Consider the following 65,886-nt stretch of genomic DNA (forward strand, 5'->3'; position numbering starts at 1 on the left):
CTCAGCTTTCAATATGTGCCCCTTCTTCAGACCTTGGAGCATATATTGACCAATAAGGATATTGCACATGAGGTTTTGAAAAAAACAATCTCATCCACTCAGTATGAATCATTTCAAGATGGGAAATATTTTAAAGAAAATCGATTTTTTGCTGTAGAAGAACCAAGAATAGCGTTAATTCCCTATGTTGATGATTTTGAGGTTTGCAACCCATTAGGAACGTCACGTAAGAAACACAAGATCACTGCAGTTTATTGGGTCCTGGCAAATGTACCACCTGGACTGCGCTCTACTCTTTCTGCAATAAACTTGGCCATTCTCTGCAAAGCTGTTGATGTTAAAAGATTTGGCTATGATATTGTTTTAGAACCTCTCTTGAAAGAACTCTCTGTTTGCCTGTGCTGGAAAGAACATAAAAGGGACAGTATATTGTGTGGCAGCAGACAATCTTGGTGCACACAGTCTTGGTGAACTTGTTGAAAACTTTACTGGTCCTTACATTTGCAGGTTCTGCTTAGGATCTCGCTTTGAATACTCTCAAAAGGAGGTACGCTGTGGAGAATTTAAACCTTGGACAGTGGAAACCCATAACTTGCATCTCAAAACTGTGGAAGACGACCCCACCTTGCCTCATTGCTATGAAGTCAAGAAAGCTTGCCCACTGACTAAGAAGCTGAGTCACTTCAGTTTTGTAAGAGGTTACCCTCCTGACATACTCCATGACCTATTAGAAGGCATTGTCCCTTCAGAATTAGCACACTGTCTGAACATTATCAGAACTTAATGACTTTAATCAAGCAGTTTCCATTTAAGTTTACAGACAATCTTGACCGCCCTCAGTCCATCCCAGTAAATTTTGCTAGTTGTGGTACTATAGGAGGAAATGCTCATGAGAACTGGGCACTCATAAGGTCACTGCCACTAATCATTGGCCCAAGGATACCCTCTGATGATCCAGCATGGCAAATTCTTATGACCCTGAAGGACATTGTAGAGCTCTCTGTGGCCCCTCTCCACTCCGTTGAAAGTGTTGCTTATCTCGACCTAAAAATATCTGAGCATCGTCATAGATTGCAAGAAGTTTTCCCTCATTTAAGATTGACACCCAAACACCATTTTGTGGAGCACTATCCTGCGCTTATAGAAGCCTTTGGTCCTCTAGTTGGACTGTGGACTATGCGCTTTGAGGCCAAACATAAGTTCTTCAAGCGTGTTGTGAGGTTCTCAAGCAATTTCAAGAATGTCTTGCTGTCACTTTCAACAAAACATCAGCTGATGATGGCTTACAATTGGCAAAGAAATATGGCTAAGCCTGCCCTGGTAATCAGTAAAGTGTCATCTTTGCCTTTGGAAGTACTACATGTTGACATCCAGGAGTCTGTAAAGAAACTGTTCCCTCACCTAACGAGTTTACAGTTGTCAAACACTGTGACATACCATGGAACAAGGTATTCAGCTGGGATGATCTTGCCGTATGGTTCTACAGGAGGGCTCCCAGATTTTGTAGAGATCATACAGACGTTGATCTTGGAAAGCAGTCTTTACTTCATTGTTAAGAAACTCAATGCTTGGTACCTGGAGCACCTAAGATCTTTTCTGTTGGAAACCTGTAAGGAAGTGAATCTTGTTCATCACCTCAGCCTTCAAGATGTCTATCCACTTGCAGCTTACAGACTTGCAGGAATGCGTGTGGTTACACTGAAACGTTAAATTTTTTGTACATTTTAGATTCAATATTCCCCTCTATCATAAACTGTAGGGTGTTGGTGATTTTGTGAATTAGCCTATTTCCAAAAAATGGCTGCCCACACATCACTGGTTTTCAGAGGGTTTGAGTAATTTTGGTGCTTAATAGAGGCATAACCTTTTTTTTTTTTTTTTTTTTTTTAAAGTTTACTTTCTTCTCACTAGGCCTCCTGACATGGATTCAGCAATGCTCCGGGTGATCTTTGGTCACAGAATAGAGAAACTGACTCTTCCATCCAGAATACCAGAGACTGTGGAGGAGAAGAAACTTGGCCGTCAAGCAGACATTAAGTATCCCCGACGACTTCAGGCTGCAGTATTTAGATCCACATTTTGAGGACTTTTTTACTCTCAACTCCACTGCTGAAATTACACACAAGGCCACAATTAAGGTTGTGACAATCGATCCAGTTGTTCTCAATTTGTATCCAGTACCACACAATGAAAGCTACGATGAAAGTTTCACCTCAGAGCAATCCCATGATCCTGCCTCCACAAGTTCCACTGTACAAGACTCCCATGACTCCATGTGATTCATCATCTGCAAGCTCAGCCATCATGTCATCAAGCAGCAGCCTACAAAAGAAACCATGGCCAACTGAATTCATCATTCCACAATTCTCTGTTGAAACCGGAATAATTCTTGAAGGAGCCAATGAAGTTTACAGAAAAGACGGCACACTGCTGACTACCCCAAACATCAAGTCAGACATACTTGAAAAGCTTGCTCAGTCCATTTATACATACACTCCCTATCCATCATTCCGGAATTGTCTTTCTGTCGCTGAAGCACTTATCAAGGCACACCCATGTCTGAAGGATCCAGGGAGCTTCATTGGATGGCAGAATAGCATTAAATACAAGATGGCTAACTACAGAACAAAGCTAAGAGGCCTTGGTATTCCAGATGTTACATGCAATGCTCTCAAACATAAATGCCCTGCTGACAGGAAGTCTGCAAAAAATGTGAAAAAGGCAAAAAGAGCAGAGGTCAATTATCTGCCACCCTACCCAGCTGGTGAAAATGAGCAGAGCTTGGAGAAAGAAAGGGAAGAGCTGGTCACTGAGTCAAAGAAGAAGAACAACGAAAAGATAGTCATGGAGAAAATGAGCAAAACATTTTCCCTCAGACGACATGAAATCATCAATCAGTGTCCAAGTGTTCAAGCCATGAAGGACCGCTGGCCTGCCCTGTTTGACCCTTCTCAAGTAAATTGTAATTCCTTTATAGAGATAAGAAATGAAAATGTGAAAACGATGACCCTGTAAGGGATTGCTTCCAAATAATTTTGTCAAATTGACTTCATCAAAGATCCCCTCCAGACATGTTTTAAGATGTATAAAAATACTCTTACTTTGAATAATAATTTGTCTAACATGGTTTTGCCACAAAAAAAGTTTAAATGATGTCATTAAAATCCTTAAAATTACATCTACTAACTCCCTCATTAAAAATTCCAGAATGTATAAATATGCACATATTGTGGAAGGGGATTTCAAGTACTCTGACAGTGGCAAAAAGTATTGAATGTTAGACAATTAATAGGAAAGAGGTTTAAGAGGCTAAGAACAGATGTGATACCTCTGTCTCATTTGTTGCCTTTGTGTTTCAGATCAATGCAGAATTTCAAAGAACAACTACTGTACATCTGGAGCCGAATTTATGTCTGCATTAGACCATCCACACTCCCAAGCTACTGACACTGTTTTGTGCCAAAGGTGGAGCACTTGGAGGAAGACTGGAGATCATAATGGAACCGCTAGAGGTACAATACTTTTCAAAATTAAAAGTAGCTTTGTTCCATAAGATTTCCAAATAATATGAATAAGGACATCAAACTGAATGATAGACAGTTGTCCTCCAGAAATTAGCTGCCCTAATACAATGAATAACTATTTAGTGAGTCAATATTGAATACATGAAAAGGAAAAACTAATAACAGCTCTTGCCTTTAAGATACTGTATTTTTTTTTTTTTTTTTTTAATTGATCACAGATTGAGAAACTAGCCTGGATACCTGCTGTATTCATGCTTGCATGCGTGAAGGGCCAATGTCAGTTCTGTTTACTGTTATAAGTTGCCAGCTCCCAGTTGAAAAGTCACAAGGTGTTTTCACATATGAACTTCTGACAATGTGAGGAGAATGAGGTCCGGACATAGTCTGGAGTTGTCCTTTCACACATCAGGAATTTTTCCGTGTCAGATGCGTTCACACCTACTGGAAATAGGTGTTGTGTTATGGCTATACACTATGGCTATACAGCTAATGATACTACATCTACGAATTAGGTCTGACGATTAAATATTGCTATATTTCGACATCAACCCAGTCATGAGCAGAGTGTTAAGACCGGCCTACTGTGAGTTGCGCTGTAGCTGAAGACCCTCGGCTGGAACCGAGGTGGCTGTGGTTGCCGTGGTAACCCTGGAGACGCGGGATCTAGGTGGATTCTCCTGGAGGCCGTGTCCCGTTATCACGATGACAGATTCTGCCGGTGTATCAGCGATTCAGCTCTGGTGGAGTTTGCCAGGAGACTTTCTGTTTCGGGCACTCTTGATTTCTACTCGGCTTCTCTGCAGGCGGTCGTGCAGATGTTATCTGCCGGCGTCTCTTGCGGGTTGATGCGAAATAACTCTAATGCTCTTCACTTTGGCTGGATAACTTTAGAGGAGACTGGCGTTGACCAGATGACTCTAAAGTTGTCAAAATCTTCAAAAAGGAAAACTTGATGATGATTAAAAGTTACAAAATTACTCTGAGGCACTTCTGTTGCTTTGGTTCAGTTGGTCTTGACTTGGCTTATAAAAATAAAAGATCGCGCATGTAGACAAAAATCATGTTACTTGTAGCTTGTGGCAAAGAAAAATAAAAGACGCGAAAAGTGCAAAAATGACTAAGAGCAATGAGTTTGTGGCGAGCAGCTTAGAGCTAAGAGTTCACATGGCTACAGAACCGGGCTTTGAGCCGGGACTCTGAGCTTTGAGCAAAGATCTCAGCTTCTAGTTTCTGCATCGTTCCTCGCTCCTCGCATCTCTTGTCATCTGGGTTTCTCTGACTTTTCTTAACTGACATCTGACTTCTTCTCACCTTTCAGGCTTTTCTTGGAACTTTGTGACTTGTTCTGCTCTGCCATCTGACCCGATTTTCTTTGAACTGCTCTATGTGAATTGATCACGACTGTTTTATCCCTTGGGGGCTGGCACATGTTTCATGGGCACCACCCATCTTCTCCTGTGTTTCCACTTGGAGAAGAGAGTAATTTTCCACTGAACTTTAGAATAATTTAAATCTAGAGTTTACTTATAAACTCGCACATCCATCTTCCACCATGACCACAAAACATTAAGTGAAATAACATATAAAACTATTTGCTCTAATAATGGCAGAGAAAAACCTGGAATCAATCATGATACAAGTGGTTAACTGATCAAAATACAATATAAACATTTCCCAAAGCTAATAATCTATACATATGGATTACACAGCAGTTCTTCGACTGTACTAATAATAATATGGACATTCTGGGAGTCATGTAGTGTGTTACCTTGTGTGAAGGCTGCTGACAGTGGTCACATGAAGGACATTGTCTTAAAATCTACATGTTACATTTCAAACATTCTATGGGATAGAAGTTTGGGGTTAAACTATTGCATAGGAAAATCTCATGAGTTAGGGAACAGATATTTAATTTTACATTCTTCCTTAGATCTGTGTCTGTGAAGAGTGTTCTGCTGGTCACTACCCAGGATTGGAATGTGGGTTGTAGTTTATGACCGTTATCTATAGAGGGACAGAGGAAGGGAGGTTGGTGTGTGTGTCCATGCATGGCACGGAGAGGCCAGGATTCACACCTTAGTGTTAATCAGCCCTTTTGTTGTTACTTGTCCTATACAAGAAACAATCAAATATCATTAGACAAAGTCTTATTGTTACAAACTGGAGATTTTGCCTATATTCTCCAATTGTCTGGTGTCCATTGGTTGATCCTCTGGAGCTGATCCTTTGACCTTTGGTCTGGTTCTGTGTCATTTGGACATGCTAAAAGCATGGTCTGTTTGTGGAAGAGGGGTCCTTTGTCTCTGTTTCCTATCAATTTGATAGTTTGATGATGGGAAGAATCGCAAAGTGTCAATTGTGGGTCCGTAACTCTGCGTGTCCTTATAATGAACTTCCTTTATGGCTTGTGACTGATGCCAGGCCACGCATGTACGCTACACAATGAACAATTGTAGACTATAAAAACATCTAAATAGAGAAGAAAACAAAACAGAACAATTTGAGACCAAGGCCCGCAAGAAAATAAAATAGATTTAAAGGCTATGAAAACAATAATGAATGTATTGTCTAGTAATGTGTTATGCTTGCAATATATTTCTGACAGTTTTATACTAAGACACTTACAATTTCATGTTGCAGGACACTGAGAACTTGGAGGAACTTGAACAGCTCATAATGGCAATTACTGTGACCACAAAGCCCGGAGCTTCTACAAGCAACAGCTCAAAGAACATTGGAATTGTCATAGAGGGCATGGAAGTCATCACAGGACTTGGATCTATTGCAAGGGCTTGCTCTGTCCTCCTTGGCTTGACCTACGCGCTGAATCTCGATTATCCCAGACAGCTGAAGTACACCTTTGAGGTATTCCAAAAACTTTTCTTGGAACTGGATGATTCAATGCTGTCAAACAAAGTCCAGTCCCTCAAGAGCAAACTTCTGGCTTGAAATGAGACTGTGGTCGCAGTGCACACTTTTGTGCTACACAATGTTCAGCTTCTACAGAGCTTGAGAATTGCACATTTGAAAGTGCTATGTTTGTAAGTTAGCACTGATTTGGACTCTATCCCTCGAATATCAGTGAAATTTCTATTGTGGTTAGTCTAAAGTACAAATGTTTTGTACTCTATACAAATTGCACTTTTATCATTTATGTTTTGGCACATGCAGTTATGGAGAATTTTTCTTTAAGATCTTTATTGATCTAATTTAGTGGCTAAGTGAGGTGAGAAAGCATGGAAACGCATGTTTATGTAATATGGAATTCATTTTTGTTTTTACAAAATAGTTTGAAGTCAGCATTCTGTCCTTTTCAAAGTTCTGGTTTGAAATGCAAGAGCTAATTTCTGTCTTGAAATGAGACTGTGGTTGCAGTGTACACTGTTGTGTTACAATGTATAGAAAGCACAAAAGTGAATTGTTAATAAAAGTCTAATTTGTTTAACATTCAATGTCATTTGAGTATTTTGAGTTCTGTACGTTCTAGGACATAGACTAGTTATTCCTAAGAAAGAAGAATATTTAGATTTAATTCATTGCATTGATTAAATTCAAATCAATGCATGGATTAATATAGATGATTATTACTCAATTATATATAATTGATATGTAGAATTAATTTTTATTAGTACTATTTACACACTAAGAAGTTTCTTTTTCAAATCAACTCAATATTTTTGTTTAGGTTTTAAGTAATTCTGTACTATTTTCTATTTGAATCTACTCATATTAAATGGATAATTATTAAGGGTCTCATTTAATTAATATTTACTCAATACAAAACATTGTGAAATTTAATTAATAATATTGATTGTAATCTGTTGCCTAATTTTTATTGAGTAGATATGGTGTATCTTTTCTTACAGTGAACACAGATGACAGTGAGATTTATGAGTATGTCTCTGACAATAGCGGCATCCCAAACTTAAGTAGCAGCCAAGAAAAAAAAGTACACTCCTGAAAAAATAAAACTTTTTACAACAAACCAAAAACCTGGTGTAAACATGGTGTAAAAATTGAAGATTACTTTCTAGACTAGGTCTTTTTTATTCTTCAGCCAGAGTCCGCATGAGTCAGAGAGAAGAGGCTGGACTCACAGATCAGGAGGTTTTTAGATTAAAGAAACTAAAGAAAACAGATGAGCGATGATGGGAAAGGCAGCTTTGTGTGTTTTGATTGAATTATTTGTTTTTACTCTAGTTTTTTTCATCTCACTTATCATGGATGTTTTTAAACTGGGTGTTTTAAATGTAAATGAGTTAGAGAGGCAAGAAAAAGAGCTTTTATTTTTGAAACAGCTAAAATGAAAAAAATAGATGTCTTTTTCTAACACACTGCTTTTACAAATCAAGCAGAATGGAGGAGGGAGTGGGAAGGGGAAGCCATTATAAGTCACAACACTTCTCTGAGTGGAGGAGTGGGCTTCCTCTTCTCGAGGGCTTTTAAACCCAACTCACTGGAGATCCAACACTTTGTTGGGGGGAGGTTGCTTTTAATCAGAGCTCAGTTTGACCATTTTAAAGCTGTTTTTATCAATGTTTATGCTCCAACAATCGGTGCAGAAAGGAACCATTTTTTTGCTTAAAGTTAATTCTGTTTTAAATGGCTGTGCCTTGGAGGATTTTTTTTATTCTTGGGTGGGGATTTTAACTGCACTGAAGATGTGACTTTAGATCGCAATCATGCAGGGCCTCTCTTAAAGCAGCTGGTCCACTCTCATGACCTGGTGGATGTGTGGAGGAGGATGCACCCAGACTGTAGACAGTATACCTAGATGTTTTTAGAAAAAGCTAATTATTTCAAAAATAATTAAGTATCAAAAGCTTGAGTGTAAGGATACATCTGCTGAAGAAGCTGAATGTTTTGATAGTTAAACAATTTAAGTAGCACAAAGTATGCAGGATTAGTTAACAACAGAAGGAAAGTAAAAAGAGGATCTCGAGTATAACACCAATGGAGTAAGTTAAATTCAATATATCTGCTGCTGTATTTGCTGTTGTTCTGTCCAGTCTAAACTGTTATCTCCCTCTATGAGTACTAACTTGTAAACAGCTTTCTGTCTGCATGTGTGTCTGTGAGTGTGAGAACGTGGCTGTGTGTGTGTGCATATGAGTGTGTGCATGTGTGTGTGTCTGTGTGTGTTTGTGTGTGAGTGCAGCTGTGTGTACGTGTGTGAGAGAGAGAGTCTGGCTGTGGAAGACAGAGATCATACAAATCTATGGGAGAAAGAGGTCAGCGAACCTCTCAGACTCCTGCCATTTAATACAAAACGGTACATAATATCACCAAAATTATCACATGGTCAGCGCCACAAGACTCTACTGAACATGTCTATGTGCTTTTGGTGGTTTTAGAGTAAAAAATGTGGTAACAGGAGCGAGTTACAAAAAAGGGTCAGCTCTGGTTTTCTACTGAAATTCGCTACAGAATTTGTATTGCAGTGTATGGGAGAGTTGGAGGGTGGTGACATCACTTGGAGGGTCACAATTCAAATTCTGTTAGTCTCTGTGTTAAGGTAGAGACTTTTTATGAAACAGGACAAATTTGTCGATATGTGAAGACCAAAATATGTGGCCAAAAGGATGAGTTACACAGACTTTTTTCAAACAAATTTTAGAGCTTTTTCCACTCTAGCGATGATGTCATCCACTCTAGCCCCGAAGATTTTGCGCAATACACACCCATTGTAAACTCAAAACTTATCAGAAAAAAGCTTAAAACTAAAACTGTGATAAATCAAAAACTGTATAAGATATCAAAATTTGAGTAAAACTTAAATAGCTGAAAATCTTGTGAACAGTTTAAAGTTTGAATGAAGTCTGATATGATTTACACTGTTGCTCATAAAGTTGGAATAAAACATTTTTTAAAATATTTTTTTAGTGCCAAACAAATGTTATGCATTAATTCATTTCACCTGGGTAATTGGGACACATAATGTAATCATTGCACCTGGTCAAAAGTGATTACTGATGCATTTAAATAGGAATAAACAGAGGATTGTGTCTGAAAACAAAATTATTCCAACTTTATGGGCAACAGTGTATATAGACAGTGGTATATACAAACCTTCTTATAAAATGACTCTCACAGTGTCAGTCAGTATCAGGTGTGAGTGTGAGTGTGAGAGAGAGAGAGAGAGAGAGAGAGAGAGAGAGAGAGAGAGTGTGACCGACCTGAACTTCATATGATGATAAGTTGACTGTAATTTGGACTGTCGATCGTGTCAGTGGTTCTTGTTCTGCTCAGGTGGAGAACTAGCACATGTGTCACTATGGCAAGCTTAAGATGTACTAGGCCTGTCTCAGTCCTCAGCATAGTGGTCACTTTTGTCTGCTGGTTTCATTCAGAAATAGCAAAATGTTGATATGCTGTAGGGTTAGTCTGGTATGAGGTCCATTAACTGTGAGAGGCATGGAGGAGATGTCCCAGGATATTTAACTGTCTAACTGATACTTTTTTAATTGTCAAAATGTATTATTGTCAGTTAACGGTTAAGTGGTTCATTATGAGCAACACTAGTTACATCTGATGGATGGGAACCCAGTTACTAGTAATAAATGCAAAATCTTCAAAATTCATCACAGCAATTCTACACAGCAAGTCTAACTCAGCAAAAAAGCTTACAGCTAAATTCAGGCAGTCTGAAGAAGCAACTGCTATGAAACTTTTTCTTGGTTCCTTTTGACCTCATGCACATATCTAAGATTTAGATGTGCACTGTATCTGTTTGAAATGGTAGGTTGTTCATGATTTCAGCTGTTTGCAAAGTACTATAGGAGTGCATCCATAAGTACAGCCCCCTAATCTTAAACTTTTTTCAGACATTTTCTTATAGGGGCAATAATGATTGTTAGTTTCATCTCTAAATCTCCAGAATCCTGGACCTGTCTTCAAATAAGTATAATAAAAAGTTCTTTGAAGAAGTCAAAGCTAGAAATGTTATTTTCCTGGTTTAACAACATCTAGAATAAGACACATGGTCAATAAACACTATTTTTTAACTTGTCTGCTTTTGTTGTATTTTAGATGACCACCAAAAATATCCAGAATCTGTTCAACGCATCCAGTCAACAGTGAAAAGGTAATTTTATGTCATGTTGATATTTGATTGAAATGGATTCACTTTTTTTTAGGACTTTGCAGACTTTATGACTGTCACACATCTTGCTGCTCAAACTGACAAAAATAAATATTACAATAAAATTTTGCCAACAGTGTCAAAATCATCACCTTGTCTGCACAACAATATCAGCCTTGGATTAGTGTATTCAGTGTGTGGGACCTGTATCATCCTTCAATTGGTTTGGCTATAAATGCCAAGGTGAAACATTTAGTGAGTTGTTAGTGTGCAGTTAATGGCAGTAGATGGGTATACACTCAGTTTAGGTTCAGTCAAGCCAGATAACAAAATGATATCATGAGTATGTTGAACTTGCTTCGTAGTACAGGCCGCTGCACTGATAAGTCCTGACTCCAGTTAGCTTCTGTTCATGTCACTAGTCAAGGGCTTCACACACTTTTTCCAGCTACACTGTGAATGTTTGATGTTTTTGATATGAACAAGAACAACACAGTGATTAGTATGTATTAATTAAATTTTTTTTTTTTGTAATTATGACTCAGATGAAGATCTGGCCATATTTTCAGACAAAGACTTGACTTTTCCTGCATCTGGATATATTGAGTTAAAACTTTATTTCCAATATTAAGATAGTAAGAAGTATTTCTTCTGTTTTGTGTGTCTTTTTTAATGCTCAGCTATTCATTTGACTTAAGCCACCACAACGGTCTCCCAGACCGTCATATGTATATACATTGTTTGGGTTTACAAGCAGTTCTTGAAGTGGAAAAAATAAGTGTTAGTACTTCTCCTTCTTCATGTAAATGTTGTGTCGGTGATGGGGGGTGGGGGTGGGGGTAGATTACGTTAGAGAATAATTGACTAATAGTGACCGCCTGACACACCTATGGCACACACACCTGCATCTGGAGACGGTGTGTGCGCTCTGATGTCAAGAGCTGCTGTCGCTGTCCGCTCTGAGATTTATTTGGTTGTTATTTTTTTTATTGATTATTATATTATTATTATTATTATTATACAACAGCCAGAGGTTTTGACAATTGTTCCAGCTGGAGCTGATGTAGCCTACAAGCTCTCACAGAGACCGGTGTGGCATGTGTATTGGACTGGATGGCAGCCGGCAGCAAAGTTGAGATTTATTAGGCTGCATTATAATTCTTTATTCTTTCTATGTGAGGGTGATTTTTAGATGTTGCTTACTGTTTATAGCCTAAAGGGAGACTATTTATAAAATCAAGGTATAGTTTTTACTCACAAAGTAAAGTTTGCGAAGTGGCTGCATCTGGAACAGCTGACAGTGACTTTCCTCACTACTAAACCATCAGACAGAAACAGAAACTGTAAATCCGCAGTTCAGTTCATTTTGTTCATGCTGGGGCCTTTTATAAAGCATCCATTTTTGTAAGTTAGAGTTCAGTGAGGTTTGCAAAAAACAAACCACAGGAAACCATGTTTCGAAATCCATGTTTTTTGTTGTTTATTTTGTGGTTGTTCTTTTTTTAGATGGTGGGGTGGGGGGTTCTTAATTTTTTTTTTTTGTTTTTTGTGTACATTGTAGTTATGTTGGGGATTAGTTGTACTTATTATTATGCTTTTTACACTTGTTTTTATTGACATACTGTATATGCATATTTATACATAAGTAAATGTTTGTTTTTTATAGGTTAATACTTATAGTATTATATGCAGTATTTACAGCTTAAGAGCACATTGGTATTAATACCTGTTGCATTAATGCTGTGTGCTGTCCGGTATGTGTATTTATGTTAATGAGGAGGGATTTAAAAGTGACATCATTGTCCCTTTAAAGACCCAACAGTGCTTTGTTTTGACCTCATAAATCACATATTTTTTAAAAACAGACATGTCTGTGTAAACCACAATCGTATTAGGGTGGTTTGTAGGAAGTTCTGTAGCTTGTATCTGAACTCTGACGCGTGTTTGCAAGTGCAGTGACCTCAGGAAAGGGTAGTCCATACAAAACAACACCGGGCCGGTTTGGAGAAAACCCACTGAATGAGCGGGTGGTTGCAGCCTGCCTAAGTACACAGGGCTTGTAGGTAGGCTGAAGAAAACCAGATTATGATCTGATCTGCCAAGTGGTGGTAGAGCTGAAGCAGTGTAGGCCTCCTTGACATTTGCATACAACAGATCAAGTGTCTTATTTTTCCTTGAGGGACAGTCAACATACTGAGTGAAGCCAGTCATGTGAAAAGTGAGAGTGACATGGTTAAGATCCCCTGATATTGCATTGAATGCATCAGGGTGCTGTCTTGTGAATGACGTCACACACGACTGCAGGCTCTGCTCATGGTTGAATGTAAACAACAATAGCGACGATGTGTGCAAACTCCCTCGGTACATAGTATGGTCTCAGACCAATTGCCAACAGTTCAATGTCCCAACAGCTGATCTTCTCCTTCACTGTGATATGACCGAGGTTGCATCTATTGTTCACAAGCAGAACCAGTCCTCCACCTTTATTCTTTCCACTTGCTCTGGCGTCTCTGTCTGCTCGTACTGCAGTGAAGCCGGGTAAATCCACACAACGGTCTGGAGTGTTGTAGTTTAACCAGGTCTCTGTGAAACACATGAGACCACACTCACGATATCCTTGCTGGTTCTTCGCAAGTGCCTCCAGTTCATCAGACTTGTTAGGGAGTTGACATTTCCCATGAGTGGCGCGAACTGTGCATTCTGACGTACTGTGCCATATTGGACTTCTATAGGCTGAGAGAAAATCACTGCGTTTCATTGTACCGGCTCTCCCCTAGGCCTATTTCTCTAAATTATCCAGCTTTGAGACCTTTTTTATATACCTTAGATAAGATAAATCACTAAAATGCTGAATGATAAAAATGATTAAAACTCCCTTTCAATATCACTGACAACACCATCTGTTTTTGATTCAGTTGAAGTCCAATTTTGATTTTAGTGCTGTTTGCCTTATAGAGTCCTACTTTTTATTTTACTACATGGGTCATGTTTCAAGACTATGGATTTAAACTTTATTAGTGCCAAATAATCTTGATATCATAGAAATGGTCTACATTAAATAAACTTTTTTTCTCTTACTCTTGTTGGGTCTGAGCTCTACCTCATGAGCTGGACACCAAATATGTTAGATTTCGATTGTCTATCAATTTATTGGCTATCATAAATTAGGAAAAATGTTAATATTAAAAATATTAATGTTAAATAATAACTTTAAAATTGATTAAAGTCCTCGGGGCACCAGCCTTAACTAATAGGCAAAATAGCCAATATGGTTTCAGTCTAGGGGTGGGCGATATGGCAAAAATATCATATCACGATTTTTTAAAAATAAAATCACGATTTCGATTTTATCACGATCTTAAATTGGAAAAAGAAAAACAGACAATTTAGACCAAAGAACCTTTCTTAACAGATTTTATTTCAAATAGTCGCAGTTTTGCCTGCATGTGCAAACAACGTAAAGTTTAAGGTAAACAACAACAACATTCTGGTTCGTGGTGTTACCACCCAACGTGCGAACGGTTTCTGTGCAAACTTTGCAAATTACATTTGCTTGCGCTTGATCAGTTGCGGAAAATCCAAACCAATTCCATATAATGGAGGTGGAATTTTTCTTAGCGACCAACTCCGTTTGGCTTTCAGCCATCGCTCTCCATGTGCTACCGCTACACACACAAACAAGGAGGCGGGTAGGAAAGCGCGTCACTGCCCGTAATTCGCTATCATTGGTCGGTCAGGTTGACGACGTCAATACGTCTGGTGCGTCGGTGCATCAGCATAGAACTGCAATTTATAGAATGTGCCCTAGACGATCCCACGATCTCTGCAGTTTGAAAGATCGTCTTCACGTTGTAATCCTTCACGATCTAATATCGTCATATCGCCCACCCCTAGCTGAAAGCCAAACGGAGATGGTCGCTAAAAAAAATTCCACCTCCATTATATGGAAATGGTTTGGATTTTCCGCAACTGATCAAGCGCAAGCAAATGTAATTTGCAAAGTTTGCACAGAAACCGTTCGCACATCGGGTGGGAACACGACGAACCTGTTTAATCACCTGAAGAGGAAGCACTAAAGCACTAGCACTAGCAACTGTTGCACTAAAAGAGATAACCACAGTCACTTTAGTTTGTATTTTTGCATTTCAATAAGCTATTTAGTGTTTTGATAAATAAATCCTGTTTAAATGACTGTCAGTAATGTCTTTGATTGATATTTTACTTTCTGTTACTTTTGCAAGAGTGCACTTTATTAGACTGTTATTGTTGTTTACCTTAAACTTTACGTTGTTTGCACATGCAGGCAAAACTGTGACTATTTGAAATAAAATTGTCAGGCCTGGACTATAAAGAGGACTCAGATGCAGAGTGACAATTAGGCAGACTTTATTTAAATATTCCTACCTCGAGAGAGAGTGACAAATATAACCAGCTATGAAAATTATGCTTTCAAGACAAGAGTAATCCTATCAGGTGAAAAAACAAAAACCACTCCAAATGGAGGGACAAAACTGCTGAAACAAAAAGGAATAACCCAACAGAAAATCACTCCACAAGGAGGCTACAAAAACTGCTATAAACTTGACAAACAGAAAACTCTATACTATGAAAATACAAACAAAAAATCACTCACTTGGAGGTAAAGAATAAGTACGATAAGGCAGAGACAAGGCAAGGCAAGAACTGTGATAACTGGCTGGGGTGCACGACTGGAACGAGACACTCTGGCACAAGACAAAGGGAGATGCAGACTATAAGACACATGAGGGCAATGGGAAACAGGTGGACACAATCAGGAATCAGGGAAGACACTCCGACAAGTGACACACGAGAAGGGGCAAGTGACCTGAAACGAGAGGAGAGTTACTTTTCAAAATAAAACAGGAAATGACAAGACATGGAGACAGGACAAAACCCCAACTTAACCTCACCACGTGACAAAAATCTGTTAAGAAAGGTTCTTTGGTCTAAATTGTCTGTTTTTCTTTTTCCAATTTAAGATCGTGATAAAATTGAAATCGTGATTTTATTTTTAAAAAATCGTGATATGATATTTTTGCCATATCGCCCACCCCTACTTTCAGCCATCGCTCTCCATGTGCTACCGCTACACACACAAACAAGGAGGCGGGTAGGAAAGCGCGTCACTGCCCATAATTCGCTATGATTGGTCGGTCAGGTTGACGACGTCAATACGTCTGGTGCGTCGGTGCATCAGCATAGAACTGCAATTTATAGAATGTGCCCTAGACGATCCCACGATCTCTGCAGTTTGAAAGATCGTCTTCACGTTGTAATCCTTCACGATCTAATATCGTCATATCGCCCACCCCTAATACCAATGTTTAAAATTTTAACGAGGGGTATAAAATATATACATATAAACAACACACATAAATGAGTGGGCAATTAAATTAATAAATAATATTAAATAACTATCCTATGTGCCACACTCTCCCCCACATTTCAAAATGTCTCCTGACATTTAACACCATTGAAATTTTCAGCAATATGTCTGTACCAACTTAATACAACTTTAATTTGTTACCTTTCACACTCTCATACTGCAGCTTTAAGTGTGAGGTTTCTCTTTAAAGAACGGATAAGTTATTATGCACTGTATCCATGCAAAAGTAAACAGATCTCAAGCCGGCCACACACATACACAATACATATAACAGACTTAATTGAACTACAGGTGGTGCTCAGGAAAAATGTAAGGCAGCTAAAACAAGGTCAACATCTTCAGGGTTCATTATCAAAAATACACATAGGCATAGTAGTAGACACTTAAAATTACAGTGTCTTTAAACTACCATGGCCTCCAAGGCATTAAGGGAGCTTTGGAGCTGACCAAATTGGGTATAACATGTTGCGCTGTAGGTCAGTTTCTGAGGCTGATGTCTGTTTCTTCGTGGGTACAGAGGTGGGGTGAGGGTGACATGGCACAGTCTTCAACTTCAGTGGAGGACAGGTGTTGTCAGACCTTAACCTCCCTTGTGTGTCCCTCCAACCCCACACTGTCCGCACCGGTATAGTGTAGCATGGGTGTGCTCTGTTCAGAAACATGAAAGACTGTTTGGATTGGTTGTGGGGCTTCATGAGCAGCTAAGTGTTATAGGGGGCCAGGGGTGGTGTTTCAGGAGCAGGTAGGCTATGCAGAGATCCAGGAACAAGGGGCTCAGATAAAAGGAGCTCTGGAGCAGTGACGAGAACCTGGGTGGAGTCAGGTTCAAAGGGCTCTGCTTCTGGGTTCCACAAAAACTCCACTTCTCTCTGGGTGACTTTTTTTTTACAATTCTGCAAGGGGTATCTGAGTTCATAGTCACATTCTGAGTCACTTCCACTTTGTTCTGCCTGCCTTTTTGTGATGGCGGTATGTCTCTCTCTCTCTCTTTCTTTGATTGTCTCTTAGTTTTCTCTTAAGGACACACTTAAGGAGACCGCAGACTTGACTGGATCTTTCACAGGTAAGTAGTCACAGGGTAAAAGAAGCTTACGATGGAGCACTCTTTTGCTGCTTTTCCCATTTTCAGCTGTGCACTCATAGACAGGGCTTTCAGGAGTCTTTCTCATCATCACAGTGTGAGACGAAGGGCTGTGTCATGTCTGGATAACCCAGAATAGGATGAGAGGACAGGCAGTCTATCAGCTGATCCAAGATGGAAGCTGTTTCCAGATGATGGGGGTGTGGGAGGGCTTTTATAAAACATATATACATATAAACAACACACATTAATGAGTAGGCAATTAAATTGATAAATAATATTAAATAACTATCCTATGTGCCACACTAGTTTACTAAAAAGTTGAAGAGTAAAAAGCCTCTTACCTCAGATGCAGGTGGTCAAAATGGAAGATCAAATGTGAAGAGGGTATTTAAAACAAAGGGCAAAACAAAAGGCCAATCAGGGATGTGCAATCAGATAGATAGATAGATACATACATACATACATACATACTTTATTCATCCCCTAGGGGAAATTCATGTGTCCACAAGCTCATTGTTTATAATAATAATAATAATAATAATAAAAACAGTAAATAACAAATGAACAATAATAATTAGATTAGTCCACTTCTTTTGGCTGAGGTGTTGTGTAGCCTGATGGCAGTGGGAACAAAGGATCTCCTTAACCTCTCTGTTCTGCAGCACAGTGAGATGAGACATTTGCTACAGCTGTAGCTGCTTCTCTGTCCTGCCAGAATGATGTGGAGAGGATAGTTGGTGTTGTCCAAGATGGCCTCCATCTTACATCGCATGCGTCTCTCCACAACCTGCTGTACTGAATGAGTCCAGACTCCTGCCAAGCACAGACCCAGCCTTTTTGACCAGCTTATCCAGTCTCCTTGTGTTCGTGCCTGACATGCTGTTTCCCTAGCACACTGCATGCAGCATTTGGTTTGGACCAATAAAAAAGAGGAAAGAGTCCCATTGGCGTGTGTGTGTGTGTGTGTGTGTGTGTGTGTGTGTGTGTGTGTGTGTGTGTGTGTGTGTGTGTGTGTGTGTGTGTATTGCGCAGAGTGTTCAGAGGTTAGAGTGGATGACATTTTTAGAGTGGGAGAAGCTCTCAAATTCATCTGAAATAATTTGGTGTAACTCATCCTTACGGGCACATATACATCACGGCTTCTTTGGTGGTAGAATAATTTGTCTTGTTTCATAGAAAGTGTATACCTATGATAGCAGACCTAGACTGTGTTTTGGATAAAGGTAATGTGATGTACAGAGAGGCCAGGAAAAGGTTCCCTAACTACATCCATTTGGCTACAGATGAACTGCCTGATGAAGTGACGGCACGCAGGTGTGTATCATGCAGACATGACTCAGCTTTCATGGTACAGTGCATTAGGAGATCCTCAACCTGGAACTGTGGATTACTTTCTGGACCTAGAGGCAGGACTGAGCTGTCTGTTGTCAGATGTGCAGTATGCATTGCTGGTGATAACAGGGTTGTGTATTGCAGTGTTCAGAACCAGATCAGGCAGGTATAGTTTCTTTGGCAGGATTGAACAGGATCCTGTCAAAGAATTTGATTTGACAGGATCAAAATGTGTCACAAGGTGACATCACTTCAGAATCATTTGTGAGACAACAGAGGATCATGTCATGTTCCCTGACACCCAAACTGAACCTATGGCCATCCCATCACATGACGCTTCCCACAGTGAATCAAACTTACCTGCTCCACTGGTAGATACTGTTGTCAGTGATCTGTCTGATCGTGTCTCACATGACAAAGCTACACAAACAAAAGAGAATCCAAAAATGAAGGAAAGAGAAAAGTATGCTTCAAATGAAACTTACAGTGCAAAAAAGACATTTTATTCAAAGAGGAAATACTGTAATAAAATGTACAGAAAAAAAATACAGAGCCAACCGCTATTGAGACAATTCTGAAATTAAACAAAAGTACAAACAATATATGAAGAACTGTTACACAAACAATGCTGAACTCAAACAGAAGAAACAAGAGTATGTCACTAAAAGATACAGAGAAAATTTAAATTTTAAAGAGAAACAAAAGCTGTATTTGACCAAAAGATAGAGAAGATTCTCAATTCAGAGAAAGGCAGCGTTTTTATCTGGCAAGACGTTACACTTATGACCAAACATACAGAGTACGACACAGAGAACTGATGAAACAAAGGATGGGAGACAGGTATAACGACAATCTTGCTTTTAAAACTATGCATAACATGAGATGTGCCATGAAAATAAAAAATAAAATATAGACTGTTGGAGCTATTTGTGCATTATGTTCATTGGTATCTGTGTATATGAAAATAATACTTGAAAATGCACTTGTTGTAGTTACCTCATTTGCACAGTAGGTGGTATGTGGTGTATGGGGAATGTACAAGTAGGTCAGGTGTAGGTGGCCGACCATTGAGCCTTTTTTTGAATTTCATGTAAGTTATTAATGGATATAAGTACATGTAGATCGACGTATGGTTTATTGTGATGGACTAGAAGATGTAAATAAACACTCTTTATTATTGCTGCACGGACGTTAGTGATGTGAATTAATCAACCCGCTGCACAAAAGGAGACAAATAGGCAAATTACATTATAGCAGCCCCTCTGTGGCTTGTAGGTTTTTTGTTTTGTTAAATCAAGTCACAACACAGACGTATAAACAGACAAACAGAAGAAAGTGACAACAGTTTGATCAAAGAGGCCATATCTGTTTTCAGATCACATATAAAGGCCGGTCCCACTTATGTCTGCACTGTGTGTCATAAAGCATCATTTCCAAACCAAGTGAAACCCTGTAAAAGGTCAAACTATGTGAAAAATCCACGTGCGGTTGCTGTGCATTACCCAGACTGAAGTGAGTCTCAAGTTGAGAGTTGCACTGAAGAGACAACTGTGTTACAGAGGTCATCAGCTGTTCCAGACTGTCACCTGCTCTAAACTTTTGTAGGCACTGCATAAACTGAAGTAGATTCACCCATAGTATGAGGATATAAATGTCAGAGATGATGCTGAGCTGTGTGACCCAACACTTCCTGATGACGAGGATGATGATGAGCATGAAACAATGAATGATGATGATTACAATGAGGATGATCTGATGGAAATTGATGTTTTTGAGAGTGATGCTCTTCATGAGACAGAGAATGAGCCTGACATCGAGCAGGATATTGGCATGTTGCCATGTAATGGTGAACAACTAAAAGAGCAGAGAGATGATGAGGAACAGGAAGGTGACATGCCTAATGGTGGTTTTGCACTTGAGTCGTGTCTTCAGAGGAGATATTAAGTTTTAGTGATGGAATCTACTCTGTGGCCCCTGCTGAAAGAAACACTCCAGTTTTTTTTTTTTTCAGAATACCTAAGCTAGAGGCCATGGCTTTCCCTGTCCAATTTCCTACAGGTCAGAACACACTGGATGAAAAGAGATTTGTTAAAGTGACACCAAGCACTTATTTCTGTATTGATGATCGTTTTGCCAGAGACACTACTACTTGTTCTTTGCACAGTTTGTGACTGAAATTCACTTGACCACCAAGAGCATGACCATGAGAAAAATGATAAGCCTGCTGTGATCAGATTTCACCACTGCTCAAAGGAAAAATATCCTGAGCAATTCTATGGACGAATACTAAAACGGTACCTTCCTACAGATCAGACCAGGAACTGAAAAGGCCTTACTTACCCACGTATGAGTCCTTTTACAACAGTGGCTTGGCAGTGCTACCAGGTTGTGACCATGGTGAGCCGGTTAAAGACAATGAAACAAAGACAAATACTGTATGAGAAAAACACTCTTTACTGTTTTTCTCATATTTGTCTTTGCTTCGTTTCACAATGTCTTTAACTGGCTAACTAACCCTATTGAGGAAGCTGTTGAAGAGTATGAACAGAACAGAGGGGTGACTGATGAATGGTGTAACCTGGCACCTGAATCTGAAGTAGTGAGGATTGAGTGCATTGAGGAACTGGAGGCAACAGAGTGAGATTATGACAATGTACAAGAAAAGCGTGATACTGTGGATGGTTACTTTGATACTTTGTATTGTTTGCCGTTGTTTCATATTGCCTACTTTTGTAATTTTGTGCCCACGTTTTTTGGACGCCACTGATTTTGTGCTGTTGCTGTCCATGCAGTTTTTTTGTGGGCTGTGCCATATTTTTGAGGTGGTGTTTTTGTGTCAGCCTATCCTTTTTCCTCCTGACTCAGCAAGGTTTTTATGGTCGTTTTTTTGTTATTTGCTCTTGACAATGGAGTATAATCTTGACGAATTTGTGGCGCCAACCTAGTCTTGATTAATTACATAGTTGCACAAAAGAGCATTTGATTGTTATTGCTGATCATTTTGGTGTCACTGTGCCTAAACAGGTGAAAAAGCAAGTGATAACATCCGAGTTATTGACTGCTTTGTGTGGAAAAGGGGTTTTGCCTTGTTATCCTAGTGTCACGATAATGAGTTCACCTGCCGGACAACAAGATCTGGGGGAACCGCTCCATCTTAAACAGCTAGAAGTTGAAATGCGTTGTTCAGCTATAAAAGAAAAAGAGCTTAGCATCAAAATAAAAGAACAAGAGCTCAGTAATGAATTGGAATTACATAAAATGGAGGTTGAGAGGCAGTTTCGTTTGAAGGAGCTTGAATTGCAACAGTACTCCTCACCCATTGTGTCTCAATCTCAGTCAGCAAATTTGATGTTAACAGATGCATTCATTTGGTCCCTCCTTTTACATCCAGAAGGATGTAGATAACTACTTCACCTTGTCTTCACCTTGTCATACTGTATGTGTATATTTATTAGGACTGTATGAGGGAACAGCTTAAGGAGTGAATGAGTGGCTTAGTGAACTGAAAAAAGAGTGTGGCTAAGACACTAACAGTGTGTGAACTGACTTATGTAAAGTCTCACTCAAAGTCCTTAATTTCTTTAGTAGACCGGAGACACAAGGGTTGACTGATGCTCAGATGTTTTAGGCAGCTTGTATGTAACCTGCGAGACGAAACTCAACAAACACAAGGTCAACACGATCAAAGCTGCTGTGAGCACACAGTACCAGTTGAAGGACGTAAGTATCTAACCTTTGAATGAGCTCCATTGTGCAGTCATCTTGGGTCTGAAGATTGAAGCTGTAATGAGTAGAAAATGCTGATATTGAAGTGGTGAATACAGCTTCCTGGTGTTTCACCTGAAATTTGACAAAGATAAAACAGCATTGACATTGTCACACTGCAAATGATATGTACCAGGGAAACTGAAATCCTGTCACCCATTCACAGATGAGTCCTGTTCTTTTTGAAATATACATTATAAGGTGTTGTGATATAGCGCTGAACCGTGTTGAACAGCCACATTATATCTGCTCTGTTGATTGTAATAATACTGGACATGACAAATGACAGTTTAGATAGCTGACTAACATTAGCAAACAAGCTCCCGGTCAATTCAGTCCCAACAGTAAAGTAACGTTATCTAAATATAATCAGCAGCATCCTTTGGAGAGTGGCATTTAGCAGATGCTAACACGAAGTAAGTTAAGATGAAACTCACCCTGTAGTTTGGAGGATCAGGATCAGGATCAGAGTCCAGCTCCTCGCTCCGTCACACAGTGAAACTGCCAGTGAAACGGGTTATAAAAAGTTACCATTGCAGTGTTACAAACGTTTTCAGATCACAAAGGAAGGATTTTTTTCCTGCACCAGCAACTGTACAGCTATACCTCAAAGTAGTTAACATTAGCTGACAAAGTACACACTGTTTGCTTGTGTTTGTGTCAGCTCAGACTCTGATCTCAAATGACTTGAAACTTAATTCAATTCCAATGCTCTTTACTTTCACTCTGAATACAGTTCATTTTAATCAAATAATCCTAAATATAAAGATAACTCAGGAAGAGATCTCTGGCTTAAAGACTAACATTACAAGGAAAATAACTTGTCTTGTTTAATGGCATTCTACTAGATCAGGGGTTTTCAACTGGTTTTGTCCCAGGGACCACCATTATAACCAAGAAGCAACTCAGGGACCACTGCTTTGGCGGATGTTTGTTTTATTTTGCACCAAGCTTAAAATTAAGGAGGATAGACCTATACAGGCTATTTATTTGCATCAGTGTATGTCTATTTATTTGCACCTTGTGCTAAAAAGAAAAACAGACAAGTAGTAATGAACGGAAATAATATGTGGGAAGCCAAGAGGGTTTATAATATTACAAAGTTGAAAAAAAAAAAGTTGTCAATGACTGTAAATATTTCTGCGCCTGTTGTGCGCCCTGGCAGTGGTTTACAAAAAAGGAACTCCTCGCACATAGTGCCACTGTCCTCAAACCGCACAAATGCCAGGAGTTGCGCATAATTGGTAATATCCGTAGTCTCATCAATTTGAATTGAGAATCCTTGAGCTGATCTTAGTTTCTCTATAAGCTGCGTTTTAACGTCATCAGCCATTTCCACAATCCGACGTGCAATAGTGTTATCTGACAAGGGGATGGTTTTTAATTTGTTTGCACAGTCTTCACTTCCCATGGTTGTACACATATCCACAGCTGCTGGCAAAATAAGTTGTTCGGCAATTGTGTGGGGTTTTTTAAATTGTGCAACTCTAAGTGCCACCTGGTATGAGGCTTTAAGAGCATTTTCACTGCTTGTTGCACTCTTTTTCATGAGTGTCTGCTGTCCCTTAAAAATACGCAGCATTTCTTCAAAATACTGGATAGGCTTGCCTTTCAGTGAACTATGGTGGGTCTCCAGATGCCGCGTTAGTTTTGAGGGCTTCATTGCTTCATTTGACAGGCGTGCCGAACATATGAAACATACTGGAATCTCATCTCCTGCTTTGTTGGTGGTGAAAGTGAATCCAAGTTTAATATACTTTACTGCATCATATTTTCTTTTTGCCGGTCTCTCCCTCTTACGTTTCCTTGAGTCCTTCTCTTGGGGGCTGGTTCTTCAGGGGGGGCGTCTGGTTCTTCAGTCTCCTCTGTGGCTGTCGTTCCAGTGGAGGTTGCAGTCTCAGCCTGCTCTGCAGGTTTTTTCCTGACAACGAATCAGTCCATGATTTCCATTTACAATTTCACGGACCACCTGCAATACCGCCACAGACCACCAGAGGGCCGCGGACCACCGGTTGACAAACCCTGCACTAGATAATCAATACAACTTGATTGGAAATGTGATGTATTTTGCCTATGCTAACAAGCAGGGCAAAAAGCCACTCTGAAGGATGAAGATGGGTGAAAAAAATCAAACTGCATTGTCCAGTTAAATGTGTCTCACTCTCTGTTTTCCCAAAATTTATTGCAAAAAATACTGTAAATTACTGTTTTCTTTCCTCCAAGCAATAATACTGTAAAATACCGTTATAAGCAATTTCACCGGAAATATTTGCAGTAGCCTAATATACTGCATTTAAAGATAACAGGATTATACTGTTGAAATTTTCCTGTAAATTTACAGCAATTTGTTAAAGTGCATGTGCATTCATTTCACTGCAGACGTCAAAGGACCTGAGCCTCCTGAGGAAAAAGATCCGGCTCTGCCCCTTCCTGTAGACAGCATCTGTGTTCAGGGACCAGTTCAGTTTACTGTCCAGGTACACACCTATGGACTTGAATTAAGTTTTAAGTCATTTGAGAACAGAATCTGAGCTGACGCAAACACAAGCAAACAGTGTGTACTTTCAGCTAACGTTAGCTACTTCGAGGTATAGCTGTACAGGGAGCAGGAAAAAATCTGTCTGTTGTGATCTGAAAACGTCAGTAACACTGCAATGGTAACTTTCTATCACCGTTTCACTGGCAGTTTCACCATGTGACAGAGAGAGGAACTGGACTCTGATCCTGATACTCAAAACTACAGGGTGAATTTCATCTTAACTTTACTTTGTGTTAGTCTAACAGAGTTAAAAATGCACTTTATTAATTATTATTTCCAATTCGTGTTTGTGAATTTTATTTATCATTTAATGATTATTTTTGAGTATTTGTCAATTTTATCTAAATGAGTTATTTTTATTTACTGTTAGTTTATGAATTTTTCCTGTGGAAATTATCTGCTTGCACCCTGCCCTTTCCGTACCTCCTGGGCTTCCGCAGCTCCTCCCTTCTACCCCTCACAGTGCCGTCTTGTTGTTTGTTGCTGTTGTTTGTTGCTGTTGTTTTGCATGTATAGGGAACAGAGGTGCAGAAAGGAGAGACCAGGAGGCAGTTAATGTGTTTTAATGTCTTCTGCAGGTATGTGTTTTTCTTTTTTAAGTTATAAATTTAGTTGTTTCTGTTTAGTGACGCCGCCCCACGTTCTGTGTTCCTTTGGCCACCAGGTGGCATTGTTTTCCTCTTCTATATATATATTTTTTTTATGGTTTTGAGGAGATTTGTTCATAAAATTGACTGTAGGTAAAATGTTTTCCTGTGAAAATTTAAAGCCCTTGTTTAGTGTGTAAAATGAGTTGAATGCATATTGTAATGTTAAATAATTCATGTATATGTATTTTGAGGAAAAAAAATCAGATAGTGCCATCTTGCATTACCGAGGGGAGCAGAGGTGCAGAAAGGAGAGACCAGGAGGCAGTTGATGTGTTTTAATGTCTTGTGCAGGAGCAAATAAATGCCTGAAACAGTCCATTGAATTATCTTCCTTTATGCCCCATCCACACACCCATTATATTAGCATCTGCTAAGTGCACGTCTCTAAAGGACGCTGCTGATTTTATTTAGATAACATTACTTTACTGTCGGGACTGAATTGACAGGTAGCCTGTTTGCTAATGTTATCAAGCTAGCTAAACTGTCATCATTTGTTACTTCCACTATTATTAAACTGAACAGAGCAGAAATAATGTGGCTGTTCAACACGGTTCAGTTCTATATCATAACACCTTATAATGTAAATAGCAAACAGAACAGGACTCATCTGTGAATAGGTAGAAGGATGTCAGTTTCCCTGGTACATATCATTTGCAGTGTGACAATGTCAATGCTGTTTTTTTCTTTGTCAAATTTCAGGTGAAACACCAGGAAGCTGTATTCACCACTTCATGATCAGCATTGAGGGGCATGACCTTTGTGAGGGCACCCAGCCAGCTGACCGTGCTCATTGCAGTCTTTTCTACTCACTACAACTTCAATCTTCAGTCCCAAGATGACGCTGCATGCACACTGGAATTCATTCAAAGGTTTGATACTTACATCCTTCAACTGGTACTGTGTGCTCACAGCAGCTTTGATCATGTTGACCATGTGTTTGTTGAGATTTGTTTCACATGTTACATACAAGCTGCCTAAAACATCTGATTACTGGAGCATGTTAAGGAAGCTTTTCTGACACTAATCAAGGCAAAACTATTACTTCCAAAACTACTGTTACTACCATGAAAGTACACATTTCTATTTCCCCACATGAATACACACTTGTTTTTTAGGGCCATTCATCGGGATAAATCCTGAGAGAGGCACCAAGGCTGGACGGGTCAAAGTCTTGGAAAATGGGGAAGGTCACCCAGAAAAAGATGGCATCAGTCAACCCTTGTGTCTCTAGTCTACTAAAGAAATTAAGGACTTTGAGTGAGACTCTACATAAGTCAGTTCACGTACTCACACACACACACACACACACTGTTAGTGTCTTAGCCATACTCTTTTTTCAATTCACTTGGCCTCTCATTCACTCCTTAAGTTGTTCCCTCATACAATCCTTTTGTACAACAGCTTATGTTAGAGATCCACTTGATTATTTTTGATAATATTTCTTGTGTTTATTTGTGTTCAGTGTTTAATGTTCATGCAGACTACAACACTTGTTAGAGATCTTTTTTAATTGACTGAAATTTTGGTTTATTTGCATGTTGTGTTTTCACAAGTTTAATAAAGAGAGACGTGGTTTGAAAAGACACTTTGAGTATTTCAGTATTATTCGTCTTAAAATTTTAAGTTGCAATTTCAAAGGCCATGTTTATTCAATGTATTAAAATATAGTTTTATAGCAAGACTGCCAAGGAATAATTTATCAACTAGTTTAGAAGTTTAGGAAAAAAATTTAGTTCTTTTTGTTAGCTGTTAATTTATCAATAGCTTATACTGCAGTATGTTTTATATATGCACTACAGTTTACAGTAAAAATCTGCAAATATAGCTCCTGTGAAAAAAGTGTAAATAAATAGTAATAAACTGCTAATCCTTCATCAGTATTTTACTGTAAATGTAGGAAATAACATCTTTCTGCTGTATTTACAAAAACAGTAGCAAACTGTAAATACCAGCAACAGCATGGTACTGTTAATTTTACAGTAATATAATGACAACCCTGCTTACAGTTGTTTTAAAGTGTAGGCCTAATTCATGACATGCATTTTAAATGAATATGTTGCTAATTCTAATAATATTGAGCAGCACATCTCCAGTTAACATGCCTGTCAGTAACACATCTGATTAAAGTGGCTCTCATATTCCAGGTGGCTCAGAAGACAAAGCCGATACTCAAAGCAATAATAAAAATAAAATAATATTAAATTTATGAATAAGTTTGTGTTAGAATGTTTTATGAATAGCCTAGACAGCTGGTTCTAACCTCCTAAGAGCCAACGTTATCAACAAAATGCAGTAAAAGTGAAGCCGTCCGTTTTCATTGAATTATGTAGACTGCAGTCAGAAGATTATAACATTTAAGTTTGTTTTTTTTTCATTTCTTTTTAATGTACTTATTATCAAACACCCAAGATCTGACCAGCAAGTTCTTTGTTTAAGAACCGAACACGGAAATTAAGACAAAATACAAGCCGTGAATCACTGATTTTGTGGGTCACCAGGACTCTAGGCAAGACTCAGAGTTGTATTTAAAGTCCAAAAAACAAAATCGAATCCCTTATTATTTAATTTTTATGTCCTAATTAGGTCTATATTTGTTTATCGCTAACTGTTTTTTAATTTAATATTGCTGGATGTTGTGCATGCCTGTTCACCAGCACAGATGGGTCTCTAATCAGCCAATCACTGTGGTTGTTACAAGCTCACTCATTAGAATTGACATCAGCCGTAACAACAGAGACTTACTCTTGTAAAAACGCAGTGCCATCTTGGAATACAGTATTTGATTTTTAGTTGTTCAGTACTTAGTCTCTTCCTTAGTCCTTGTAAGTTTGCTGTTGAGCAGTCGGGAGTAGGTTTATCAAAGCTGATTGGAGCACTGAGGCTGAACCTAAACAATAAAGTTGCAGCAACAATAAAGGTTAGATTAAATAATGAGCTGAACGAGCTGGGGTGACTGTAGTCTGTTTATCACTACTTTCCTATTTCACATAATTTTGACTCACTGTTCATGTAAAAAATATTGATTGGATGGAGCTTTAATTATTACAAAGATGCATTCCTTGGTTTTTGTTGCAGTATTCTAGTGCTTCAAATCTCTTAAAATGCCTTCACATATAATTGTTAATGCTGTTATGAAAATCAACACTGTTCACAGTTGAGTTTAAAGTTTTAATCTTGTCAGATGAGATGAATTTTGGGACAGAATGTACGCTACTATTAATTTGTGATTTAATGCAGATTCTTTTCTTTTTCTTTTTTTTTTAACTTAAACCAAACATATTTAAATCTTGATTAAATGCCCAGTGCTGGAATTTATGGAGTGCTGGGATTTACCCAGTCAGGTTTAAGTTTGTAGTTCAGGACAGTTCAGCACTCACTGAACCTGAGACCTTCTGGCACCAGAGAGGATTCCTGTAACTGCTACCGTACCCTGAGCTCTATCCAGGGATGCCAAATTCTAAAACAGCACTAGCAGATAATACCAAAGCTTATCTTCTGAAACAGATAAATTATCGTTATTTGTTTCTCATGAGTCTGTTTTAGGGAAAGTGGTGTGTGATTGACACATCTAATAATCAACAGCAGTTATCACACAACCTTATTCCCTGCCTACATACCAACATTAGTAAAGACTGACTCTTTGTCATTTGTTGATATTTGATCCCAAGCTGTTTACACAGACTGTCATGGGTTGCCATGACAGACATTTTACGTTGGAGATTTTGTTTGGACTTTTTTAATTGTCATTTTCCGTTTTATTTTGTAGTTATTTTCCTTGTGTCTAATGATGTTTTTACTTCCTGTCTTTGTCCTGTTTCCCTCCAAATTGACTGTCTGCCCCGCCCTAATGTGTTTCACCTGTGTTTAATTACCCTTGCCTCCATTGTGTCTATTTAGTCTCTGTGCTCCCGTTTGTCTGTTCGTGTTCCCTGTGTTACTGTTTGAGTTCCCCGTGTTTCCTTGTGCTTCTGCTTTCTGTTCAGTTGGTTCACCAGTTTTTGTAAGTTCTTCTGTTTATTAAACATTTTTCATGTCTCCCTTGTGTTGGCTGCATTTGGGTTCAGTCTTTTCCCTAACTCGTGACACAGACTTAAAATTAGGTATGCACACACTCTTCCCCATGCACATAATCATACAGACACAGAGACTGTCCAGGGTGGAAATGCTCTAAAAATAGATGGGGTTAGGTATCTGCTGATGTGTACCGCAAAGAGATAAATTCCCTTATGAGGCTTAAGCATGCCATCAAACATGTATGGAACAACACACACACACCCCAATTCTATGTTCTAGTTATCCCAGTTTGCTCGTCTGAAAAAACTGGGTCAGACCTGGTAAAAATATTTCTGCACCTGCTCCTTATGTCTGACATGATGTGAAATACACCCAGGGGTTCTCTGTCCTTCTCTGCTACCCCATATGCCACCCACACACCTTCTCCCATCCAGCAAACAGTCACAGTCACCTTGACCGGGTACACAGAGGGAGTACTGCTTCTATTCTGGTCCACAAAGCTCACTCATTCTTGTAACCTTCCTCATTCATGAGGAAATTTGAGGAAATCAGTTCACTTACCTGACTACCTCATATTCTTACATTATAGTCTTTTGTATGTTTACTATTAATCTATTTTATTAATTTAATTATTTTTTAAAATTATTTTTACCCCACTATCATGTTCACCATTTCATATCTAGAATCAGGGGCCACTGGGAAAAACAGCCACTTCCATCCTTTAAGATTGTTATAAAAATACACATTGCCAGTGTCAAGTCACACAGAGACAGACATGGCAGGGAAGTGTTTTGTTTGTCAAAATAAAAGCTTTGCTGTTTTGATTAGCATTTTTCTGGTCTTACATTCAAAATAAAATACATTACAATTTAAAAGGTGCTCTGTAGATTACCGAATGGTCATATTGGGCACAGCCCTCGAGACCCAATAAGGGCAGGAGCTTCAAAACCTCTGAGCACCTGTTACATCGAATATCATCAAGCTCATTCCTTTAACAATTAGAATCTGGCCATACTCAGAATGATTAGATATTCATGTTCATGAAATTTATGAAATTAAATGTATGCCTATTTAGGCATATTTGTTTGATCGTTAAATTTGATTGATTCATTTATTTCTTAAGTCCATTAATAAATCTTGTTTGGTGCTTGATTGTCCTTTTGGCATATTTTTGCCCATAACAAAGGCGGCTGCACTATGTTGCTCAGCCTGAATATGAGAACTTTGTCCAGTAATTCCGACAAATTAATTTGTGTTATTTTATTTTTTCTACCAACACTATTTCAAGTTGCATTTTAGCTGACTTGGTCCTCTTCACACACTCGGGTGCCTATGGCCAAATGATATGTCTATGTATGTTCCTGTCTCTGCAGTGTTTTCTGAGCGCTCCGTAAGTTCCGTGACACCCTTGGTTGCTTTGAGTTAACTCTGCTGGTAGTTTGATTCATTTTTGTACACATGGAACCTCCGGACAAAGCCATGAACTTTACGGTGGAACATGTGGCTTCAATGTACCCATTATGTGAGGAATGGAGGGACGGCTTGGAGGGCTCCATGTTCCACCTCGCCAATATCTTCCTATTCCTCAACTTCATGGGTTTAATGGACTCCTCTACCTATTCACCGTCCTAACTCTAGGCTTCTTCTGCTCAACTCTCTGGGCGTGGTCAGACTCCTGTTCTATGGACTCTTTTTTATGGAGTTTCGTGTTCTTCGGCGTGCGTTTGGGACAAGTGCTAAGCGTTTCCTTCGAGAAGGAATTCCAGGAGCTTTACCACTGCATGTTTAAAAAACTAGGCGTATTGCACACACATTTTGAGAGGATAGTGGCCTGCTGTGACGGAGACATCCACACCATAGAGCAGAACCACTGCTTCGCCATAGAGGGAAAAAACGCTATTGACAAGCTGTCAGTGTTCCTGTCTGGCAGGTGACGCAGTCACCCATAATAATGTCTGACGCCAAATTGTATTTGTAGATCTGAAAGTTGTTTTGCTAAAAGATGAAATATTATGTCAATTATTCATTGACATTTGCAAGTGCAACTCAAACAGAGTCCTAATATACCAAGGAGTCTAATTTGTTAAATATGGCATGTGACAAAAGAAACGCATTCAAAAGTTGTATTCAAATAAATGTGCAATGGGTTGTGCAAAAATCCACAACTCACAACTGAACTCACATGCACTACATGTAGATTTGGTTGACATGGCTTTAGCAAAGCCACATAGGTTTAAAATACATTCAAGCACAATTATTAATTAGTTATTGTAGGAGACATTGATGAAGCAAAAGTGGTTGTGAAACTTAGCCCTATAATTATACCCCATTATAATGTACCTCTATGGTGTCCCTAATATAGCCTACATTCAGCCCTAGAATTGACAGTAGTGAAAATATGGCTTGCTATATAACTTAATTCTCCCCTTCTCTAATACAAGTTTAGACCTAATTGATTCCATGTTTTGCACAACTGACAAGCTGTGAAATACAGTCAAGGCTTTAGTGTCTTAATCTATGTTCCCAGAGTGAAACATAGCTAAAATACAGAGTAAATATGTACAATGATGTTTTTCAAATTAACCCTTGTTTGGGTTCAATGTCTGTCTCATCTTTGGTTTTAATGGGATTTGTAACACTTGTTGGAAAGCTTTTATAGCACTTAACATAACAAGTTTTCAACATCTCTCTCCTCTCCGCTCCGCTCCATGTGTGACACACACTTTGAAAAGAAAGCAAAGGAGACAAATGTGACTTGCAAATGGCAGTGACACACATTAGATACTCTCACACTGAGCTGAACTAAAACATGTGCACATTAATTAGGAAAATAACATAAACAGAATATTCAGTTTTAAAATTTTAAAATTATTTTACTTTAGTTTCTTTAGGGGTGGGGGTCCCCCATCCCCAACAATAACATTTACAAGGCTTTTGTGGACCACAAAAACACAAGGTGCAATTTTTCTACCCATATTGTAAGAAAACTCACAGCCATAAGCACTGGTAACAGAGGATTTATGTGCATACCCTTATGTGGGGACTTCTCCAACAATAACTGCAATCAGCAAGAAATAATGCAAACTACAGTTGTGCCGATGGATGATGATATCAGTGATTGCCGATAATCAGGATGATCACTGATTGCCTTTGCAAATGTGAAGACGATATTTGTCTTGTTTTCCCACACTCCTATTAGCTGGTTGTAATGAAGCGCTGCTTGTTGTGTGCAGGTGCTGCGCTGTGGTTTAAGAATGGAAATCAGCAGACAGACAGAACATGTCATTTAGTTCTGTCTCTTATCCTGCTGCTGTTTATGGTGGTGAATAGAACTTTTGGACAGTCAATGAGGGAGAGAGGCGAGCAAAACGGGACACACTATATACAGGCATGTGTTACAGGGTAACACATAACACTGCATCCGAACTTCTTCTCGTGATCTAAAGAATAAACACATAGTTGAAGGTTTTCATTCACTCAATAATAATCCTGTGGTGTGTTGCTGTAATGCTTAAACTGCTTAAAGCCCAGTAGGTGGCAAGAGTACACAGACTAGTACCAACAAACCAGTTGTGAGTAGTGCTGTGCTTTTACTTGAATGGTTAAAGAAGCTGTTGAACCAGACGAGAGATGCAAAAAAGAGCTTTGATTTCTAAATTAATCTTGCATATGGGCATTGCGCCTTGACAAGTGCCTGTACCCTGCCTCTTTGCCCTCTCATGCAGCTTGTTCTATCGTATGCTTGACAAATGAGCTTTGTTTCAGTTTATAATTGCCCTCATTACCACAGTAGCTATGGCTTCACCATCTCTGTAGAAGCTTATGTCAAAGAAACCAATAAAACACTCACTACCCATTTTGTTAACATAGCAGACAGTCAGTTGGCACTTTCAGGATATGTGATTTCATCCACTTCAACTGCTATGAATGGCGCTGTGTTTGTGTCTTTGGCTATTTCTTATATAATAAAAAGAGCAGTGCTTTCTTTGTCATTCTGAATTGTCTTTGACGTACTGGTAAATGCAGTAGCCAGTAATAAGTGTTGTGCTAGCATTGTATCAAACTCAGCAAAAGCTTGCATTAGTTCCACAAAGTTGCCTTTGTTGCCAGAGCTAATAGCTGACTTGTGTCACCCCGGAATGTCGGCCCCTGGTGTCCGAGTTACAGAACAGCCACTTGTTCCAGTGCCTCATTGTACTTATATTGTGCAGAAAGTTAGAGTTTGAGTTCAGATGTAATATGACCTTGGGACTTAAAATGCCTTTCAATGGCCTGTGAGAGGTTTGCCAAATCAACAAATCCACTTGTGTTCTATGGGTTGTTCAAGGAGCTGCTTGACTGGTCAAACATCAGAAAAAGCCAGTTTAGCTTTGTGCCTCCCATTAGCCATTAATTTCTAGTGTAGTTCCCATCACCACCTGTCAGGGCTATGTGTAGTGTGGCTAGAGGGTGGAGATCAATGCAAATATTGTTCTTTTTGATGATGATAGTGATTTGATTAGTGAGAAGCCAGGTTCATCCTGGCCTCACTTGTTTGTTTGTTTGTTTGTTTGTTTGTTTGTTTGTTTGTTTGTTTGTTTGTTTGTTTGTTTGTTTGTTTGTTTTAACAATGAGTTAACCATTCAGTGTTTAGCTTGTCAAGCCTGGCCCGAATCTGACTGGCTAACTTCAGCTTTTCTTCTCTAAGGAAGCCAGGCTAAGCTGGCCTCCTTTGAGCAATGGTAATATTTCACTAACCTAGACAGAACAGAGGGCATCAACTACACAATATATAGCACGCAATATAGCATGCACACAGTAGCAGAAGAGCACTGTTTTAAGGGGGAAAATATAATAATGGAATGTTTTGATAAGAGGGGGAAACTTAGTAAAAGACAGTTATAGGAATAATGAACTTTGTTTTCTTTGTTGGGTCTGAGCTCTGCCTCATGAGCTGGACACCAAATATGATGGATATTCAGTTGTCTATCAATTTATTATCATAAATTAAGAAAATATTAATATAAAAAATATGAATATTAAATAATAACTTTAAAGTTAATTAAAGTCCTCAGGGCACCAGCCTAAACTAATAGGCAAAATAGCCAATATTGTTTCAGTCTCAATTTATTACCATTAATCTGGAACTCTGATTAATAATTATCTTACTAACTATAACCAAATTACCATATCATCAGTAAGTTAAAGTTGAAGGATTGGAATTCTACAAAGTAGAGGCTGGCAATATTCACGCTTGTGCAACATTAAACAGACCAGTAGTTATACTTAAAGACATTTATTTACAATGGAGCAGAGTAAAAACACAATGTCTAATCTAGTATATACAGGTGGGTGTATGTGTCTGTGGGGACACAAAAAAAGGCAAGATGTCCGATTCAAAGTGGTCACTGTGACCACGACCTGAAATAAGAACTACACAAGATGGCGGAAAACAAAGAAACTACTCAAAATGGCAGCTGAGACCACCTGGTGTGTGTAGGCAGGAAGGTGTGAGACAGCTTGTTATCGGGATTTCATTTTCTTTTTCTTAGAGGTCTTTTATGTCATTGTGAGAAGTATAAAAATATTTCTACACACAAATTAGTGGCAGGTGAGCGAGCAGGTATGGAGGGATAGAGAAAGGGGAGATTGCCATTGGTGATACACCGCCAAACTTTATGGATATGTAGCTATTTCACTAGGCAAAAATTCCATACCGTCATAGCTCTGGCCTTATTAGGGTTCAAGCCCTACAGGGGCAAAGCTCTATTGTTTTTCTACCTCAGTGGCTCAATTTGCTGCATCAAACTCAGACTTATAATTGGAAATGTTTTGCTTCCCAAAAAATATAAGCCCAATCACACCAGATCATGGCGCTGTAATTAAGACACTAAAAGGCAATTATGTGAAGGCCGGACCCAGCACTGTAAGCCTGATTAACTTGAAATTGGACACACATGATTTAAGGTAAAAGGATTTAATTGAAATTAAATCAACGTTGGTGCACCACCTTTAAAAAGGGAACACATAACCAATTCACTGATTCAGTCTCATGACTATACTATCAATTTAACCAAAATTCCATATCATTAGTTAGTAAAGACTGAAGGAATTGGATTTGTGCAGAGTAGAGGCTGGCAACATTCACTCTCCCGCAAAATTAAATAAATCAGCAGGTATATTAAGAAGGATTTCTTCAACAAATAACAAAGGTAAAAACGTGTGTGCTCTGTGTCTGTGGTAGAGTCCTGCATTGGGTCAGGTACCTGAAGACAGTGATTCGTGGGTGGTATTTTTTCTTAATTTTATTTCCGGGTTCAGTTCTGGGTAAAACAGAACATGCGGTTCGGATCGCGAGTGTTGGATAATAAATACATTAAAATGAAATTTAAAAAAAAATTGCATCTAATGTTTTAATCTTCTGACTGCATAATGCATAATTCAATTAAACGGACGGCTTCACTTTTACTGCATTTTATTGATGGCGTTGGCTGTTAGGAGGCTAAAACCAGCCGTCAAACGGAGGTAAGGAACAAACTTAGGCTATTCATAAAACGTTCTAAAACAAACTTATTCATAAAAGTAATATTATTTGATTTTTATTATTCCTTTGAGTGTCAGCTCTGTCTTCTGAGCCAACTGGAATATGAGAGCCACTTCAATCAGTTGCGTTACTGATAGGCACGTTAACTGGAGATGTGCTTCTCAATATTAGAATTAGCAAAAAATAGTCATTTAAATTGCATGTCATGAATTAGGCCTACCTTCGTTTTAAAATATATTATCTTAGTTTCACATGTATGAAATGGCCCAAAATGATCACTTTGAACATGCTGCCTAACTGAATTATTTGAACAGCGCATGGTTATTGTAGTGTCGTACCAGTGGTGTGGCTCCTTTAAGAGTGACCGTGTGAACGGGGTGTGAGTGGTGGAGTGAGAGAGAGCGAGCGTGAGTTGTAGGCGTGGTAATGAAGCTGGCGATCTGGAACGGAGCTTGAGTTAAGGGTAGCTGTGAAGTTACAGGGCATAGTGTACACAGGTTAGCTGTTTGTCAAAGAAATCAAGGCGGGCTTCCGTGTTATTTTGTGTGAAGGGGGTTAACCCCGAAGTTGCAGACAACTTTGGCCCTGGAGCAGCATCTAAGTCTCCCCTGCGCTCCCCGACCACGGTTCGGGGGCAGAAAACAGGAACGGTTAACGGTTAGTTATAGTTAATAATAGGATTTGACGTTTGTCTCCTAGTCTGATAAGTCCCGCCACAGTTTCATAATAAACGGAATTTTAAATGGTTAAACTTACTTTCACTTTAAATCCTGTGGGCAGTGCAGTAATTCGCTCAACCCCTCAGTGCCCAGCTCACTCTCTCGCTCGCTCGCCCTCTCTCTCTCTCTCACACACACACACACACACACACACACACACACACACATATAGAGGAGATGTTGAAAAATTGACTTTACAAGGTGCAGGGCTTTGCAGGAAAATTGCCATAACTCATTATCAAATTGTCCAATCATCATAAATCTGGGTAAATATCTGATTTGTGACACAGCACCGTCGTTATTGTTAATCTTTCCTGCTTCAGCTTTCCAAACTTCAGGGCTAACCCCCTTCACTTCACTGTAGTGTGTCAAGCAAGACACAGGAGCCTGGCTTTGGTCTTGAGGAGTACAGCATTTATTTTCTGACAAGCAGCTAAATTTGTGTATACATTGCCCTGTAGCTTACAGCTACATGTCACTCTGCTCTGGTCGCCAGCTTCACTTTCACATGCAACCGCACTCGCTATATCTCGCTCTACGACTCAAATCCTACACACAGAGCTATTCTTAAAGGAGCCATGCCACTTGTGTAAGTGGCATGTTTTATTTTATTTTTATTAAAGTAAAACTGTGATAAATCGCAGTCATGTATGAATAATACATTAGCATAGCTTAATTTTACGCATGATGCATGGCAAAATAACATTGTAAATATTTTTAGAAACCCAAAATTTCACAAATCATATTTCAGTCGAGTCCATGTCTTGTTAACAGAGGTTGAACTCCTCCTGGCTCCCCTGTAGTTTGCACCCCGATCTTAGCCTACTGGAGACACGCTGAACACCTTGTTTTGTTCAAATCTGATTAAGGTGGGACAAATGGTGGAACTTTGAGTGTGCAGTTGCTGTAGTGCTGCAGGCTTTGAGATGATGAAACAAGGAATGATTGGTCTCACTATTTAAACAGAATTAAACTAGCTGAGGTGCTTGGGTTTTGATAAGCCTTAAACCCACTTGTTGCTGCTTGTGGCTTCACAGTTGAGCTGCTTCCTATTGCATTTAGGCAAATATTAACACATGCTTAATATTGTGAAGTAAACCTTTTGTTTTGGAACAAAAAGTAAAAAATACTGTGTAAAACAGATTAAACTAATCTCGAACTTCAACTTGCAGTATTTGCGTTAACATTTAATCTTTAAGTATGTAAAGTAATGTTAAAAACCTGTAAAAACACAATATAAATACAATATTAAATGATTCAGATCAATTTTCTTACATTTCTCATAAAATACAATATACTGAAGAAATGCTAATTAAATTGTTAAGTCTCTGTATGTAGTCTTTCAACTAAAGTGGGATTGGAAACTTAATTACAAATAACATACACACCACTATTGACTTTATAACACTTTTATTTAATATATTCAAATGTAAATTTACAATATCAACCAATTATTCACAAATAGTTATTCAGAGCCCCCCAGGATGATTTGAAAAACTAAAACTGGGATTTGTCCATTGGTCTATCTTGCCTGTTAAGGTTACTATAATGAGGAGGTCATGATTTCACCTCTGATTGTCATTCCTGGTTCTTCAACATTATCATGATCTCACAGGTAATGTACTGTTGTGGGTCCTTGGCTGTGTTAAATACAGTTGGACACACCAAAAAATATTCAGTTATATCTCAGAGCTGTTAACTTTGAATATTTGACATGCTTCTTACTAATAACTTCCATGCTGTTGAGATCAGTAACTGCACACCATACTTCTTGGGGAGGGTTCTAATACAGGGACTGCCATCTACCCTACACACATCAATGTTTACATTAACTTCAGATCAAATCAACGATATTTAATACCAGTGAGCAAATCAATCTGTTTATATCAGGTGTAAATATGTGTGTTTGGAAGAGTCCTTCCTGCAAGGTTGAAGGAAGGCCTGAAGTGAAGTTGTTGATACTAAAAAACCCACAATGCATCAACAAAGATAGGCTAAATAACAGAAACATCTCTGTATAAACAGTATAATCTTCACAAAGGACAATTTATTTGTATTAGTTTAATTGTATTGTATTTGTATTAATTTAGTTGTGTTGGGACTCATCATTCAAGAGACCATATGTTTCTTTGCTCCACTGGACAAAGGAACTCACACTCCACAGTTCCTCACCGTTCACACCTGGGGACAACCCTTCCCCCCATGGACTTTACTGGCCAGCCAGTGTGGGTCAGCGTGTGACATGTGACCCCCAAGGGTGTCACCAAACAAAACCAGATCTCTGGCCCTCTTCTAACTCTCTTCTCCCTCGGCTTGCTCTGGAGAGCAGCTCCAGCTCTCTCCTCTCGGTTCTTCAAAGGGCAACAAGGCCCCAGCCCAGGTCAGCTCTGCTACCTGAGAAACCAGTTCTCTCGCCGGTCCGCTACCAGCAGCCTGCAAACGCTCTTCTCCTCAATAGCAGCGACCTGCTTCGGATTAACTGTGAGTGAACCAAATCCTCTTCAGAATCAGCAGCTACGACACAAGGCCAGCTGGTTTTCCAAGCAACAGGAGTCGTAGCAGAGTTAGCATGGAACAGCTAACTCTGTGAGGAGAACAAAGGAGATAACCGCAAGGCAACACAGCCAGACAGGACTTTACTCCACCAGGAAACCTCCCAACTCACTGGACTTTACACCAACACTGGAAAGGACCTCTTTGTTTGTTCCAAGGACTGGGTAACGTTAACTGACTGGGCCTAACCTTTCCCAGCACAGCATAGCACAGCACAGCATAGCTAAGCAGCAGAAGTCTTAACTTTGTTAATGTACTTGTTGATTGATGTCTTGTTGTTGTAATGTTTGCTTAGGTTGTGGTCAGTCATACAGTTAATCAGGTACTGGTATGTTCACACACATAGTAGTACGTCTCAGTTCTAGAACCTGCATGAAGCTAACTACCCTCCTCTAACCTGGTACCTTTAGATTACATGAGCTAGGCTAACAAAGAAACTCACACCTTCCCTCTCACACACCCCAGGTGGTCCAGCGGCCATTTTGAGTAGTTTTTTTGTTTACCGCCATCTTGTGTAGTCTTCTTTGTTCAGGTCCACTTTGAATCGGCCATCTTGCCTTTGTTTGTGTCCCCACAAACACACACACAAACACACACACACACCTGTATATACTAGATCAGACATTGTGTTTTACTCTGCTTCATTGTCAATAAATGCCTTTAAGTATAACTACTGATGTGTTTAATGTTGCACAAGCGTGAATATTGCTAACCTCTACTTGGTAGAATTCCAATCCTTCAACTTTAACTTACTGTTGATTTGGTAATTTGGTTATAGTTAGTAAGCTAATGGTTAATCAGAGTTCCAGATTAATGGTAATAAATTGAGACTAAAACCATATTGGCCATTTTGCCTATTAGTTTAGGCTGGTGCCCCGTGAACTTTAATTAATTTCAGTTGTTATTATTTAATATTAATATTTTTAATATTAATATTTTCTTAATTTATGATAGCCAATAAATTGATAAACAACCGAAAGCCAATATTGTGGCTTTCTAGTACCTTAGAAAGTCGCTTGTGAGGCAGAATAGGTCATGTATATTTGTATGACACGCTGCTGCTGTTCCAGAGAAGCACACTGAATCCAGAGAAGTTTCGGAGGTTTTAATGTAACAATCGGATAATACAGCATATTATACAACATATTTGGTGTCCAGCTCATGAGGTAGAGCTCAGACCCAACAGTTGTATTAGACTATATCAGTTTTAGCTACATGTTCCTAATAAATTGTCAACTGAGTGTACATTAATAATTATCAGCTGTATGCACAGGCTGCAAAGAGCCTGACTGGAATTAATTGATTGCTTTTGGTGTTTTCACCTGGGAACTGATACTGACGTCAGTGTAGTGTCTCATCGCCAGTCCCTGGAGTTTGTCACTGGTAGAGTTTATTGCTTCTCTATCTGAACACACTTTATGTTGTTGTTTTCTTCGTAACAATGACTAACCACCTAACTACTTTAAACTTACCAGTTCTGCTCTAGCACCCACAGCTCTCCACTGCTTTTAGCGAATTTCACTGATTCAGCATTTGTTTACATGCTATTCAGAACTGATTGTTACTTTAGCTTAGCAATTAGCTCAGGCTTCTTTCTCTCTCTCCCTTGCTCAGTGCGTGTGTCTCGTACCAACAAATTAACTTGTACATAAGAGTGTTGTGTTTTTGTAGCTTCAGAATATTGTATTGTGATGTTTATTACAACTTCAGTGATGTCTGCTGTCGTGCTGTCGACACACAGCTCCGCTCGCTTGTTGAGTTACAAACAAAATAGCATGTTAGTTATTACTCACAAATCCCTGAGTTGTCATCTGGACTATGAGTGAACAATGACGAACTGGGTGATGCCAGGCAATGGGAAGCATGAGTGGTAGGCTGGAGACAACAGTCCAGACCAAGCGGTAGCTGCGCGAGAGACTTCTGCTCGATGTGTTTCCTGGTCCTCTCTGTCTAAGTGTACAAGTGTGCACAAGACAGTTTTCTCAGTCACTTTACTCATTCACTTCACTCATTTACCTCTAATGCTGAGTTCGTTAAAACCAGCTGACAACATTAACACATACCAGCAACACACAGTAAAATTAGCTACTTCTACATTGAAAAAAATGCTATTATGGCTAGCCCGCTAATCGCAGTTAGCTTTTCACTTGATCACACCTTAATGAAGCAGTATAAACATACATACTTTATGACATTAGTTTATCCGTCTATAGCATTATTTAATCCGAATTAAACGACATGAACACAAACAATGTCATAAATAATAGAGTAAATGTTTTCTTACCTGATATTTTTGCAGGATATAAATTAACTTAACTTCTCATAGGTGACCAAACAGATTCCCTCCGACCTTTCCGTATATTCCAGCCCTCCATTAACACCCTACAACTCACATTTGCTCAAAATAAGAATTTGGCAGATATAAAATAATTCAGGTTACAGACGATTGAGTAGCAATGCGGAGTGCGGACACCCAGCAGCAGCACACCCACTAAACACATATTCTCAAAGTTGACCTATGAGAGGCACGCAGGTTGTCATTGGCCAGATGCCTTGATGACAGTCACATCAACCAATCATGCTCAAAGGCTCACGATGAGACAGCCAATAGCATTTGTTTCAGCACGGCAACAATAGGAAAATATGATTTGTTTTAAAAGAAAGAAATGTGTGTATTTTGTTTTATTTGTAGGCTATTTCATTTTGACCAAGTAGGTCAAATATTGTTTTTGTAGGGTATGAATAAAAAGGTTTTTTGTAAAGTTTTATTAATACCTATGGGTTTATACATACACACACATACAGACACACACACGGTACAGTATACAGAATACCATATTTTAGTGTTTACGAACTGACCGAAGATCTAGTTTATTGAACAAGGCTCCCTGAGCTGATGGAATCAGGTGGCCACAGCAAATTAATTGGTCATTGTCAAATTTGTACTGTTTTCTTTCGTGGTATATGGTGCATACACAAATACACAGCCTGGTAAAGTCTAGGCAGGAAGACAACAGCAAGAAGCACCTGGATTCAGCTTCAACCCTGCTTGCAGTATGCTTGCATGTTCCCCTTGTGTTTCTTCCAGGGACTCTCATTACTAGTACAAAGTGTGTGTGTGTGTGTGTGTGTGTGTGTGTGTGTGTGTGTGTGTGTGTGTGTGTGTGTGTGTGTGTGTGTGCCTGTACCTATGTGTGTGATTACGTGTAGTAATTTTTTTTTACAAAAATGGGAAATAAATGTAATTCATTATTATTGGCTTATGCCACTGCTTAAAATAAAAGTTTGGCTGTTAATTCACAGATAATTTCTGTAATTTTACAGACTTTTGTGCACAATTTAAAAAAAAACAGAAAATTACTGTAAAATTTTCAGTTATTATCTGTAAAATTAGGATTTCTTTTACAGTGCATGAAAAAAGTACAAGACAGTGAACTCCAAGAAAAAGAATCTGCACAAAGTATTAATCTGTCAGATTTTGAGTTTGTCACAATATCATCTCCACTCCACCCATTGACAAGCTATTATTAGACATAGTTGACAATCGAAAGGATTACCAGGATTATCAGTCAATTTTGCTACCACCTGTGAACAGCCCACCAATAACAATGCAAACATCTGTGCTATTCAAAAGCGGCAAAACCTATTGGAGAACTGTGTTGTTGTTGATGTTTGATGTGGGAGGTGTTGCCTCTAGATGCCCAAGATGGAATAGTTTCCTATAATTCAGCAATCAATCGCACTAAATTGCATAAAATATATGCTATAAGGGTTGAAACTTTCTAGCCTGTTCAGGAAATATACTTAAGTCGCCGCAGGTGTTTTTCCCCAGCTGTTCTACCAGGACATCTGTTGTGATACAGTATCACTGATTATCATTTTAGCAACAGTTTTTGTGTCCTGTGTGATTTAGTGTTGACGTGCCCTTCATGGTACAGTGTTTCCCACATGTCAACTTTCCATCCATCCTCCTACAGAATCCGTGTGACAGTTAATGGAGAGTTTCTGCATTATATCTACCCTTTCCAGTTTCTGGATTCACCTGTGTGGGACTCTCTCAAACCATCACCATTTAACAAACATTTAACAAACATGTCTTATTAATCTTATTTCTTTGTGCCATAGGCCTTTGAATATATTTTTCCTGGCATGAAAAGAGTAGGTGTAAATAATAACATAAACTCCAATTGTATTTTCGGGGTCCTAGTATTTTTGAATGCGGGGTCACTGGAATAACTCATTGGGGCACTTTGAGCTGTTGTCTCAAAGTCCAAAGCTAAGTTGAAAAATTTAGGAGTGTATAAAGACTATTAGGACCCCAATGAAAATCAATCAAATAATGTGCAATTATTTATACTTGAAACTGCTTTAAACAGTATAAATGGTATGAAATGAACAGTGTTTCCCACAGCAACACAGAAAAAGAACAGGGCAAGGAGGGGCTGAGTAAATCATTGTGCTTCGGCCATAATTAATAATGAAGTAGGTCTTATAAACATAAGAAAAGTCAGTTTAGACAGAAAAGTGGTGTCTATAGGGCCCTTTGAGCAGACAAGTGGATCATGTGATTTTTTTTAATAGACAATGGAATTTTGCCATAGGTTTTATTCACACTTTTGCTCCTGAATATAATTTACATCTATTTTTAGTTGTGAGTGACAAACTGACAAGCCCTGATTAGGTTTATCTGTGCTCTACCAACTATGACAAATGAAAATATCAGTTGTGAAAAAGATGTGTTGTTGTCCAAAATTACACACTGTTGCACCGGGTGTCATGTTCCCTCATTACCGAGAACACACACTGCAGTTTATTTTTATCCAGGCCAGGGAAACCTTTTTGGCACATGCCAGGTAAATAGGCTAATGGTGTCTGTATTATTGGAAAAATAAATTGTGTAAACTGTGTAGATTTTTCTTATTTTTTGCACTGTGTATGTATATATATGTGTGTGTGTGTGTGTGTGTGTGTGTGTGTGTGTGTGTGTGTGTGTGTGTGTGTGTGTGCAGAAATATTTGCTAAAGAGAATGGTATTCAGTATATTATTAGGAATCTTGGAATATTTTAAGGGAATCCACAGGTGACCCTGCAAGCTGTTAGTGAGTTTCAAGGGAAGTTATCTCAAATCTGCCCACATTGTAATCAGACATCAATATGCAAATTCGGTATGTAGAGCTGGCAGTCAGCATTGGTGTGTCAGGTCAAGAGGATACTGCTGGAGGAGAATACTAAAAACAGGGTCACATGACTGATAGCCTAACATCCATAGACTATTTATGGTATTCTTGGTAACAAGACAAACTTGTGGGATGCTTTCGGTCTTCACATTACCTTGACAAATGACACTGTTTGAAAGCTCTGTCTGTGCAAATCTCCACATCACTACCTGCAATAAATATCATATACGTGCCTCTGTAACTTTGGTTCAGTATCTCTTACACTCATTCTTACCTTTTCATTTAAACATTGGTTGTAATGCTCTCAACTGGTTCAATTGGAGAAGAACTCTAATGCTCAGGTTTTATCAGGCCAAAACCACTGAAGCCAGAAGAGGCCAGGGAAACCTTTTTGGCACATGCCAGGTAAATAGGCTAATGGTGTCTGTATTATTGGAAAAATAAATTGTGTAAACTGTGTAGATTTTTCTTATTTTTTGCACTGTGTATGTATATATGTGTGTGTGTGTGTGTGTGTGTGTGTGTGTGTGTGTGTGTGTGTGTGTGTGTGTGTGCAGAAATATTTGCTAAAGAGAATGGTATTCAGTATATTATTAGGAATCTTGGAATATTTTAAGGGAATCCCGAAAGATATCTTCCTCTTGGTATTTCGATTTCAAGACATCAAGATACTATGATACTAGATAATTGCCCCGTCTCCCCCTTTCGGAGCTCTCGGTCACTGTGGGCTTCACTGCTCTCGCCTTCTTGCCTATTTTAGTCTGACACTGTCAGCTGTGTGGAATGTGCGACGCACATTGTGCAGACCCCGATCTGAGGGTCCAGCCCGCAGTCACCAGCAGTGTCTCAAATCCTTCCTCCTCCTGTGCGGTACAGACAGCTCGCTGATAGTTCGCAGTTTTACCAACAGATGCAGAATCGGTAAGTTTTCCTCTCGGTACTTTCACAAGCGGTTAGAAAATTGAAGCTATCAGGAATTGTCTGCAGCTTGAGAGCACAACCACATCTATTTTTACATGTGACGGAAAAGACAGCAGCAGATACTGTTACAGTGGGAGAATGTCGCTTGTAGTCGGGAAGTAAAAATAACTTCAGTAAAATTTGACAAATAGTTTGTGAGCACATGACTACAGTTAATGTTTTGAGTAGAACAGATGCAGTCAAATTTTTATACAGGCGTTTCCATGTCCAATCCTACTGTGAGTTCTATCACAGGATATGAAGTAACATTGAACTGCTCTTTGCCAATATGGTAGGCTGCATGTTAAAAAATAAATAAATAAATGAAAATAAAGATGATGGTTAAGTAAGATAAAAAGTCCATGAAAATTAAACAAATATACACCCCAACACATAAATAAAATAATGTAAAAATACATAAATGCAGCAAACCCACGCCCTTGTACAGAATTGATTTAGCTGCTGCCTTATTTAATTGTGCAATAACAAACTGAATGACCAAAATGTCAGTTCAGTTGGAAGTTCAAAATTTCATTTACAGATAACAACTAAGGGAAAATCAATAACCAAATTTTAGTTTCAGCTATAGCCACAGTTATCTCACAAGCTAGCTTTCACTTGATATAGATGACTGACTAGCTCCTCAGTTAGCTTACTGTAGTATTAGTAGTAGCAGTCTCACTGTGATCACTAGCTATATAGGCAATAACTGCAACCTTGGCAACAATACAAAGCCAGAGTGCAGTAACTACAGAGCCAAAGTGTTCATACTGTGTTTTGTTTTTTAGGTCTGTTTTTTAGTTGAATGCAATTTGAAAAAGCTGTTTTTCACAGAAATTACATATTCTGTAGCATAATATTTTTTGTCTGGTAAAACATAACGTCAGATACCTTATGACTGAGTTTTGACCAACTCGATTTGTGTGTACTAATTTATAGTAGTCGTAAGTCGTAAGTGATGGCTCACAGGCTGAAGAAATACTAAATATTTGGACACACCAACCCTGAACTACTAAGTCATATTTATCTCAAATTAGAATGCATATATGCAATGCATAAAACAATTATTCCTAAATTAACATCAAAAATGGTGGTAGCAGTTACATCTAAATAAAAGCCCATTTTACCTCTAATTTTACCTTAGTCCACTCAGCTAATTAAAAAGAAAGCTGTGCAGTGTTTGTATCTGTTTGTATTTGTTATCGTATGAAGATAGTTTTAGTACAAAACGAGAGCACCTGTGAGAGGGGAATTAGTAGTTGTATAAAATAGTCACACATTTGTATCAGTAAATTTGAGGTCACAGAGAAAAAATGCTCTAGGAGTTGTACACTTGTAGAGTTTTTCTCTCCCACAAACACAACACAACAGTAACACCTTCTCAAATTCTTCATTGCAGGTGCACAAATCATGGTTTACAAATCAAAAATTAAGAAACTTTTTTCTTGGATATTTTTTATTGCACAAACACAAGTCAATAACTACAACTGTTTGAATCTTCCGCTACGAGTCCCAAATGGCAAGCTCTACACACTCTGACTTTTGCACCAAATGTCTTTGTGAAATGTGAAGCAAAAGAGATTTGTACCTGTGGCACCTCAATCCATGCCCACCTCTTATGTAGAGGCTGCATACAAAAATGCTTATCCCGACTCACCTCTTGTCTTTCTGGATCGATCGCACCGTTTGCAGTTATGTATGATCCGGCTGCTCCAGCTGGCTGGTCGAAGGACAAAATAATGTAATAACAGTTATAATAGAATAAGTATTAGAGTAACAATAGTGAAATGTAAAACTACATGTACTGCAGTCCAGTACATTATGCCAAGTTGCCCGGTACAACCAACATGGCGGCAATGTTTATCCAGCAGCCAATGCAACCTCTACGTAAGAGGTTGCCGCGGCTTGAGGTGCCACAAGTACAAATCATTTTTCTTCAGACGTCTTAACATCTTTGCTAACATCATGATTGGATGAATTGATCAATTCATCCAATCATATTTTCTCTAACCTTGCCCTAGTCTTTAAGGTGACCCTGCTGAAGGATGTCTTCTACCTCAGAGCACCACCACCCCTTGTACACCACACTGCCCTCGTTCCCCTTGTCCACTCCAGGAGTCCCAGCTATGCCCAATGCTACTTTGTGCCAGGAGTGGCAGCAAACCCATCACCTCCTATTCCATCTGGGGAACCTTTCCCTGCTGCTGGGCGTGGTCATCCCAACTACCCTTGGTCTGCACATGATCTTGCTGCGCCTCCTCCTCATAACAGGTCAGTCCACAGTGCCCCCTGCGGATGGCATTCCTGTGTTCGTAATACTGTAGCTTGGAATATTGGAGAATACTAATAACGGCAACAGATGTTTTTATCATAATCAAAACTGTCCCATGCATTAAAGCATCAGTAAATTGTTACCAGCTTGTTGAGGATTTGGTTTAGTTTAGTTGACATTTGGAGATTTTGGATTTTTTAAAATCTGTTCTGCACAGAGGGATCAATTCAACAGAGCTGAGGTCATAAAAGGCTCTGATAATAGCAGATAAAGGAAGGAGAGAACGGCAGTTGGAAAAAGCACTTCCAACATGTTTATCTTCTACTTGGAAAGAGAGTGGAGACAGGAAGCAGCAGATTTATGGGAAATGTGGTTGTAATTTTGACAGTTCATTTATGTAAATTGACCTTTGGCCAAAGCTAGTCTCAGAGAGGAAAGAGGAAGAGTAAACTAACAGAGCTAGAGTAGTTAGTCTTGTAAGGTAACTTTAAAACATCTTGGGTATTCTTGTATTATCAAAGTCTACATGGGTCATAAGTATAGTAATACAGTAGACAAATAAATCAATCAATTAATGTATTAATTAATTTTTATATTAATTTGATGAAAAAAATGTCTTGTTTTAAACTGCAGCTGAATTAAATATCCTTTTCCTTGCAATTTATTCTAGTTTAGCGTGTAGAATTTTCCTGCATAACTAAGTTCATTAATCAGTCTTAAATACCTGAGCCATATATATATCATGGGTATGGGTATATGTATATATACTTTATGAATGACTTTATGAATGGCTCGTATTTAACAAATAATAATTGATTGTTTAATTCCAAGTGAATTCAGTTTATACTTATGATGCAAGTACATTTCATACATTTTAGTGACACATATGGTTGCATGGCTGTAATAAAAATCAGAAACTTGAAATTGCAACCACAGTAGCTATATATGATGTTGTCTTTATTAATATATTAAATCAGACTGAAGTATTTAACTTTAGATTGAGAATCTCTGAATCAACTTTTAATATTTAGTTTATAGCTATATCTTCCCCTCTGTCTTTAACCCTCACAGGATGTGGTCTCTTAATTTCATGGGCGACTCTGTATAGGTGCAACCTGGATGTGATGGTTTGGAACGTGGTATTTCTGGTGGTCAACTTCATGCATTTCTTCTTCCTCGTGTACAAGCGAAGGCCAGTGAGTTAAAAACAACATGCCCTCATTCACATTCTAAAAGTCACTTACATTCAGGCCATTAAAGTGTTTATTTAGGCTCAGTGCTGAGTTTTTCTTCGCTGTCTCTGGCAGGAAGCAGCATATCCTCTTGGGTTCAGGCATGCTTTATGTTAATAAGATACAGATTTTATCAAATCCATGGGTGCCACTGGAGGATTTAGTGTAAGAAAGGGACCTCTAGCAAGCTGGTAGAGCCAGACCAGGACTTTTCATAATGTGACAGGAGACAGGTCGTCCACAGTCACTTTTCCTTTACCAATTCACCAACTCTTTGAATGTTATTTCAATTTGACCACAGCAACATTACTGAACTTTGCTTTTTATGTTAGATTTTCATTGGAAAGATGAGGTAAGGTTGTGACTCGTCTCTGTCAGATTAAGATCGACAGGGAGCTGCGGTCAGTCTACAAGCGAATGTTTGAGCCCCTCCATGTGAAGGAGGCTCTGTTTCAGAGGCTCACAGGACAGTTCTGCACCATCCAGACACTGAAGAAAGGCCAGGCCTATGCTGCGGAGGACAAGACCTCTGTGGATGAACGTCTCAGCATTCTCCTCAAAGGAAAGTATGTGCATTTTGTCTGAATCCAGGTGCAGCTGTTGTTCTGTTAGTCATCCTTTATAAATGGACAAGTCCCAGTGATTGATTCATACTGTTCAAATGACAGATATTGCATTTCTTATTACATTCCCTGTGAGAGTCCAGGGGTACAGGAAAGTAACAATGAATAAAATTATTTTCTGTTTCGCCCGGGCAAAACAGGAAAACAGATTCAACCAAAAATAAGGAATTTAGAAAACTATAACAAAAAAAACAACAGTGGAACACTCAATGGGTAGCTACATTTGTACCTAACCACGGAATAGGAATACTATCACTATCAGAATCAACACTATAGCTCCACGCAGCTATCTTATAGACAACACACACAGCTCAACAGCTGCTGAATGTTGCTCTGGCACTGGCCAAGCATCCTCATTCCCCCTTTAAGCTTCAGCCTTTGATTAGGGAACCAGGGAAAACCGTTCCTAATCACCTGGTGGAAAAAAGGGGAGGGCAGAGCACAGACCAGCACGCACACACATCCTCATAACACTACGGCACGTAACACTCTTATTAATATTGTGGTTTGGTGCTGAAATGATTAATAAGTAAGACAAGATTAATAATTGTCAGCAGTTTTGATAATTGATAAGTTTTTTACTTATTTACTACTTATTTGCTTTTGTCTCTTTTATACCATTGTAAATTGAATATCCACATCTGTCAGCTGTTTGAGGTTTCTTTGTGTTCCATGGTCTAAATACTTCTTCACAAGGTTTCCCAACCCTAGCAAAATTAAAAATATACTCTCCCAGTTTGTCATGGCTGACAATGATTTTTGAAGGAGCTATAATAAAATCAGACAGTGTGCCCTTAAAATAAATGTTCTGCTATTTGTGAGCATTACTTATATTAAATAGAAAATATTGATTACAAACAATGGCTATTTGCTTTTATAATCTAAAATATATCAACACTGACATCAGCGTTCAAATATCCATATAGGTTTATACATAATATATCCTAATATCTAAGAATAATGAAAAAACATTCTACAAAAGCCTTGAAAGGCAAGTGAATGTTTTTGTTTGTTTGTTTTTTTTGCCAGGATAATTTTTCTTTTTTTTTTTTTCTTTTTTTTTGTGAAAACATCTGTGAAAACGAGCTCCCCAGGTCTTTTGAAAACTTTTGGGACTGAATGTGGAACTTTTTGAATAATTTTAAGAAACGTTTAAGGAGTGTTTGAGCAATTTTTAGAGTAACTTTGGGACTTTTTGACTTATCCTGATGATGGATTGAAGACTTTTTTATTAATTCAGTAGGTTAATTTGCAACTGTTTGAATATTTTTTGTAGACTTTTAGAGTTTCAGAGTGAATTTGGATATTTATAAACAATCATGAATTTGAAACCTATGAAATAATTTTGAGACTATTTCTAAGAGTAATGTGGGACTCTATCTATCATTAGAGGAACTGGGACTTCAAGGAACTAACTTCTTTGGCTTCACCAATCAACGAGTGGCTTCCACACAATACACATTTTTGTATTTCAGATTAATCAGAGTTTTGACTTTGACTTTGAAGTTTCTCTGTGACAGGATGAAGGTATCATACAGAGGCCATTTCCTCCACAACATCTATACCAATTCATTCATTGATTCTCCAGAGTTCAGGTCTACTGAGCTGCACAGAGGAGAGAAGTTCCAGGTAATATGAAAATCAGATAAATAAAAGAGATGAACAAATCCCATTTACATCATCATTGCTTACTGCGTTAAAAATCTCTGAATAAATAATGAAAAATATTTGATTGTCTTACCATACACTTAGCCTTTATGTGGGGTGAAATGAATAATCGGTCACAGCTTTATTTAACCTGATGCTCCTAAGATTTCATGAATAGGTTATACAATCCTCACGTCTTGAAAAACAAATTTGTTACTGTAATTGACAGGTGACTATCATGGCAGAGGAGAACTGTAAGTTCTTGTGTTGGTCTCGAGAGAGGCTTACCTACTTCCTGGAGTCAGACACTTTCCTCAGTGAGGTGTTCAGGTACCTCATAGGGAAAGACATCACCAACAAACTGTACTCTCTGAATGACCCAACACTCAGTGACAAGGTAGGCCTAGTTCTGATGTCAGATTATATTAAAAAATGTTGTTTTAGTTTTTAGCAGCAAAAATGCTGGAAGTATAAACACTTTAATAGTGTACTATATGAAAGTTATAACAATTCTTATTGTGCAGATGTTGTTGTTGATGATGTTGGTGATTAAATGCGTCCCAGGCAGTGAAGAAGATGGACCGTGAGCCCAGCCTTTGTTCTCAGCTGTCTATGATGCAGATGAGGAACAGCATGGCGAGTACAAATGACACTGATGATGTTCTCAACCAGATCCTACGAGGAGGATCAGCTGGATCATCGCTCCGTAAGTCACCTTATCACCCAATAAGATTAAAGCTATTATGTGTAGGTATTATGTGTAGAAGTAGCCTAGTCACAAAATAAAAAAATTACGGAAGAGAGGCCTTCATTTGGAATAAGCTTGTATTAGAGAGGCCTTTTTTCCCATGTTAAATGGTTAATATTAATGTACATTTTGTCGATTGACGACATTATTTTACGTTGTTGTTTTGTCTGACAATGGAGAAAATGTACACGAGGGAAAATCTCCTGGCTTTAAAGTGTACCAGAGATGTCATCACACTTGTTAGCCAGGGAGTTATGATTCCCAATGAGGACTGATGGTAGAAAAGGCTTATATCTCCATCACCTAGCCAGTAGCTTAGGTCTGCATAAAAATGAAATGCAATGCCATGTTTTCTAAGAATGGACCCCAGGGGGAGCATATAAAGAGAAAATAGGATAGGCCCAAGAATGGACCCCTGAGGCACTCCACAAGGTAAAGGCGCTGAGGAGGACACACAATTACCAAGGCTGACAGAAAAACTTCTGACTGGAACACCTCAAGAATACCTGCAATTGAATAAGCACAATTTTTTCCAGGATTTTTGAAAGAACAAGCATAATTTTTTCCAGGATATTTGAAAGAAAGGGAAGTTTTGAAATGGTCTAAAATTTGAGAGGACTGAGGTGTCCAGATTAGGTTTTTTGATCAGTGGTTGCACAACCGCATGCTTAAAATTAGCTGGTACAACACCTTTATAAGGGCGTGCCAATAACTCTTCCAGTTGCAGCAGGGACAGGGAGACAGGTCAGGGTTGAGGTAAAGCTGAAGGGAGCAAAGTACAGCGATATCTTTAATGAAGATATCTCAGGAGTGGTTTAGGGACAACTCTGTGAATGTCCTTGAGTGGCCCAGTCAGAGCCCTGCCTTGAATCTAATCGAACATCTCTAGAGAGACCTGACAATGGCTCTCAACACACAGATAGATACACAGACAGACAGACAGACAGACAGACAGACAGACAGACAGACAGACAGACAGACAGATAGATAGATAGATAGATAGATTCTTTATTTATCCCCTAGGGGAAATTCTTTTAGCTCATTGTTGATAATAATAATAATAATAATAATAATAATAATAATAATAATAATAATAATAATAATAACAATAATAACAATAATAATGATAATAAAAACAGTTAATAATTAATAAACAATAATAATTACATTAGTCCACTTCCTTTGGCTGAGGTGTTGTATAGCCTGATGGCAGTGGGAACAAAGGATCTCCTGAACCTCTCTGTTCTGCAGCGCAGTGAGATGAGACGTTTGCTTCTGTAGCTACTTCTCTGTCCTGCCAAAATGATGTGGAGAAGATGGTTGGTATTGTCCAAGATGACTCCATCTTATATTGCATGCATCTCTCCACAACAGTCCTGATTGAGTCCAGACTCCTGCCAAGCACAGACCCAACCTTTTTGACCAGCTTGTCTAGTCTCTTTGTGTTCATGTCAGACATGTTGCCGCCCTAGCAGACTGCAGCATAAAAGAGTAGACTGGCCACCACTGACTGATAAACCATGTAACATTTCACTGCAGACGTCAAAGGACCTGAGCTGCCTGAGGAAAAAGAGCCGGCTCTGCCCCTTCCAGTAGATAGCATACGTGTTCAGGGACCAGTTCAGTTTACTGTCCAGGTGCACGCCTAGGTATTTATAAGTGTGCCATCTCCTTGGTCTAGGTGTTCAGAAGGAGACAGCTCTTGTCGCTCCATTCACTGAAGGCCATCATCAGATCCCTGTACTCCTCTTCCTGCCTGTTCCTGATACACGTCACAATAGCTGTGTCATATCTGGATGTGGCAAGACTCACAGTTGTACACAGGGTGAACAGGAACGGAGGCTTAAGTTAAAGATCCTCTGGAGAGGCTCAGCCAGCCGGGCTGCGCAGTCAAGTCAGGTCATTTTTATTTGTATAGTGCCAATTCACAATATACATTATCTCAAGGCACGTTCCAAATTGAGCAGGGACCCAACAATTCCCACCAAGAGCAATCACTAGGCGACAGTGGCAAGGAAAAACTTCCTTTTAAGAGGCAGAAAACTCAAGCAGAACCGGACTCAGGGTAGGCGGCCATCTGCCTCAGCCAGTTGGGATGGAGAGAGAGAGAGAGAGAGAGAGACAGAGAGAGAGCAAGAGACAGAACAGAGGAAAAGAACAAGAACGTACAGTGATAGCAATATTAATAATAGTGACAGTAGTGACAGCAGCGGCAGTAACAGCGATATTACTATCACTGTTACTGCCGCTACTAGTGGCAACTGTAGTGCTCATACTGATAAAAATGGTAATGACACATAATGAAATTAATAATGATCATTGTTGATCATACTAAATTTTAAGCAGGTTTAGCAGCAGGTGTTAAACAGGATCATGGGGGCAGTAGGTGTTTGCAGTTGCAGGTCCAGACTCTAAAGCTCTGGAGGTGAGAGGACCTGTGGAGAGTAACAGGATAGAGAAGGAGAACGGAGAGAGAGAGAGGCACACAGCCTGGGCACTTCATGTGCTTGAGGGAAAAAGCAAAGGGCTAGAATGATGCAGTGATATTCAGAAAGTTTACAATAATCTCGCCGGCAGAACAACCTGGACTATACTATAGGTTGAGTTTACTGATTTATTGAGACTGACAACAGGTACAAAGCCTGACTTTTATAAAAGAATAGGAAGCTAACTGAAAGTTAAGGCATAAAAATACATTTTAAGTTTAGATTTGAAAGGCTGAACGGAGTCAGACAGCCTGATATCAGCAGGGAGGTTGTTCCAGAGCAGAGGGGCCTGATAGGAATCAGGTTCTTTTTAACTCTAGGAACAGACAGTAACCCTAAATTCTGGGAACAGAGAGCACGAGATGGAGTATAAGATTTAAGCAGATCAGACATGTATGATGGAGCAAGTCCATTTAGAACCTCATATGACATCAGCACCTTAAAGTCTGATCTGATATGAACAAGAAGCCAATGAAGGGAGGCTAAAATCGGTGTATAGTATGGTGAAATTTTCTGGATTTAGTAACAATTCCAGCTTTGGATTTCTGAACCATTTGAAGGCTTTTAATACGAGCATGTGGCAGGACAGAAAACAAAACATTACAATAATCAAGTCTTGATGAAACGAAAGCATGAATTAAGATTCAGCATCAGTCTTAGATAGAAAAGACCGAATCCTATGTTACGTAGATGAAAAAAGGCAGTCTTGTAGATATCATTAATGTGCTGATCAAAGGAGAGGGAAGAATCGAGAGTGACACCCAGATTTTTGACTGTCAGACTATGAGAAATAACACAGTTATCAAGAGTTAATGTCAATTGTTCAATGTTGGGTCGGGTAAGCAGCATCTCGTTTTTGTCTGAATTTAGGAGCAAAAAGTTATGAGACATCCAGCTTTTCACATCAGACAAACAGACCTCTAAATTCGTAATCTGAGAGGAATCATCAGCCATTATAGGTACATACAACGCAGTATCATCAGCATAACAATGGAAATAAATTCCATGACTGCAAATAATTTGTGCGAGAGGTGAAATATAGAGAGAGAAATGCAGAGGGCCAAGAACAGAGCCCTGGGGTACTCCATGTTTCACAGCAGGAGTATGTCGATGTAATGTTATTATAGGAGACGCACTGTGTTCTGTCAGATAAGTAGGACTTTAACCAGGTGAGGGCCAGGCCATAAACACCAAATTTGCTTTCAAGTTGGTCTATAGTATCAAAAGCTTCACTGAGATCCAGTAAGAGGAGCACAGAGGTGGAGTCCGAATCCATGGACATCAGAAGATCATTTACTACTTTAGTGAGCGCTGTCTCAGTGGAGTGACAGGCCCTGAAGGCAGACTGGAACAGTTCAAACAGATTGTTATTAGACAAATAAGACAAAAGCTCCTGAGACACAGCTCTTTCCAGTACTTCGATTAATAATCAATTAATAATCAATGAATATTGCATGGTCCTTTAAAAGCCTGGGACACACACCATGTGGGCCTGTTGCCTTTCCAGGTAGTAGCCTCTTGAGCTCCTCCCTCACTTCCTCTGCTGTAAAGGACAGGAGACTTGACCCCAGTGTGGAAGGAGTTACAGCTGCAGTGTCAGGTTGTGAAGGAGATGCTGTAAGAGAAGCTGCAGCGGAAGGAGTGGGAGAGAGAACAGGTGAGGCTGTGTCAAACCTGTTGTAGAACAGGTTGAACTCATTGGCCTTGTCCACATCACCTGATGTTGCCTGGCTGTTCTTCTCTTTATAGCCAGTGATGGTCCTCATCCCCTTCCACACCTCTCTGGTGTTGTTGTGTTCCAGTTTCCTCTGTACTTTTTTTTGTAGTCCTCCTTCACCTGCTTTAATCTTCTCTTCAGCTCATGTTGCACACACCTCCCTGTCTCCATCCCTGAAGGCCTCCATTTTCTGGTTGAGAAGGGTCATGATGTTACTGGTGACCTAGGGTTTGTTTTTTGGAAAGCAGTGTACAGTCCTTGTTGGTATTACAGTTTCCATACAGAAGTTAATGTAGTCTGTGGTACATTCAACCATTCTATCAAGGTCAGGGTCCTTGCTTTTATCATTTTCCTTTGACTCCCAACAGTTCATTCCAATCTGTGCACTAAAAACATTCTTTTAGAGACTCACTGGCCTCCGCGGTCCAGTTCCTGAATGAGCGGGTGGTTGCAGCCTGCCTCAGTACACAGAGCTTGTAGGAAGGCTGAAGAAAAACCATATTATGATCTGATCTGCCAAGTGGTGGTAGAGCTGAAGCAGTGTAAGCCTCTTTGACATTTGCATACAACAGACGTCCTTGTGGGACAGTCAACATATTGAGTGAAGCCAGTTAGGTTAGAGTGACATGGTATTCACCGATATTGCAATGAATGCATCAGGGTGCTGGGTCTGTACTCTCGCAACAGTCTCGTGAATGACGTCACACGCGACTTCAGGCTCTGCTCATGGTTGAATGTAAACAACAATGGCGACGATGTGTGAGAACTCCCTTGGTACATAGTACAGTCTAAGACCAACTGCCAATTGGTCTTATCCCAACAGCAGATCTCCTCCTTTACTGTGATATGCCTGGGGTTGCACCATCTATTGTTCACCAGCAGAACCAGTCCACCACCTTTATTCTTCCCACTACGTCTCAGTTCTAGAACCTTCATGCAGCTAACCTTCTCCCTCTAACCTGGTAGCTCTAGATTACATGAGCTAGGCTAACAAAGAAACTCACACCTTCCCTCCCCCACACACCAGGTGGTCTCAGTGGCCATTTTGAGTAGTTTCTTTGTTTCTGCTTTCTTGCGTAGTCTTCTTTGTTCAGGCCATGTGGCCATTTTCAATCGAAATTTGAAATTTGAGGACTTTAATTCATTTTAAAGTTATTGTAGTTATAAAGTTGTAATATAAATTTATGATAGCCAATAAATTGATAGACAACCGAAGGTCCAACATTTATGGTGTCCCGCTTGTGAGGCAGAGCTCAGACCCAACATGTGATATTCCAGTTTTTAAAAATTGCTAAATTTTTGTTTTCACTTTGTCATAATGGGGTACTGAGTGTAGATTCGATGAGGGAAAATTAATTTAAATGATTCCAGCATACAGCTGCAACATGATAAAATGTGGAAAACGTGAATGGGTCTGACTGCTTTCTGATTGCACTCAATGTCAGTGTGTGTATTCTTCTCTAGTGTGAATTATTTGCTATATGGATGAAAGTTTGTGTCCTTTGTGATGTGACACTTCTGCCAAGATCATGCATTATTTATCCTTATTGCATATATGTTATTTATATATAAAAACATCAAATTGATTTAGTTGTAATATTTTTATTTTTTATTTTAGAAAAATCACCTGGCACCAAGAGCTCAAAGATGAAGCCCATAGAAGAAGGCATGGAGGATGACGTTTTCAAAGATTCTGCTCCCTCCAAGTCTTACTATATGGCCAGCATTTCCACTGAGGAAGTGTAGCCAGGGGAACTATACACGTCATCAATTTCATATTATACTGTATATGCTTTGCAAGTTAACAACTAGAGCCTGAATGAACACTAGCATGGCTGATACTAATGAATGTAAAAGACCTGTTTGTGTTTATTTGGAAATTGGTGTCCTGCATTCTTTCTCCACCATAGTGTGCTGACAAGTTTATTTTTATGCTGTATAATGTCAGTACATATGTTGGTCACAGTTCTTTATATCAATCTTATCATGTACACGAATAATTATATTGGTCTATATATTATTATATTTTTTAAGCTGTGAGCAGCAGAACAGGCTGTAAAACAGAACTGATATATTATCACCTTACAAAATTGCTATGGTGAACAAACAACTGGTCATCCAACAGACACAAAGCAATATTATCATCATGAAGTGGTGTTTGTGTTTACCAGATGAATTTCACTCTTCTTATAGCTTTGGTTTGGTCTTCACCAACTCCCAAGAAAAATATCTGGCTTTTTTGATGCTAAATGCTTCACTATGTTCAAAAGCTAGAAACTGTGTCTATTGTTTGTATGTTTGGTGCTGAGCAGGTAGTTTTTGGCGAGCTTTTAGAGATTTTTCCCTCAAATCAGCTGCCTGCCACTAGAAACAAGGTTGATGAGAATGATGGATCACACAGGGTCGTTGAGGGTGTGTCACATGGTGTGTGCTCACAACTATTTAACAGGGCAAAATTTTAGTGTTAATAATAGTGAAACATACAAAACCCATAATGTTTTGGTTAGCCATGCTAAAATACACTAAAATGCCAAGTGACTGTAAAAGCGGTGTATTTCACTCCTTCATGTACAACTCTGTAAAGGTCATCATGGCAGCAATGAGTTTCCCTACCACGTTCACAATTTCTAGGTAAACAGCAGAAAGCAACAATGCTTCATCGGGAAACAACCATGTTCTTCCTGTGGTTGTTTTCTGTCCAATCATCCACTTGCATAATTGGCCAATGCAGCACCTCTCCTGATGGCGTCACATTGTGTTTCAGAAAAAGACCAGATTCTTTTTTTTTCCCTCAAGACTCAGCATCAGTCTGCAGGACTCCTCTGTGGTGCCATACCTCACTGCATAAATCACAGACTGTAAATAAAGATGGATGTAGCTTCAATGACGTCACCAACAGGTTTCTAAAGAGAGGTTTTGTCACCTGTCACTCAACGTGGCATGTCCTTAATTATGCAGAGCTTTGAGCCTTAATAAAATGTAAATAGGAAAGTTATATAAAAATTCACGCCCTGTACAGTTGTCATTAGATATAAAGACCAGACAGTTTTTGTACAAGGCTGTAAACTTTAACATGGGAGTCTATGTGGACTGACTCACTTTTGGAGCCTGCGTCCAGTTGTCATTCGAAGAACTGCAGTTTTTGGTTCTTCCGTGTTGACTTCATTTTCCAGCCTTAAAGATTACTACTTGACATTAACGTGGGAAGGGCTGTAGCCATAAAGCCAAAACAGAGTCTTTGTCTAGATACATAGTACTGTACTTTTCAATCAGAGTAAATGTGGGTGTGAACATGGCCTAAAGCTGAGGCTCAGAAAACAAAAAACAATTACCTAATGATGCTAAGAAAAGGGGAACTGCAGATTTGGCATATGGCACAGGCAAAAAGATAATATTTAGACTACTTGTTATATTACATACTGTCCCATTTTACATACAACCTGTTGTAACTTCTCATAGATTGACATCTACCAATCCCAAATCAGTCAGCACAGTAATCACTCATCATTGTCATTCACTGGTGCTTTGCAACATGGTTATTTTGCACAGCTCCTGTTTTGCGGTCAAGTGCACATGGGTTCCCCATCATTGTGTCTGTATTTATTCATTGTAACAGTGAGAAAAAGTTCCATTATTCATCAAATAAATTGCCTAGCTGTGGCCACAATGTGCCATCCATGCTTCAGCCTTGAGGACTTACATGGAGAAAAACCTACTAAAAGGGTGACAATCCTCAAGTTGCTTGGGAAGTTTCTTTAGTTTCATCCACTATTTAGGAATGTGTACATATGTCTGGATATGGCAGATCCCTATTAATGATTGATAAAACAGTGACTTTATAAAAAAGTCTTGAAATAGCTGAAATGTATTACTTTTGTAATGGATAAAACAATATCACCAATAAATAATATAAAGATACATGAAAATATTACTCACTGATTACTTTGGAATCAGTAATATATTAAAGAACTTGTGAGATTGTTGGCCTTAAGGCTTTACTATGGTGATAATCAAATCAGACTGGATATTTTCTGTGCAGTCAATCTTTTGTTACTTTTGACTGTTTCAGTATAACACACCAGAATAGTTAAAGTATGACATGTAAATGTTATGAGTAATAAATTGTATCACACACTACTTTCTACTTTCCTTCCTTATTATGTAATGTGTTTTCTGAGAATTTCTGAGAATATCTTTTTTGTTTGTGTGTTTTTTAGTGATGATTTGTTGTTTAAAATGTATCCTATAAATAAATAGCCTTGACTGGCTTTTGTTGGTTTTGATATAATACCAAGTCCCACCAGAAGAAGTAGAAGCATTTTGTAGGTCTCCTCCAGTAGTTTGAAAGGGTCAAACCTCTCATAATGATAGATGAACACTTTAACGTTGTCAGGACAAACTGACCAAAATATGACAGAGAAGCGTGTTTTTCTTCATATTTGTCCTATTTTTACTAGAACACAGGTAAAACATCAAACTGAGGCTTTCCTGATAGAAAAGACAGTCAAAGTGAAAAAAGGCACAGAATGCTATTTAATGATGTTAATGCTGTGTATGACTCCGAATGAATTGCTTGTGGCATGAAAAGCATTCAGGTGAGCACTTAAACGTTTTCAGTAAAAACTGACATAATATTACAAACAAGTCTGTTTCACTCATATTCATCCTATTTTGCAACTACTACAAATGAGAAACACCATACTGAAGGTGCCTTTTTCTCATGTCACCTGTCCTTTCTCTCAGGAAATCCTCAGCATGCTGTTTCCCATGTGTGCGTGTGGCAAATAGGACGCATATGAAGTCAAAACAGACTCTACTGTAAAATTATGTCAGTATGGACAGATAAGGTAAAAGTGTTGATATGAGTGTCCCGAGTGCGAACAGCAGTCCATTAGGCATAATACAATGTTTAAAGATCATTCAGAACAATATAGTATTAAGACTCCAGATTCTAGCCGGACATCGCTAAAAAGCAGGCTGGTGCTTTTTTTCATGTCACCTGTACTTTCTCTCAAGAAAGTCTCAGCATGCTGTTTCCCATGTGTGTGTGTGGCAAATACGACTAATATGAAGTCAAAACAGACTCTACTGTAAAATTATGTCAGTATGGACAGATAAGGTAAATGTGTTGATATGAGCGTCCCGAGTGCAAACAGCAGTCCATTAGGCGTAATACAATGTTTAAAATTCATTCAACGCAATTCAATGTTCACAGTCGAGTCGGCTTCATACACACAGTTAACATGGTTAAACATTGTATTATGCCTAATAGACTGCTATTTGCGCTCAGGATGCTCATATCAACACACCTTATCTGTCCATACTGACATACTGGTTGAGTCTGTTTTAACTTTATATTTATCCTATTTGCCACAAGTACACACGGGAAACAGCATGCTAAGGCTTTCCCGAGACAAAAGACATGCAAAGTGAAAAAAGGCACCAGACTGCATTTTTAACATTGTTAAAGGTGTTAATGAGTCCGATTTGACTGTGAACATTGTATTGCGCTGAATGGATTGTAAATACTATGTTTCACCTAATCGACTGCTGTTTGCGATTGGGATGTTCAGAGCAACACTTTGACCTTATCTGTCCATACTGACATAAAATGACAGTAGAGTCTGTTTAAACTTCATATTCGTCCTATTTGCCACACATACACACGGGAAACAGCATGCTGCATGGGATATGGACAACAACAATCAGTGACTGAGGATGTCTATGAAGTCATAGTAAAGAAACTAAAGGGAGAGTTCAATGTTCCTGTCAATGAACGTACAAGAGTACAACAAACCACTCTGGTGAGGCTGTGGAGGAATAGAAATCTCTACTCTCTGAGTGAGGATGGAGAGACCTTACTGTGTGCTGGGAAGCCAGTGGTTTTGAAGTCTAAAATTGGCGGCATTGTAAAAAAAGGTCTGGATGACACAAAGGTGTTCAGGTACAAGGAAGCTGAACAAGCAACTAAATGAGCAATACTCTGGAATTAGTGAAAGAAAGGATCAAAGAACCCTGGACAGCTCCAGACGCTACCAACTCCACTAGGCCAGATTTGGAAATATACCCATTCTGAGGCCCATCAGGGCCAAAGAAGTACAGGATCGGCCAGGATATGGGAAAGTGGAAGATCAAACATGGTCGTTTCACCTATCGATATATCTTCACTGTAATTGATGTCTTTAGTCAATACACATGGCTGAAACCATTAAAAAGTAAAGATAGCTCAGAGATTGCAAAACATCTTTGTGATATCTACACTGAACATGGCCCACCCCGAGTTTTGCAGCATGATCAAGGAAAAGAGTTTAGAGAAGCAGTGCAAAGGCTGATGGAATCGATGCAAGTGAGAATAATTGAGAGTTCACCATACCATCCCCAAAGCCAGGGAAAGGTAGAGAGGACCCACAGAGTGCTAAGGAAAAAGATCATGTATGAGCTTGTGAATTGTCAGAGGAAAGGGGTTAATTGGGTAAACATTTGCCATCATATTCCCGAGTACTAAATGAAGACCCAAAGGAAGTTTTAAGTTGGATGTCTCCATTTGAAGTATACTATGGGAGAAAAAGTAACATCGTGATGCATTCCCTGGCAGGATCTCCATCCAGTGTCATTGGTGAACAATCCACAAATTTACCCTACCTGAAACAGCGGCTTAGATTTGCAGAAAAACGAAGAAGACAAAGACAAATGGCAAAGAAAGCAACTGAGCATTGCAGTAAGCAGATGATCCGGCATGCATCTAAAAAAAATCCTCCATCTGTTTATCATGTAAGTGAAACTGTTTTGGTGAGAGTGAAAGATGGCGCCCATTGATTTTCAAAAAGGTATCGGGTGCCTGGTAGGCTCATGAAACGTAACCTGAAGCTTTCAAAATACAAAGTGTCAGATTCCTGGTAACGCTAAAGTGCAAAAAAATGTTTCTTTGTGTCTAATGTGACCAGTGCAACGCGACAGCAAGAAAAAATTTGCTCTAAGTCTCCAAAGTCAGTGCAACATTTACATCCACTTTTGATGCCATACACACATGAAGACAGACTAAGGGACTATAACTCCATGCAACTGAGTTTGCAGTTTGACCCAGCACCTGATGGAAATTGCCATTAATGCTATGGCTGATCAGCTTGCTTCATTAGGAAAATTCAGATCAGAACCTCAGGTCTAACCCGTCTCGTCTCGTCGTCTCCCGCTTATCCGGATCCAGGTCGCGGGGGCAGCAGCCTCAGCAAAGAGGTCCAGACGGCCCTCTCCCCAGCCACTTCCACCAGCTCCTCCGGGAGAATCTCAAGGCGTTCCAAGGCCAGCCGAGAGATATAATCCCTCCAGCGTGTCCTTGGTCGGCCCCGTGGCCTTCTCCCGGTGGGACATGCCCGAAACTCCTCCCCGGGGAGGTGTCCAGGAGGCATCCCGAACCACCTCAACTGGCTCCTCTCGACATGGAGGTGCAGCGGCTTTACTCCGAGTCCCTCCTGGATGGCCAAGCTCCTCACCCTATCTCTAAGGCTGAGCCCGGCCACTGAAGGAGCTTTTTGCTATTTGGAGGAAAAAACTCTCACCCCCCCACGGGGTGTGTGCAGTGTTCAAAATACTCAAAAGACCAGTGAATGTCCACACCAAAGAATTTAGTTAAATTTGTTTAGTAAATCTTTTCAGCAAGCAATGAACAAATACAGAATTCTGGATCAGATGTGTATTTACCTAACCAATAACAAGTGTTGGTCAGTCCACAGTCTGATGACCTAACTTTCCCTGATCCAGTGTATTTATACAGATAGAAACAAAGAAATGTGCACGGGCGTTTTGTCGTCTTCTGATTGGCTCTGCTGGCTTCCTCCTTCCCATCTGACTCCGACCCTAAGTAAAACCTAAAACTCAGCGCGCCAAAAAGAAGACAGTTAGTGTTTACACATAAATTACCACTTCTCTACCTCTGTTACCTCCGGCTGCCCCCCTACACATGCCCATAGAGTGGTCCTTATCAGTGGTTGTAAATAGTTTCCCTGAGGCAGATGTTTAAACCACAACTCACCCTTAGCACCTAAATATCCACTAGTATGAATCATTAAACAGTTTTAGGTTTAATAGCCTGAAATATTCCAACACCACCCTGCGGAGGAAACTCATTTCGGCCGTTTGTATTTGCCATCTCGTTCTTTCGGTCATTACCCAAAGCTCATGACCATAGGTGAGGATTGGAACGTAGATCGACCGGTAAATCGAGAGCTTCGCCTTCTGGCTTAGCTCCCTCTTCCCCACAATGGACCGGTTCAGCGCCCGCATCACTGCTGACGCCGCCCCAATCCACCTGTCGATCTCCCGATCCATCCTACCCTCACTCGTGAACAAGATCCCGAGATACTTTCCATGTTCCGAAAACCAGTTTCCCTAACCGAGGATCGGACCGCCAAGGCCCCCGCCTTGGTCTGCTGCCCAATTCACACTGCACCAGATCCCACTGACTCTTCCAGCAGGTAGTGAGCCCATTGTGAGACGAACCCATGTAGCCGGTTCGGGCTGGGCCCAGCCAGGCCCCATGGGCCAAGGCCCGGCCACCAGGGGCTCGCCCACAGGCCCCAACCCCAGGCCTGGCTCTAGGGCGGGGCCCCGGTGTCCCTCCAGGACGGGTATTCGGGTTCTTGATATTTTTTATCATTAGGATCCTCTGAACCGTTCTTCGCCTGGCCCTTCACCTAGGACCAATCTGCCTTGGGAAACCCTACCAGGGGCAAAATGCCCCCGACAACATAGCTCCTAGGGTCTAACCCATTTAACATAAATTGAACACCTTTGTCTCACTATGTTGATGGAAATGAAAGGGATGCATACTTGGATAGCATGTCGCAATGTGGGACCTATGGCGATCACGTAACACTACAAAGGGTAGCTGAGATTTTCAATTTTGTTATTACCTCCACACTGGGAATTGATACCTCTTCTATTATATCAGAGTCTAAAAAATACTCAGAAAGTTTACCATTGCTGGTCCGTTGACACATTGCAGAGGGGCATGGAGGACATTACCTCAGTCTGGAAGGATGGATTGGTAAATGATAACTTTATGACATGATGATGTAAACATGAATTCCATCATATTCTTCATGAATGCTACTCAAATAGACAGGAAAACCTACCCTGAAGTGTTCTGTGTTGAATTCACACTTAATGTGAAAGCTGACAGTTTACAGATACAGAGACAGCTTCTATCGAGAAAAGCAGCAGATTTAAGCGCTGAGAGCACTTTAAGAGCGCTATTGAACAGTATTGCATGCTCAGGTGTAACTGATAACTTTAGGACATGTAAGCATGATGTCCATCATATTCTTCATGAATGCTGCTCAAATAGACAGGAAAACGTATCCTCAAGTGTTCTGTGTTGAAATCACACTTAATGTGAAAGCTGACAGTTTGCAGACACAGAGATAGCTTCTAACGAGAAAAGCAGCAGATTTAAGCGCTGAGAGCAGTTTAACAGCGTTAGTGAACAGTAAAGCATGCTCAGGTGTAACTGATAATTTTAGGACATGCAAGCATGATGTGCATCATATTCTTCATGAATGCTGCTCAAATAGACAGGAAAACTTATCCTCAAGTGTTCTGTGTTGAATTCACACTTAATGTGAAAGCTGACAGTTTGCAGACACAGAGACAGCTTCTATCGAGGAAAGCAGCAGATTTAAGCGCTGAGAAAACTTTAACAGCGTTATTGAACAGTATTGCATGCTCTGATAACTTTAGGACATGTAAGCATGATGTCCATCATATTCTTCATGAATGCTGCTCAAATAGACAGGAAAACTTATCCTCAAGTGTTCTCTGTTGAAATCAAACTTAAT

The 65,886-nt window shown here is 39.3% G+C and overlaps 1 protein-coding gene, 1 long non-coding RNA gene and 1 pseudogene across 3 annotated transcripts; all 3 read left to right on the plus strand.

The window, feature by feature from the left end:
- Nucleotides 1-25,193: 25,193 nt before the first annotated feature.
- Nucleotides 25,194-27,014, plus strand: LOC111240076. Its single transcript, XR_002665903.1, has 3 exons — nt 25,194-25,310; nt 26,082-26,251; nt 26,498-27,014. It is a non-coding gene; the product is annotated as an uncharacterized LOC111240076 (long non-coding RNA).
- Nucleotides 27,015-30,854: 3,840 nt separating this feature from the next.
- On the plus strand, nt 30,855-43,295 carry LOC111240074 (annotated as a pseudogene).
- Nucleotides 43,296-45,182: 1,887 nt separating this feature from the next.
- On the plus strand, nt 45,183-60,190 carry LOC111240075 (blood vessel epicardial substance-like). Of its 2 annotated transcripts, none has more exons than XM_022770056.1 (8): nt 45,183-45,289; nt 47,350-47,599; nt 48,672-48,796; nt 49,211-49,398; nt 50,976-51,084; nt 51,332-51,499; nt 51,667-51,808; nt 57,672-60,190. In XM_022770056.1, the coding sequence occupies exons 2-8, from the start codon at nt 47,374-47,376 to the stop codon at nt 57,797-57,799; spliced, it is 1,086 nt and encodes a 361-aa protein (XP_022625777.1). In that variant the 5' UTR covers nt 45,183-45,289; nt 47,350-47,373; the 3' UTR covers nt 57,800-60,190. The 2 variants fall into 2 exon arrangements, with proteins under 2 accessions (XP_022625777.1, XP_022625778.1); XM_022770057.1 differs by having other exon boundaries at nt 47,358-47,599.
- Nucleotides 60,191-65,886: the final 5,696 nt, after the last annotated feature.

This window comes from Seriola dumerili, unplaced genomic scaffold (genome assembly GCF_002260705.1).
Source record: "Seriola dumerili isolate Sdu_G_001 unplaced genomic scaffold, Sdu_1.0 BDQW01009968.1, whole genome shotgun sequence".
In the NCBI taxonomy this organism is placed as follows: Eukaryota; Metazoa; Chordata; class Actinopteri; order Carangiformes; family Carangidae; genus Seriola; species Seriola dumerili.

Excerpts from the sequence above, each read along its gene's own strand:
- LOC111240075 (XM_022770056.1), top strand. The coding sequence starts at position 47,374 with ATGTCTTCTACCTCAGAGCACCACCACCCCTTGTACACCACACTGCCC. Across the intron at positions 47,600-48,671 it reads GCGCCTCCTCCTCATAACAG|GATGTGGTCTCTTAATTTCA; the intron begins GTCAGTCCACAG and ends TAACCCTCACAG. Across the intron at positions 51,500-51,666 it reads ACCCAACACTCAGTGACAAG|GCAGTGAAGAAGATGGACCG; the intron begins GTAGGCCTAGTT and ends AATGCGTCCCAG.